Here is a 63,595-nt window from a genome sequence, read left to right as displayed (position 1 = left end):
TTTTTTTATTTGTGTGTGAGTTCTTTGTCAGTGAAGTTAATTTGCTCCGTGTCTGTTTTATGTGTAGTAAATATTTTCCCAGTTTACTCTGTCTTTTGTCTTTACGTGTGCCTGTGTTTTTCTCTATAGATATTTTGTATTTTTAATGCAATCATATTTGCTTTTCTAAAATTAAGCATTTTGCTTTGAGATCGTTGCAAATCCACATGCAGTTGTAAGAGAAGGTTTGGATGGTCCATGTACCCTCAGCCCAGTGTCCTCCAAAGCTCACGTCTCACAAAGTCTAGTCCAGAACACTGACAGCGATTCTGTCAGACACAGAGCAGTTTCATCACGTCAAGAATTCCTTGAACAACAAGGTATGCCTTATCTTTAACTGGAAGTTCTCCCCACCCCCTGACAGCCATGTGTCTGTCAAAGGTAAAATTCTTGTCGTTCCAGCCGGAAGGACTACCTGTGCTTTCCAGGGGCAGAAGGACCCAGCTGTTCGCAACGAAGAAACAGCCACCCTAGGGCTGTGCACCATCCTCCACCTGTGTGCAGCTGGACCGTGGTTATGGAAACATAAGTTTGCAAAGAATTAGAAAAGATTGTGAGAGAACATTCCGCCCAGTTTTAAGAGTAAAAAAGGTCGACTTTAGACGCAGTCTCGGTTGAAATCCAGCCCCACTTCCACAGGTGCATGGTCCTGGCACTGTCCTTCCCCTCCCTGGACCTCAACTCCCTCATCTGTAAATTGGGGGTAATCATTATAACACCTGCTTCTCGCCCTTGTTGGGAGAACTAAGTGACAGACGAGGCTCAAATGCACTGTGTCTGGGGTTAGCCATTGACATCAGGTGCCCTCGGACCCGTGGTCTTAGTTTAAACCCCCTCCTCTCTCACGCTGACTCCTCCAATTGGGTTTCAGCTTCTGCTTCGTGTTTGAGCCAGCTCCTAACTATACCGCTTACTCAGCCGAGCCCGTGAACTTTTGCTGTGCTCCTGTTCACCCTGTGGCTCCTGGGGTCTTGCTCCCACCTGTGCCTCTTGACTGCTGTTCTTGCCCCAGCCCAGACGTTGTGGCCCACCCGTGGGTGAGACCCTGCAGCTCCAAGCAGAGGTCTGCATGACCCTGAGCCCTCTATATGGGGCTGCTGTAGCATCCCACGTGGTCCAGTCACCTTTCCCTTTCCTTTGAGGACACCAAGGACACCGAGTTCTCCCCAAGGTGCTGGCAGGACCGAAGAGGATGCTGGGACTGCAAAGGACAGCTGAGTGTCAGCATTTCTGGCCTTGTGACGAGAGCACAAGCCCTCTGCGGGTTGGGCCTTCCTGGGGGCAGTTTCTGTGGAGCTGGCTTCGCCCTCAGCCTCCCACTTGTGAGAGTTATTTATGTGCCTTTGACACATCTCCCAGGTTTCTGTCAGGTTCACCTCTAATCCAATAGACAGGTGGGCCCCAGGGTGACGCAACGGCTCGTTCGCCCCCACCCACCAATTGTCTGTGGTCCTGAAACACCCAGGAAATGTTTGCTTGCTCAGATGTAGAATTCGAAAATCTAAAAAACAAATTGTTAGGGCCCGGGAACCCAGCTTGTTGATAGATGCTGAGGTTCAGGACACGACCCCGGAACTAGCTGCACAGGTGCAGACCAGGTAACCTAACCCTTCCATAAGCATGACACAGCAAAAGCCTAGGACGCATGCGCCCGCGCCGGTGCGCGAGTCTACGCGGTGAAAGCCGCAGCTGTATGGAATGAAGCTGCTGGCTTGTTGGCCCCTCCTGACAGACTCCACGAGCTTTCTTGACCCTGCGTCTCCGCCGAGACCTCCCTTGCACCCCCGTCCATGACACACATGGTAGCTGGAGTGTATTCAATGGGATTCTTTTTTTGTGTGTGTGTGCAAGAGATAGAAACTGAGTTCCAATGGGCTTAAGAAAGAAAAAACCTAAAGAACAGGGATAGTCCAATCTGGCTGCATCCGGGGGGCACAACTTAGACGTCATTAACCTCACTCCTTTTGGGCTCTGTTTGCTCTGTGACAGCTTCTCTTCGGCCTCAGCCCTCAGATGACAGCTCTGGGTCTCCAGACCCCCCCCCCCCAAGCAATAACAGAGAAAGGGTAGTTGTCGTTCCCCAAAATTTCCAGGAAATCCCCAGAATTGCCTGAGTTAATGTCAATGGCCTGAGTGGGGTCCTATGCCCATCGCTGAACTGGTCAGGATGGCCTGGGAGATGGGCTGTCGGATGGGCTGCACCCTAGGTTGATGCCCAGCCTCAGGGGGTGGAATGACCAGGGCAGGGGTGTCAGCACTGCCCAGTTGTGTGAGCCAAGACTGGCTGGCCTGTGCTTTCCCCGAGGAAACAAACTGTTTGTGATGAGGATGTTTAAGATCTACTCTCTCAGCAACGCTCAAACATGCAATACACTTTTATTAATTAACTACAGCTGCCGTGCTGTGCATTGCATCCCCCTGACTCAGTTATTTTACAACTGGAGTGTGTACCTCTCAACCCCCTTCACCCACTTTCATTGCAAATTAAAACCACACCAAGAGACCACTGTCTGCCCAGCAGAATGTCTCAGACCCGAAGCCTGGCCTCGCCCGCCGGCGGCGCGAGCCCGGCAGCTGGACCTGCAGGTGGGACAGCACGAGCAGGCGGACACAGGTTGGCGGTTTCTTCCAAGTTAAACGCACGCCTGCCATCCCACTCCCGGGTACTTCCTCCAGACAATGAGAGTACATGTCATTAGTAAGACTTGTATAGAAATATTCAGAGGTGCTGTTTCGGGAACACCCTAAAACTGGAGAAACGTGTCCCTGTGGGTGAGTGGACAAACAGGCGGGTAGTCCTGCGGAGCGCTACCCAGCAAGCAGAAGCAATGAGCCCCCACACAGCCACACGATGGATATAAAGTAAATACGCTGATTGCAAGAAGCCTAATAAAAAAGAGCACACGGTTCCACTTATATGAAGGTCCAGAAAATTCAGTCTAATCTATACAGTGGCAGAAAACAGGTTCATGTTTGCCTGAGGACAGACACAGGGGCACCAGGAACCTTTCGAAGCCGAGACATGTCACTATCTGTTGTGGTGATGGTTTTGTGGGTGTACACGTGTCAAAACTTCAGCTGCACATCCTTACATGTTAATTTATTGTCTATGAGTTATACCTCAATGAATTATTGTTTTAGAAATAATTTTTATAAAACCAAACGAGTCTGTCAGTTGTTTCTGGTTTGTCCAGGGCCAGGGCTGGCTGGCCATCACCTTTCTTGTTACTGTTAAGAGCTTCAGCGAGATGACAAGGGGCGCAGTAAGCCTGCTGGGTTTCAAGGGCGATTTCTGCATGTGCACCATTTTCTACCTTATGGGGATAATGTGTTACAGATGACAAGTTTGAGTCCGGATCTGTTCTTAGGAACCGACTCACCCACAGGTGTTCCTCTTGGTCGCAAGAGGAGATAACTTCCTAAAAACCAGTTGGTTTTATTTTTAACTTTTTACGGAAGTGTAACGCACACAGAGAGTAGACGAATTGTAACAGCGGCATGACTTTTTGCATGGTAGACCCCCTGGTGCAGACAGCCAGCACCCAGACCCAGAGCAGGGGTGGCCGCGCCCAGAAGCCTCCAGCGCCCATCCCGCTAACTACCCCCAAAGCCAAGAGTGGTCAGCCTGGCTCGTTCTTGAACTTCATGTGGCTCAGTGTGTGCTCTTGTGTGTCTGGCTTTTTCACTTTGTGAGATTGATTTATTTGCTAACCGGTCCATGCGATGCACATTTTTCTCTTTGTCTTAATCCTCACTCGAGGACATGTTTTTATTGATTTTAGAGAAAGAGGAAGGGAAAGAGAGAGAGAAAAAAACATTGATCTGTTGCCTCCCCAATGTGCCCTGACTGAGGATCTAACCCACAACCTGGGTCTGAGCCCTGACTGGGCATTGAGCCCGCAATGTTTTGGAGTACAGGGCGATGCTCCAGCCAGCCGAGCCACCTGGCCAGGGCTCTCTTACTCTCTTTAAAAACATCACATCTTAGCCCTGGCCGGTTGCTCAGTGGTTAGTGTCGGCTGGGGGACCAATGAGTCAGAGGTTGGATTCCAGGGTCATGTACCTTGGCTGCAGTTGGGCCCTGGCCCTGGTCAGGGTCATGCGGGAGGCAACCAGTTGATGTGTCCCTCTCACATCGATGTTTCTCTTTCTCCCTTTCTCTCTCTCTGTCTCTCTCTCTTTCCCTCCCAGTCTGATGATGGAAAAATATCCTCGGCTGAGGATTGAAAAACGAAACAAAACAAAGTCACATCTTAATTGAGACTTGAAGTATTTCATCAGATTTAGGGACCAGTTTGGGTAGAAAAAACAGACTGTCCAAAAGCTTGAGGGTAAGTAAAACTAAGGGATGTTTTAAATATTGAAAGTAGACATATTGCGGAGGAGATGCCCCCTACTTAGCTCAACTGCTTTCATAGTTACGGCCATTCAGACAGCTCCCAGGTTTTTCTACAACAAACGATGATATCAAAGTCCCTCTCAGACACTCTTACCCATTACGAGGTTTTTGTTTCCATAGGATCAATTTGCAACCATGAGGCTGCTGGGTCTAGGGGTGTGTTAATTTATTATTTATTTTTTATTTATCCCCACCCGAGGACATCTTTTCCATTTTTTGTTCAGGTAGAGTGGGAGGGAGAGAGAGGAACAGAGAGAGAGAGAAAGAGAAACATTGATGTGAAGGGACACATCGAGTGGCTGCCACCCACACAACCGACCAGGGCCAGGGACAAACTGCAACCGAGGTTCGCGCCCTTAGCGGGAACCGAACCGGGTCTCTCAGGACCGCAGGCCGGCGCTCTAACCGCTGAGCCAAACCGGCCAGGGCTAGGGGTGTGTTAATTTAAATATTTAATTTAAATATTTAATTTAAATATTTAAAAAGTATTGCAAGATTGTGTTATAAATATTGTAGCAAGTCACACTTCCACCAGCAATCTCCGTCTTTGTCAGTACCGAATGTTAGTCACTTAAATTTTTTTTGTTTTGTTCTGTTGCTTTAATTTTATTTTATTTTTTCTGGCTGTTAGATTGTCTTTTCATATTTGTTGACCATTTGAGTTTCCTCTTCTGTAGAATTATTTAATTATTTAGTTTTTACTAGCCAATAAAAGCAAAAGAAAAAGAGAATGACAAGGGAACACTGTGGTCATCCTGGCCTCTGCCGGCCCATGGCCTGCCGTGCACACCTGCGCGTGGCAGCCAGGTTCCGCGCGCCGGCCCCGCGGAGGATCGCGTGGGGGACACTCCGCGCCCCGCGCCCTCCGAGCCCGGCTTCGCGGTAAATCCCAAACAGCCAAGCTGTCTGATGCCTGGTTACAGGGGCCCACAAGATGTCACCCTTTGAACCTGACTGCTGGGGGCAAGTGGGCGCTGGTGGCCTCCCGGAGGGAGGAAGGTGCAAGTGCAAAGTAAACCTGTGACTTGAGCAGACAGAAGGGGAAACCTAGACTCATTTCCCACCACTCGTGCCGAGTCCCCCACGCGCACACATGGGGAAGGACCGCAGAGCCTCCGCCGTGGGAACGGCCGCACTCTGGCCGCGAGGGAGCGGCTCTGGGCGGTCTGTGGTTATCTCGGAACACACAGCTTTGGTCTGCGTCACACCCAGTGACCATGAAGCCCAGTGCCCGGACGTTGGGAGGAGGACTGTATCAGCTGGAAGTGTTCTTTGCTGCAAAGATAGAGACCTGGCTATCGCGCTCAGATGGGACGGAGGCTCCCCGCTCTCCTGTGCACGATGTTCCTGACCAAGAGGAATCCTGCTGCTTCTGTTTATTCAGAAGTTAGGGCCCAAAACCTTGGTACTTATGTCTTAACAACTTAGTAGCCATTTAAAAAAAAAACACACATATATTGAAAGAAGTAAATTTTTATTTCCTTCTTAAATAACTATAGTTAAATAACTAATTGAATTCTTAAATAACTGTTGTTCTTAAACACCAGTTACTTCCCATGGGAGGGGCGTGCCTTTGGGGCACTGCAGTTTCTCAGAGCAAACGGGGTCAGGTGCTGCCCCCCTCTCTTCCACATCCGTGTTCAAGTGCTACTTCTTTTCTGTTATGACAACTCCATAAAATCAGCTTTGCAAAGATGTGATGTTCACTGGAAGGGATGTAGGGCTATTTATTATTAAAACTGTGAACTACCTTGAGCTAGCAATTCGCATGGTGTCTGACAGATACTGAGCATCACTATATTGTCCTTGAAAATTTTAAATATCCCACAGCCCCTCTCTGAGTTCACTGTGGCTCTCTGGGGTGCCCTGATACATAATTTGGGACATGCAGGTTGATTTAATGAGAAGTTGGTCTTGGGGTTAGTCTGGTGGCTTGGAGATGTCATGAATGATTCACCTTCTGGTAAGTTGCACCTCATGGTCTCAAAATAGCTGCCATGGCACCAGCGTCCCACTCTTTTGTGACAGTGCAGCCATCAATTAGAGAAAGGAGGGAAGGGCAGCGGCCAGGATAAAATGGACCTGCTGGTGGATGGCAGGTGGGTGCCTGTAGATTCAGAGCTATCTTGAACTGTTGCCATCCAAACAGCGATACAAATTAGAGCCTTGGTCAAGTCAGCCAGACCTGGGGTAGAGACTGGAAAGTTTGCCAGTCAAACAATTTATTAGGAAGACATTATTTCTCGAGCCCACTAGTTATTCTGATGATTTTGGGCTTTGCCTATGGAGACATCAGGCCATGCAAGAATTCTTATGTTGTGGAAATATGTTGTTTTGCTTGAATGACACTCAGTTTTTCCCCTCGAGAGCTGCTGATTTCAGAGCTACTGAGTCCAACCCTGGTGTGTGGCAAGAATTTTTAAAACCTGCAACACCTGACTATTTAGTCAGGGGCACTGACCTCTTTCCCCTCAGACTGTCAAATAAAACAATGACAACAGCCAACACGACAATAACCGTCTGGTGTGAATAAATCAAAATTATACCTATTTTTTTTGTCAGATTGGCAAAAAATAGACTATATTTTTGGGTGTGCAGTTTATGTGCCATGAGATGAAAAGGAAGGACATGTCGGCTCTAGAGGGCGGACAGGAGCAGGCCCAGGAGCCGGAGGACAGGCGCCTGGTCTGAGACCGGGGCGAGGGAAGTTGGCCAAGGGGAAGAGAACTCCACGAACAGGGGACGGCGGGGCGGAGGGGGAAGGGCACACGCTCGGGTGACAGTTTGTGCAGCGTGAGGGCAGCAGACGCGTGGGGACCGGCTGGCTCGGTCGGCTTGGCCCTGACTCGGCGGGAGGCCCTGGCTGCAGGTTTCAGGCCAGGGAAGGGCACGATCAGACTGGCCATCTGGGGACGAGAACTGCCGAGGGACAGGAGCTGCTCCTGCTCACAGAACCCTCTTCCTAGGCGTAGCGCACAGCCAGACTCTGTTTCCAAGGCTTCCGTGGCCAGGCGGAGCTGCGTGGCCGAATTCTCCCGTCACTCACGGCTGAGAATGACCCCGGCCATTTCTAGGCCTGGCCCACAAAACCCTTCCGCCCAGAGCCCCACATGCTCTCCCCATGTGCTGGCTGGTGGGGCACCTCTGAGGACCTAGATGGGGGGGCTCCTCTCAGATGCAAGTGGCCTGCGTCCCTGAGTCCCCGTGAGTGAGAGCCTGCTATGGCCCATATGTGAACAATGAGTCCCTTTTTATTCTATTAAGCCATTGGAATGTCAGGGTTGTTTGTTTCACAGGCTAGCCTACTCTGACTCTTACAAACCTTGTTAATAGCTACAATTTATTGGGACCTGCTCTGATCTGGGCACTTGCTGAGCACACCATCTCATCTCACCCCACAACCACCCTGTGGAGATGGGCACCGCCGCTGGCCCATTTTTCATCCCAGAGGAGACTGAAGCAGAGAGAGCAGACAGTGGGCAAAGGTAGAGACTTCTGATCCCCCGCCGGGACCCAAGTGCCAGCCTGTGCCCTGCTCGCTCCCAGCACAGAGGAATGGGCTGAAACAGAGTGAGGCAGAGAGACCAGATGGGGATTTATTGTAATCATGCGAGTGGAAGTGCCCACCTGTGAAGTGGGGAAAATAGGTAAATAATAGGAGAATGAGATTTATTGTGAATACCAAGTGAATGCATGAGACGTGTCCAGTGCAGGGCACGGCACCTGGAGGACGTGCGCTGAGGGTTTGATTTTCTTCAAGAGCCCAAACCGACACAGGCCTGGGTGGGAACAGGAGACAAATGTTCTAGAAGCGGCACTTGGCAGGGTTTGGGCAAAGAGTGAGGGAGATGGGCAGCGGAGGGTTGGATGACTGCTTTATGTTGCCATTCGCAGGGACACGGGAGGGAGGGGAGGCACGTCTGTACATTGTGCCGTGGTGTGGAGGCGGGAGAGCAGCCCGCCAGATAAGCAGCAGGAGCGCAGACCCCGCACCTTCCTGGGGCTCTTGCCAGAGAGCCGGCAGACCCTGCGCAGCCCTGTTCGGGCTCTGCTGAAGCAGATGCTTTTATCTACACGGATTCGGGGAAGTTCCTTGTGCCCTGTTTTTATCATCTGAAGAAGGGGATAAGAAGTAATAAAGACTTACCTCATGAGGTGGCTGTGAATGCGTGTGCAGTGCTTAGCTCCGTGTTAGATATGTAGCCAATAAAGGGCAGAAACGATCAGTGAATTGCTCACATCATAGCACAGCGTGTCCATCTGTACATACAACACCGAGGTGCTTGAGTGCCGAGCAGAACGTCTGTCTGTCTGTTCACTGCTGCATCTCCACACGGCTCAGAACAGGGTCTGCTTCACAGTAGGTATTTAAATATTTGTTGAATGAATAAGGAAACCCATCCTTCCTTCCTTCCTTCTTCCATCCACCCACCCATCCATCCACCCACCCATTCACCCACCCACCCATGCACCTCCCTCCCCCCGCCCCTCCTTCCACCCATCTTAGAAAGGCAGTGGCTTAACTTAGTTTTTTCACCTGTGGTAAAATACACTAGCGTGAAACCAGCCGATCTAACCGAGTGTGCGTGGCAGTGGGCACGCACACGGTGTGCGACCGTCACCAGCATCCAGCTCCAGGTCTTCTCATCTCCCCAGACTGACACTCGGCCCCCACGAAACGCTGACCCCCATCCCCCCTCCCCAGCCCCTGACAACCGCCATCCTACGTGCTGTCTCTCTGAGCGGGACCGTTCTCGCTGCCTCACCTACGTGGGCCGTACAGTATTTGTCCTTCCTGTGACTTAGCCCAGTCGTTTTGCTGTCACAAAAGCTGTGTGATCCTGAGAACTGTAACCTTCCGGCATCTCCGCTTCCCCATCTGTAAAATGGCTGTACTCACAGTACTGTTGTTGTGGGGTTTACATGAGATGATACGCAGAGGGTATGCGGCCCAGTGCCTGGCACGTAGAAAGTGCTCGTGAACAGTAATGCACAGATATGCACGCTGCACGTTAGTAGACACTGCACTGTGCTATCACGTGTCTGGCGCGTCGTAAGCACTTTACATGTACGTGTTCACTCATTCAAACCTCACAGCAACCCTGGGTCACTCACCGCCTGTCCGAGAGGAGGAAACTAGGGTGCAGAGAGGCTAAGTCAGTGCTCTGGGTTGGGGCTGAACTCCAGGCGGCCTGTTTTAACATCCATGGCTTCTCCAGGGGCTGAACTGCCTCTGCTGCCTCTTGGTGGACGGTCACCCGTCTGCCACTGGGTCCTGGCTCAGGTGACCAGGTGAGTGAGTGGAGATGTGGGGCCTCGAGTACAAGGAGATGTCTGTGGGGATCCGTGGAAGAGCACTGAAGATGAGTTGGCCATTACCTTCCACGTGTGGTACGAACCCCGGGGGGCACTCCTCACGCCCACTGTGGGTCTGCTTTGCACCCTGATGGTGACTGCAGGGAGCTGGCCCTCCCTCTCCTTCGGGGACAGCCTGGAGGCTCCCCAGGTGATGCTAAGCCAGAGCCTTTCCCCCTGGTTGGCAGGAAGCTCAGCAATCCGTAACCACCCCCAGCCCTGCCCTGTTGAGATTAAAAAGAAAAATGTTTCCTTTTCTGGACCTCGGGGCCACCTCCCACCTGCCCTTACTGCTTTCGCAGCACCTTTTAAAGGGCAGAGCCTGGACAGGGATCAGCACCCCAGCCCCGGAGACAAGCGTGTCCAGGAGAGCAGGTGCGGGTTCCCAGCCCGTCCGTGTGGCCTCGGCCCCGATGTCTGGAGAGGTGAGCCCACTGCTGGCCGCTTCCCCCAACCTGGCCCTTCCGGGATTACTGGGAACAACGTAGGTTGGGGGTGGAGGGCTGCCCTTCCTTCCAAGTCCACGCTCCTTTCCCCTTCTGCAGGCCGCTGCATCTATGAGTGACCTTGAATTTGGCAGTGACAAGGGGAAGGAGCCAAGCATGGAAGGCAGGTGGCGTGGGTCATGGTATGAGCAGTTTGTGCAGCCCTGCCTGGTCGAGCTGCTGGGCTCTGCCCTCTTCATCTTCATCGGGTGCCTGTCGGTGATCCAGAGCGGGCCGGAAACTGGGCTGCTGCAGCCGGCCCTGGCCCACGGGCTGGCCCTGGGCCTCCTCATTGCCACGCTGGGGAACATCAGGTGAGGCTGGCCCGTGCGTTCCGTGGGTGCGACCCTGGGAGCTGGGCGGTCAGCAGGGAGCCGGGCACTCTCAGGATTCTGGGAGCACTGTGGACAGGAGTGAGGGCTGGGGACAGACTGCCTGCAGCCTATGAGCCTGTGACCTTGGGCAAGTCACTCTTCCAATTCGAACCTCTCCGCCTAGAAAACGGGAACCACAGAGCATGTTTAAAATGACTGTTTTTGCAAGCTATCATGTATACTCTAACGCTGAGTTGGTGTGTCAAGCGCTGTTCTAAGCACGACAGGTATGAACTCAGGCAACCCTCACAATGGCCTATGTGGTAGGACAGAGAACAAGATCCCATGGCTCGTAGGTGGCAGAGCCAGGAGACAAACCAAGCTACCTGCGTCCAGCGCCCACAGGCGAGAGCCTCACGGGGGAGGCAGGAGAAGGAACCATGTGAAGGGCTCAGTCACCACCTGTTCTGTTGTTATTAATATTAGAATGGGGTTGGCTCCCCCTAGAGGTTCCTCTGGGAAAGCAGGTCGTAGCTGGGTTTTCCACGTGGGCACCCATGAGCCTGAGCCGCATGGCCCATCACAGTGGTGACCAGAGAGAGGGTGGGGGAGGGCCCTCTTGCACAGCACCCATTTGGACAGGATCCCTTGGGGAGGCCCATGCCTGCCAGGGACCAGCTGTAGGGACAAATGCCTCGACAAATGCCAGGGCGCCTGGCAGGTGAGGTCAGACGTGGCTGCTTGTATTTCATCTCACTTAGGAAATGGATCAGAATAAATGAAACACTGTTTCCCAGGACAGAATGGAAAGAGAACTTTAACATTCCTTTTAAACATCCAGGGGAGGCTGCCTGGGCGTGAATAGCATATGGTCTTCTGTTCCACAGGGTCTGGGGTTGAATGCAGTCTTTGTCACATCTTTGCTGGGTGGACAGGGCAAGAAGCCAAACCTCTCTGTGCAGTGGTATAAAAGAAGATAATAATAAAATCTGGTATTTACTGAGTACTAACTACATGTGTAACACAGTATATGAACATGTATTAATTCATTGTATCTTTGCAACAGCCTATGAAGTAGGGATCATTGAGGCACAGAGATGTATGTAACTTGCCCAAAGTCACACAGCTATTCAGAGGCAGAACTGGGATTTGAATGGCCTCTGGCTGGAGAGACGATTTTTTATGCACTATATTAGACTGCCTTTCTATATTGCCAATCTTTTATTCGATCATTTACTTTTCAACAAATGTTTATTCAGCACCCACTGTGCACTGGGTAATTCCTTTGAGGTTTCTCAGTGGATCCAAGGTGAGGTAAAACACCCGGCACTGCACCTGGCACACAGTAGGTGTTCAATTAACATTTGTTGAGCAAATAACGAATGTGTAAACTTGGAGTGTCTTGACTGTTTCATTGTCCATGAGTGCAAAGTCAGTCCTGGGAACATACGTGGTGCCCGGGCCTCTCCTGCTTGAGTCCTGCTCTGAGTAAGTTTGTCTTCCGGTTTGGGCCGGGTGAGATGGTGGAGGAGAGGCCGATGGCAGAGAGAGGCTCTAACTCTGCAGCACCCCCATGGAAGGCCCTCCACCCCACTTCATCTCTATGCTCCGACAGAGCCCAGGCTGGACCTACCTCCCAGATTCCCTCTGAACCCCCCTCCCAACTCTCCCCCAATGCCCTGGCCCCCCACTCAGCACCTCGGGGAAAATGGCCTGTTTCTACTTGCACTGGGCCCCTGCCTGACTAGCAGTGCAGGGCCGGCCTGGGAGGCTGGCTGGGACACATTGCTCCGGCACGGCTCAGCTTTGGCCTCATAACGTTCTTCGCTTTTTTTGGTGACAGTGGCGCACACTTTAACCCTGCCGTGTCCCTGGCTGCCATGCTGGTCGGAGGCCTCAACCTGATGATGCTCCTTCCGTACTGGATCTCCCAGCTGTGCGGGGGGCTGATTGGGGCTGTCCTGGCCAAGGTGAGTGACCCCCAAGGGGGCTAGACTGGTGGTTTCTGCTCTGATGGGGCTGCTGGGGGCAGGGGAGCGGAGACTGTCCACCTCATCCTGTTTTCTCCAGTGGGACTGGGTGGGCCTTTCTGTTCTTGGGAGGGGGACACACAAGGGCCTTTGGTTCACTTGAAACCCTCCGCATCCTCTGCCTGGACAAACCAGCACAGCTCAGGAATTCGAATTCAGGACGTTCCAGTCTGTCTGTGGCTGTGGGGTGGGCTTGCTGGGTTTAATGTTTCCTCACATGTTCATTCATTCACTTGTTCATTATTCCACAAACATCTCACTAAGCACTGCCTGGGGCTACAAGGCGAACATGCTTTCTCTTCTTGTAAACTCCCGAACTGACCTCTCTGTGTGTTCTCCAGCTTGCCACTTAAACAGAATTTCCTGCCTTGGATGGGAGTTCATATTCAGTTTATGTTTGTAATCCTCCCATCCCAACAGGAAGTCTTCTTCCTTTCTGTTGTGGAATTTTCTTAGCTCCCTCCCTTCTGCCTTCCCTCCCTCCCTTAAGTGTCAGTCCAACCAGGGCCCTTCAAGATGTAGGCCTCGCTTGGCATATGTGGATGAGTGGGGAGGGGCCACCCCGTTGGCCTGGCTGGGGTTTGGACTAGGGCTCTGAGCTCTGGCCCAGTGTAGACTTTGGTCTCAAGTCTCATTCTGCTGTCTTCCTGCCCTGGTCTCCCCACGCCCCCGTTGAGACCCTGCTGCTGTGCCTGTGCCTTCCTGCCCTGATCCCTGGGGGAAAGCAGTGCCCAGACTCCCCCTCCAGCGGGGCCTCTTGCAAGCGTGTCAAGTACGACAGTGACTGGCGCAGGGCAGCAGTCGCCACTCACCGAGCACACCCTCTGCGCAGCACTCGACAGATCTGCTCTCATTTCACATTCCAACCACTTCAAAAGAAGCCACTGTCAGTCCTTAGAGGACGCCCACTACCTGGGCATGGAGCTGTTATCCCCATTTTACGGAAGAGAAAAGGGAGGTGCAGAGAGTTGGTAACTTGCTCGGATTTAGATGAGCTGCTGAGCAGCAGAGCCCGCAGACCTTGTGTGCGCTGCCGTCTCCCTTCTCCCGGGGCTGCGGTTACTCCGGAAGCCGAGTTCCTCTGAAACCAGTGTGTTGACCTGGTCATGTGTGTTTGCAAAGTTTATAAAAAATAAGGTATTTTTCTATTCTTTTTCTCATCTAAGTTACATAAGCTTCAGGCCCAGGGGAGCCACCACTGGGTTATCCCCGTCTTACAGGTGAGCAAAATGAGGCTCAGAGACGTCCAATAGCTCGCACTGCCGCATGGTAAGAGCAGGTGGAGCTGGGGTGTGCACCTGGATGTGCACCTCTGGGCCCCCTCGCTGGACCTTGGCCGTCTCTCCACACCCGCTGGGGTTGAGTGTGGCTTCTCTCTGCAGGCGGTGAGTCCGGAGGAGAGGTTCTGGAATGCGTCTGGGGCAGCCTTTGTGACCGTTCAGGAGCCGGAGCAGGTGGCGGGCGCAGTGGTGGCAGAGGTCGTCCTGACCACAGTGCTCACACTGGCTGTCTGCATGGGCACCATCAACCAGAAGACTCAGGGCCCGCTGGCCCCGTTCTCCATCGGCTTCTCTGTCACCGCGGGCATCCTGGCAGGGTGAGGGCCCCTTGGCTGTGCCACTGCAGTGCTGGGCCCTGGGCTAGGGCTCAGCTCTGGAGGTTGGGCCTGCAGACCTGAGGGACACAGCTCGGCGCCAGTGGGGCCAGGAAGGTAGTGCCTGTGGGGGGAGCGGCCTGGCAGTAGGCAGACAACGGGGCAGTGGAGACTGGTACCTTCGGAGGCACCACTATTAACCTCGGAGTAATTGTTGCTATGTGTGGGCCTGGAGAAGCCTTTTGCCGATTTCATTCTAAGGAAGTCAGAAAACTGGATTTATGTGAAATTATTTTTGTAGTTTCAGTAAAACAATTCTGCAGGCTGTGCTTGTCCGGCCAGTGGGCAACCAGGTTTTAGCCTGACTTACAAGGAGCTCCATACCCATTGTCTCACCTATGTTGAGCCCCTTGGCAGGCTTGGAAAGGGATTCAAGCAAAGGTTGGGTGAGGTGGTATTTCTCTCATTTTATGTAAGAGGAAACTGAGGCTTAGACAGGACACAAGTGACAAGTACTGAAGGTCACTGGGCAGCAGCAAATTAAGTGACAGATCTGGGACAAGAGCCCAAATCTCCTGCTAGAGGATGAGGGAGCCGCTCCCTAATGTCCAGCTCTTTCTTTTCTCTTGGACACAGTTTCCCAGCTCTGCCCCCCAACCTCCTGTGATCCTTGGCAGGGGGAGTTTGGGAGGGGCCTGATGAACTTGTGAGTAAAGTTGTGGCAATGCTTTGCTGCCCCCTAGTGTCTCTTGGTTCCCTTACAAGCCTATTGATCCGTGGCTACTGGACGTGGGGAAGGCGAGGGGCGAAGTCTGCAGGACCCCAGTTTGAGTGACTGAGACAAAGATTTAGACACCAGAGCTAGAGAGGTGCACCTGGGCCACAGTCCCCCTATAGGAGATGCTGGGTCAACTAGATTAAACATCTGTACGTGAATTATATGTGAGACACATATGTGTTTTCTCACTGACTCCCGACAACCCATGAGATAGGTACTTTCACCTCAACTGAAACACAGAGAGTGTAGACAAAGGTCACACAACTGGATGCAGCTGGGCTGGCTTTTGAATCTAGGCCCACTGGACTCCAAAGTTCACATGATTGACAACTGCTTGACGTGGCTTTGCCAACTCTGGGGAGAGCCTGGATCACCCTCTTTCTCTTCCTGCCATTACTGAGCATCCTTCTGGGCATTCCTCTGGAACAGGGTGTGGGGCAGGCAGACTGTGTGCCCAGGGAGGAGCCGAGACTGCAACTTCCCAGTGCTAACGCCTCTTCATTTGTGTCTTCTTTGGAACCCTCCAGAACCCCAGGACAGGGGGGCGTTTGGGGAGGTGTGTGACTGAGGCCTAGTTGGGGAAAGGAACTTGAGGTGAGTTGGGGCCTGGCTGGGATCCTGGTGACGAGTGTGGCTGGGTGTCTGCAGGGGTGCTGTGTCGGGAGCCTGCATGAACCCTGCCCGTGCCTTTGGACCTGCTGTGGTGGCCAACCGCTGGGACTTCCACTGGATCTACTGGCTGGGCCCGCTCCTGGCCAGCCTGCTTGTAGGAGCGCTCATCAGGTAGGACTGAGACACAGGGTCACAGGCCCGTCTGGTGGGCACCTGGTGATAGCTCCCACAGTGTCCAGGGCTACAGGACTAGGATCTCCCTTGAATTTGTAAAAGAGAAGAGGGAACTTTCTTCAGAGGCTAATACTATGATCTGGGACCTTTGATTGCAAGGGACAGAAATCCATCTCAACACAGCCTATGCCATAAGGGAGAACTCATCGGCTCACGTAATTGAAGAGTTCACTGGCTTCAGGTAGGTGCCCAAACAAGGCCTTAGGACCCAGACTTCTCATAGACTGTCCTCTGCGCCGGCTTCATGCTCAGATAGGCTGCCCAGTGGAGGCAGAGATGCTCAGCAGATGCAGAGGAAATACAACATCGGTAGCTGAGGTCTTGGGTTTGATGTTCACTGGTTTGGACTGGCCCAGCTCGGCTCATACCTCCTTCTGCCTCAGTCACTGTAGCCCCAAGGTCAGGCGCTCCTACTGGCTATGTTTGGAGCATGAGCCTAATCCTGAACTTGGGGTGAGGTCTGAGAGTGGGAGAGGAGTTGTTCCCTGCAGGGGGTCATCCAACTCCAGGGGGCCCTTCTCACATAGCAAACCATATAAATGGTGCCCCTATGAACATGCATGTCAGGGATGTCATTTCCATAAAATACAGTGTGGACAGTGCTCTGTGGAGTTGTGCAATGGATCCTAAGGGGGATATTATCAGAGGGGTAATAGCTCCCTTCTTGGGAGCCTCCAGGATCCATAGGGTCCTGTTCTTCCTACCCCAGGTCATGTAAGGATGAGGGTCTGGATTGGTACAAGTTGGGCCTACATCCCACTGTCTGGGAGAGGACGAGCCCTGGGCTGGGCTGACCTAGACCCTGCAGCACCACTGCTCAGCAGTCCTGGCTTAGCCCATGGCTTAGTGAAAAGCATCCCTGATTATTATTATTTTTTTCCTCACCCGAGGACATTTTTCCATTTTTTGTTCAGATAGAGTGGGAGGGAGGGAGGGGGAGAGAGAGAGAGAGAGAGAGAAACATCGATGTGAAAGGGACACATCGAGTGGCCGCCACCCGCGCGACCAACCAGGGCCGGGGAAAAACTGCAACCTTGGTACGTGCCCTTAGCGGGAACCGAATCCGGGTCTCTCTGGACTGCAGGCCGATGCTCTAACCACTGAGCCAAACTGGCCAGGGCTCCCTGATTATTTTGTCTGCTGCTTTCAGAAGGGCAGAGATGAGCGTCTTCAGGAAAAGGCCTGGAAACCAAACCGAAGCTTTCTCCCTCCCCCCAAGGGCAGCTAGCAATTAAGGCTGGAAAGGCTCAGGAAGCCATCTCTCTGGAGAACTCTGGGCCTGGAGGTGTTGGTAAGGGCTTGGTCACTCTCCTCCAGGGGCTCAGAGACCTCACTCACTGTACCATTGTTCTTGTAGGTTCTTCATTGGAGATGCAAAAACTCGCCTCGTCCTAAAGGGACGCTGAAGCCGCTATGGTGGACTTCCTGCTGCCCCTGTGCCCTCGGTGGACTCGTCCTGGACTGCGGACAGGGCCGCTGATTTCCTGCTAGTGCGCAGGCCCAGAGGAGTGATGACGTCCTCCTCTGCCTGGGGCCTGACTTCTCGATGGGACAGACTACTGCTGGGTCCTGAGGGTGCTGAGAATTCCTCTGTGCTCAGCAGAGCCTCAGCCTGGGGAACATGTGGCCAGCACTGCCCACAGGGAAAAGGAAGCAGCATGTCAACAAGGAGATGTTTTCTTTCAGAGCGATGGTCCTAGGAGTAGAAGAGCCCTTGGAAGAAGTGGCTGTCTATGTGTATCAGTTCACTTCCCCACGACCTTTCTTCCTCCCTCTCCCCTTCCCTGATGCCTCTGTTAGAGAAGGCCTTCTGAGGTCTCTTTCCTTGCTTCCTGAGCTGCCGATCTAGCTTTGCAATAAATAATCTATTTCCTTCCATGTGCCCACTGGCTTGCCTTTCATCTCAGAAATGGGCGCTGCTGGGAAGGAAGCCAAAGTCCAGCGTGGGCCTTGTCTGTCTGGAGTCTATCTAGTTAAGGCTTGAATTCAGCTTAAAATCCAGTGTTAACATAGGTACTTAGGGTGCAGGCCAACCCAGAGTCTGTCTCGCACTTAGCCAGACCCATGGAGCTCTACCTGGAGCTCAGAGTCCAATCTAGAATCCAGGTTGGATGCCAGTGAGAATCCGTCCCAGGCCACAGACCTCAGGCCCTGCTGAGAGCACCAGGCCAGTGAGAATCCGTCCCAGGCCACAGACCTCAGGCCCTGCTGAGAGTCCAGGCCAGTGAGAATCCGTCCCAGGCCACAGACCTCAGGCCCTGCTGAGAGCACGAGGCCGTCCAGGCCGGGGTTGGCCCACTCACTGCACTCCCGCTGGGAACGAGTGGGTGTGGGTGGGCCACATCCGTAAGGATTTTCTGAGCAAATAATGTGGCACAATGTAAGTCTGGGGGGACAGTGGACTTTTGATGGAAGATGTGAGTATAATGATAAAAAAGGATAAAAAGACACATTCTGAACTTCACCCCTTATAAGTAAGAAGGTGTATCTTCTCTATAAGAATCTATGGGTCATTTATGAAAGATGACCATTGTAATACCATAAAGAAAATAATCCTCAGCAACAAATGAAAAACTCACCCAGTTCTATAAGAAGATCAAATTCTTACCTGAGTAAAAATAAAATGTTCAGTGGAGTAAAATCACCAATATAATAAGAACTTCCTATTAAGAAAATGGACACTATAGCCCCAAAACATCCAGAATATTTTTGGAGAAAAAAGATAAGACAAATACAAACACCACAAACCTAAAGAAAAGAGAAAGGGAGAAAATAATATGATAAAATAAGAAACAAGCAAATTAGAACACGCATAAAAAATAAAAAATATTAAAAGTTACAAATTTTTTGGATAAAATAAATAATAAAATAAACCTTTGGAAAATCATCTGGCCAGTGTGGCTCACTGGTTGAGCATTGACCCATGTACTAAGAGGTCATCGGTTCGATTACCGGTCAGGACACATGCCCAGGTTGTGGCCCCATTCCCAGTGGGGGGCATGCAGGAGGTGGCCAATCGATGATCTCTCTCATCGATGTTTCTATCTCTCTCTCCCTTTCACTACCTCTCTATCTCAAATCAATAAAGGAAAAAAAAACAACTTAAAAAAACCCAGAAACCTTTGGTAAATCTACTAACAAAATAGTTACGTATGCATACATATACATATACATATACATATACATATACATATACATATACATATACATATACATATACATATATAAACACATATGTAAACACATGCATATGTGTACAGCTAACATTTATTGTGTTTGTGTCCAGCACCGTGGAGAATGCTTTCCATGCATTATCTCATTTACTCCCACACGGTCCTATAAGGTAAGATACTGGGTTGAATAGTGTCCCCCAAAGTTCATTTCCACTTGGAACCTAAGATTGTGAAATAAATGTAAAATAAGGTCTTTGTGGACATATTAAGGAAGGGTCAATTAAGGTGAGATCATACTGAATTAGGGTGGACCCTAAATCCAATGAGTGTCCTTATAAGAGACAGAAAAGGATACACAGACACAGAGAAGGAGGCACGTGGAAGAAGGGTGGAGGCCACATGATATGACTAGGAGTCACCAAGAGCTACAGAGGCAAGGAAGGACCCTCCCCTATAGCCTTTGGAGGGAGCGTGGCCCTGCTGACACCTTCATTTCATGCTTCTGGCCTCCAGAACTGTGACAGAATACATTTCTTTTGTTTTTCATTCAGTTTGTGGTCATTTGTTAAGGCGGCCCCAGGAAATGAATACAGGCAGGCATTTTCTCATTTTTCAGAATAGAAATGGTGGTTCCAAAGATGACATTATCCACAGTTGCACAAGTTGATGGAGCCAAAATGTAAGATCAGGTTTGTCTGACTGCAGGGTCCAGGATCTTTGCTGCTACACTAGACTGTTTCTGAATAAGGGACGATATGGCTCCTGCCTTGTCTTCTACTTGCTCTCTGTCCCCATTAAGAGAGGGACAGAAAGACAAGCATCATAACTCCTCTCACCCCTAACTTGCAACAGGATCTGAAGTCCTGGTCTTCATGTCAAGTTCTAGACCATGAGCTCTCAAGAGGAAGATCAAGGCCAGTTCATCTGTGTGACTCCATGTCTGGCTTAGTGTTTGCTGTGCAGAAGGGACTAAGTACTCACTGACCGAGAGAACCCACAGGCTGGTCCCAGTGACTCCCAAATTCATTCTGATCCTACAGAGTAAAACCCCAAACTGACCCATGTCTCCTAAGTCCACCTCCACTCCACCTCCTGTCTTTTTAAGAACAAGGCCACAGCCCTGGCCGGTTTGGCTCAGCGGTTAAAGCATTGGCCTGCAGTCCAGAGAGACCCAGGTTTGGTTCCCACTAAGGGCACATACCTCGGTTGCAGTTTGTCCCTGGCCCTGGTTGGTGGCGCGGGTCGCAGCCACTCGATGTGTCCCTTTCACATCGATGTGTCTCTCTCTCTCCCTCCCACTCTATCTGAACAAAAAATGGAAAAATGTCCTCGGGTGAGGATTAAAATAAATAAATAAATAAGAACAAGGCCACAGAATTTTACAATGTTAGAACTGGACACTCTACGGTAGCAGTAAAATGTAGTTGCTACGAGTTTGGGTTCTGAGAAAGATACAAATTTAAAGCTAAGAACATTCCATTTTTTGTGTTATGAGTTTGAAGAAGCTATTTCACTTCTCTCAGCCTCAGTTTTCTCATCTGGAAAATGGAACTTTTGCCTCCGAATGCTTGTGACCACAATGCCTAGTACATTGGGAGTGGACACCATGTCAGTTCTTATATTTGTTATCATCATCTCATTAAAGGCTTTGCAACTTGCGGATATCAGAATCAAGAGGGACTTGGTACAAATGCATTTTTTTTTCAGTCAACTCCCCTCATCAGGCTCTTTGGGCCTCTCCATGGAGAAAGGCTAAGAAACATTCATGCTGTCCAACCCTCCACTAAGACAGGCTGAATAATTTGACAGTAGCCACACAGCAATCTAGTGACAGACCTCGACAAGGCTTTTAGACAGTCTAGTGTTCTTCTTACTGCACCAGGTATGTCCTGTTGTAGACCCTTGGGGTTTAAGTACCGATTCCTTCCCTTTGGCCAGAATTGGCTTGAGCCCACACATGCCATGCTGTTGGGAAGCCTAGTATAAGACTCTTGCACCTCTCCCTCACCAGATCTTCCAAGAACTCAGAGCTTAAGCAATCCAAAAAGGGAAGTATGCCCATCTTTTCCTCTCAGGAACCTTTTTACTTTGTGCCTGGTCTGCTGCTGTTTGCCTCTGCCACCACATAGTGTCGCCATTGGGAATGGACCTCAGATGTGTGTGCTATCACTGTCACACTTGACCAGGCTAGGGCATTTCTTGAGAGAGTGATCCTTTACTGACGTTCCACAGCTCCCACACCAAGCACACCCGCGTGCTCCACAGGCTCTGTTACATCCAAGCATCAGGCCTTTCAGGCCTTGCCCCCATCCCCTCTACCCCCACTGCCACTCTCCTGGAGTCCTACCACCTCAGAGTGAGTTAGGCATTTGCCTCTCTTGGAACCCAAAGCCATGTTTTCCCTTCGAGTCCCTGGACCTGTCATGAAGTGTGAGGATTGTGACTAACCATCTTCCTTTTTTTTAAATCCTCACCAAGGACACTTTTGCATTTATCTTTAGATAGAGTGGGAGGGAGAGAGTGGGGAAGCGCGCGAGAGAAACATCGATGTGAGACACACTGACTGGTTGCCACCCGCACAACCAACCAGGGCCGGGGACAAACTGCAACCAAGGTACATGCCCTTAGTGGGAACTGAACCCGGGACTCTCTGGTCCGCGGGCCGATGCTCTGACCACTGAGCCAAACCAGCCAGGGCAACAATGTTCCTTCTGCTTGAGACACAAAACATTCACTCTCCTCCCTTCAACTCTAATTGTTTTAACTGACTTATAGGAATTGAAGATCTGTGACCCTTTGAGATTTAAAGTCATCTAATTCCCAGCCTGAGTCAGTTCACAGACCTATATCTCTGTAATGGAACGGGAGGTCAGTAACCTTATGGGAGAACTCAGACAGGACACCATACATGTTGAAGCTCTATCTTGGCTTCTTCCAAAAAGGTCGTGACTGTCAACTAAAAAAAAAAAAAATATAGGAAACTTACAAGGGCTCTTGGATACTGTCTGAGCAGCTATAATTCTTGAGGACCTAAAGCACCACTGCAGTAGGCTGCACAGAAGCTTATAAAGTCCAGGCGAAAGGCACTTTGTCTGGAGTCCAGCTCATGTTTAGGTGACCCACCCGTGGTTCTTCCTACAGTTCATGAGAATAGTAGGAAAAACATGCTCAACAAGTAGCAAAATCTCTACACTGACTCTATGACCCATGGAGTTGGAATTGTTCTGGGAAAGAAGACTGAGTGGAAGCCACTGGAACTCTCTATATCAAAACAGTAAATAAAAAGCAACAGTGTTATCTTTGGGGAAATTGTGCAGTTTTGTTCCACCATAAAAAGCTACTGTGGGTGAGTGCCTCCCCCAGACACATGCAGGGTGTGAACCCAAGGCTAATCCTACCCTAGAATTAGAGCCAACCATTATTTGGAACAATGGCAATGGCCACTAGCTATGGACTCACAAAATATCCCACTAGTTGTGGGGGAGAGCAGTGTACTGGAACAAGACTGCAACCCTCTTTAGCTACTAGGCTCAGCTTTGATCACCTCTTAGATAAGCTCTTTTCCCTTAATAGAAGGCATCTTTCAAGTTATGGCAAAAAAACCTGGAGTCATTTAGTGCAGACATTTATTTCACATACAAGTTTTCAAGAAGACATCTAAGTGAACATCGACACAAAAAGAACAGAAAGACACTTATACTTGGAATAAATTCAGACTGAGGCAAAGGCTTGTGGCTACCAGTCTCTGGCACTGCTGGCACTGTGGCTTCCCCAGCCTCCTCGCGGCTGAGTCTTGTCTGTCACTGGGCACGGCCTCGTAAGATAGGCTTTCTTCACTCAGTTACCTACCTGCAACTGGCCATCAAGGTGACTTGAGGGTGCCTGTAGAGAACAGGAGTGACCTTTCCTTCTTTACTGAGCAAGCTCCTGGACTGCACCGAGCATCCCTGTCTGAAGTGGGAAGTGGGCTCAGGGTGGCCTGGACTGCGTGCAGCGGTGAGCCAGGACAGGTAGCCTGGTCTCACAGATTCTTTCTCATCTACACGGGGTTCCACAGCCTCACCAAACATGACAGCTGGAGCAATCTTAGCGATCAAGTTCAACTTCTCTTCAGATAAGGAGCTAAGGCCCAGAGAGAAGCTGCGATGTTGATGACTCAGACTCTAAGCAGCAGCAGCAAGACTAAAACTTGTCTCTTCTGGCTTCTGGTCCAATACTCACTCCACCATGGCAGGTGGCCTGAGCTGCGTAAATATATGTGACGTTTCCCTCTTTGAAGAAGTAAGGTTTCCTTCCAGATGAATAAATTAGTTCTATGTGTAATCAAGTCAACAGTAAGAACTAGAGGTATTTGTGAGAGTAATAAAGCAAGCCTAGCCAGGGAATAGAAGCCAGTTTCCAAAGTGCCTTGGGTAAGGTGTCAGAAAATAGAACGTCTGTTTATACCACTTAAAAAACATAGGATTTGAGATAATTTTCAAAGAAATAAGACAGGATTAAATAAATACAGGTTTTAGGTAGTTGGTTTAGGTGGGTTGTAAATTTTGTTGAGCTTCCCGGCAGCCAGAACAAAACAAGAAGAGCAGTAAGTTATAAAAATCACAGTGTTTTTAAAGATAACTTTTTTTTTTTGCTTAGGATCAGAGCTGATTCCCTGGTAATGAGCTCTAAAACAAGCCTTCTCCTATGGATTGTCATAAAGGCAGTGCTATGTTACATAAAAGACATATTCACTTTGACTTTCACAGTCCAACTGAAAAAGGATGAAATGCAAGGAGTCTTGTTGAATGGTGGGCAGGACCTACTGTCTCCTCAAACAGAGACAAACTTCATTAAGTTAGTTTGATACGTCTCAGCAGCCCACTTGCAATCAGGAGTATTGGTAGGGGAACCCGAACTTCACCTGAGCTTGATCCCAGACATCTGAGGCTAAAAGAGAATCAGTTTGTCCCACAGGAGACGGGCTGGGTCTGAACCTTTCGGCAACTAGGGAAGTCTGAGAGACATGGGTAAAGAATATGATTTTAGGCAAGTTAGGAAAACTCTTTTTGAAGTGAAGGAGGTTTTCTCATGAGTCAGTCACTGACCTTTGTAACCTGCATGTAAGTGGCATTACCTTTTGCTGCAATACTTCCTCTATCACATTTCAAGTTCCTTGAGTACAGGCACCATGCCTCCTTTTTCACTTTCGTATCCTTCATTGTGCCTAGAATATGGCCTTAACACATCATGGTGCTTAATATTTATGAATAAATCACCTTTCCTGAATCATGCATTAGTCAATATAATCATCAATCCTGTGTATGTATTACTAATGGTGACTTCTATTAATGTACACCTTCTCTAGAGCTGGAATTCCAGAACATCTACACAATATAAGCACACGCTCACTGGCACTAACACATCTTACTGCGCTAGGAACACTACCAACATGAAGCTGCACTTACCATTAAAAGTCTGATTCAGACAACACATACTCCTGAAACCAATACAGTAATGCATGTCAACTGTAATTACAAAATAAAAATTAAGAAGAAAACAAAGAAAACCAGACAACACACAAAAAATTAATCTATTCAGATATGAACAAGCATAGCATTTCCAAGTGTAAATCAGAACATCTATCAACATTTACCTGAGTCACCTGCCTTCCAGCAGGCCATACCCTATGCTGGCACCGTAACTGCCTACCCTTCTTGGTACTCTGTTGAGCAAGTTTCAACAGTCAATCGTCAAAGGAAAAATATTAGCTCCAGATGTGTTTAAATAAGAGAGCATATGACAAAGGAAAGGAGAGATAAGATCAAAAGAAGAGTCTACCCCCAGCCCTGACTCTGGTTATCTTTCCACCAAACCATGACTTTTCCCTCCCAAAGCAACCAAGCAACCAGCCTTGGATGACCACATTCCTGGTTTTCATCTGACTTCCAGAAATGAACTGTCTCCATCTATCTGAACCCTTCCTTCACTGTGGGGCTAGTGTTAGGGGTTATCAAGAATTTTCAGGAACACAGGTAAATGAAGAGAACACTAACATGTTCTGGATTGGAAGTTTCTGCAAATACTCTGCTCTCACTCACTGAGCTAAGAATTGTACAAATTACTCAGGGCTCTACAGTGAGGGTCGTGATCCTATAGAGTCTAGAAGCCTCGGAAAGAGAATATCCGACAAACAGCCCTGGAGGGCTGGTCTGGATGGAGGTGGCAATCTGATCTAAAGCAGGCCTAAGGAGTTCGACTGGTCTTAGAAATAATGTTTCAGGACTCTACTTCTTTTTACCCCCTTAAAGTTTTAGAGAACTATGATTATATAATATTATACTAAAGTGTGGGGTTGGGAGGCATAAATACGCCAATACACGTCATGTTCTAGATAAGATCTGGAGAAGTTACAGGGGAGAACTAGAATGTGTCTGAAATCCTACTTTATTTTAATGACACACCATGATCATGCAGCCTAGTCAATCTGAGGGGGGTGTGATAGCTCAGAAGAGCCAGACAAGAGCACCCAGCACATGAAGAGGTAAGTGTAGGATGTATGGATTCTTATATGCTAGAAGCAGCAACCCAGGGGATTCAGTGTTCAGGGACAGAAAAGGCTGGGACATAGAGGATTTGGATGATCAGCTGCTTCTGGTCTCTATGGAGGGCAAGGCATTGCTAATGTGACTTCAGGGACACAACAGGAATTCTACCCTAGCTATTTGGATCAACTTCTTGACACAAAAAAGTACACTGCAACAGACTTCTGATGGAAGTTATAAAACCTTCAGTCTCCTTTATGTCTGTCTTCAAAACCAAAATGGACTTGATGTAGGACTCCTGCAAGTTCTACCCAAACACGAAACTCTGTGTTCAAGCTGCATCCAGGATCTCACGTGGTAGATAACAAAACACACCTTTCAGCATTTTTCATCTCCTTGAAAACAACTCTCACCTACACGGAAGGATCTTGAATGTTGCTGGACGTAGCAATCCTATAGTAGTAGCCTTGACATATTGAAGAGAACTCCATTCTGAACTCAATTTATGTTCTCCCCTTTATTAAAGGAGAAGCTGAGACACATAGAAGGAGAGGGATGGACTGGTCAAGTTAGAGGCAGAGGTGAGAACAAGATCCAAGTCTTTAGTTTATTTATATTCTTAAGCTTATCTTGGGAATTACACTTTATAGCTAAAAAAAGATACCAAGAGTGAGATGAGGGTAGGATGGCTAAAGGGACACAGAAAGAGAAGAAATCGTCATCAAAAAGTCTTCCTGAAGTCGTCAGTTCTTCCCTTATGTAGGTTCTCTGGGGAATACATAGATGGAGAATGTGGCAGGAGCTTTTCTCTCACATGGACCTCCCGATGTTTGGTCAGAACAGAACTCTTACTGAAATGTTTGCCACAGTGGGCACACCCATAGGGCTTCTCTCCAGTGTGCATTCTCCGATGTTCTCGAAATCGTGTACAATTACTGAAACTCTTTTCACAATCCATGCATTTGTAGGGATTCTCACCAGTGTGAACCCTGCGGTGGGCACTGAAATGAGAACTGTTGGTGAAGCTTTTCCCACACTCTCCACACTGATAGGGTTTCTCACCTGTGTGGGTTCTCTGATGTATGATGAGACTTGAGCTCTGACTAAAGCACTTCCCACATTCTCCACAGCTGTAGGGCTTCTCCCCTGTATGGATTCTCTGGTGGGCACCAAAGTTTGAGGAGTCATTAAAGCTTTTCCCACAGTCAAGACATTTAAAGGGTTTTTCTCCTGTGTGGATTCTTTGGTGTCTGATGAGGCTCCTGCTTCTACCAAAGCACTTCCCACAGATACTACACTTATAAGAATTTTCCTTCTGGTGAATCATCCGGCACAGAAGACGGGTATTCCTTCCAAAACTTTCTCCGTACTTGAGAAGTCTGTAGGGTCTCTTTGCCACAAAAGACCTCTGATGCACTACAGCTTTCCCTAAATCTCTAGGCTGAGACATCAGCTTTCCCTGTCTGATTCCTTGATGGTTTTCCCACTGTCTTCCTGAGATGTATTCCTTTTTATGATAGTTAACTAGATCAGTATTCTGGGAAACAACTCTTTTAGATTTTTCTATTAACGCCCTGTGCTGTTCCATGTCCTTATATATTATCTGCATTGCATCCTCCTTGATACTACCTCCAATTTCAAAATCTGAAAAAAAGACAATAAGAAATTCAGAGCAGTCCTGTATTAACATACACATGGCTTTCAAGGCTTCATTTGTTAGGATCCCTGTACACTTCACTGGCCTCAGGTTCTGTTACTCTTCCTTGATTCATTATGCCTTATGTTCATTCAATTCCAAGACCAACCAATAACACCTAGTTCAAGGTAGGCCTTTGGAAATGTCTTCTGAATTGAACTGTTCCTCATCCATATCCTGATTAACATAGGAGCAAATCGGCTTATCTTCCTAAAGTTCCCCTCTAATTCATACTGCTTTCAAAATTTCACTTTTATCCTAAAATACACTACATTAGACTAGTATCTAGAGTAGATTCTAGTGATCAAGTTCAAATTCTTCAATGGACTTTTAAGTTCATCAATATCTAATCATGTCCTATTCAAGAGTACTTCTTTCTTCTCCTCGAATGTTCCCGTTACTGTTTTTCTGGCTGTCTCTCACACAGACCACACTATTTCAAACTTAGTTCTCACTGTTCCCCAAACTAGAACAATCTTCTCCTCATTCATCTATAGCGCATGTTAACTACAAGGTACACCTTGGATTCCAGCTTTTACAAGAAGTTCTCTGAACAGAGAGCATAAAATGGTTAAGAAACAAAGGCTTTGGAATCAGACAGCTCTGGTTCTGACTCTGTCTTGGTTACTTAATTATGTGGTTTTGTATTAAGTTTTTACTATGAAAAATTCAAACATACAGGAAGGTAGAGAATTGTATGGACAATGAACTTCCATGATCTCTCATTGCCAATCTTGTTTCATCTCTATTCCTACATACCCCCTGTTCCCTCTACCCAGATTATTTTAAAGAAAATTCTAAACATTGTATTATTTTATCCACAAATGATTTCATAAGCTGTGTAACTTAGGCCCAATCCAGGCTTGGTTAATTATTAAACCCTTGTTCATAAGCATTTTGCTATACTACCTCGTTTCTACTTGCCAGTTTTAACATTACTTTCTTTCCACACACCGAGTTGAAACTGCTGATATCCTTCCGTCCCAAGCGGGACAGCTGTGACATGGGCTGTGGGGAGGAGCAGCTATCAACCATTCCATTAACTTAAGTAAAAAGCCCCGACAATGCCACTGTTCATTTAGCAGTTCTTTTGAAGCATTCTGATTGGGTCTAACATTGCTTTGGGATCTGGTGGAAGTCACAGCCTAGTAGTTGGTTCACACAAAGCCTGATAATTTGATGATAGATCTGGAGTTCAACTTAAAAGACAAGATTCACAAGAGATGGAACCATTGGACTTTGTTTCCAGGGTTATCAAAACCAGGGTTATGTAGGGCTTAATGATTTCAGCCTTCATATCACAATTTCCAATATAAAAATACCAGAGAGCATGTATATGAATTTCCTTCTTCTCTAATGTTTGTTTTGAATGAGATTAGTTTTGAAAGGAAAATATGAACAGGTAAGGACATAAAGATAAGAGCTCAGGTTAAGTAAGGATGGCTGTGGAATGTTAATATAAGGCTGATACAGTAAACTGGTTTGGAGACTTTTACAACAGTCTAGGTAACAGACACAAAGATTGAACTAGGGTATGGGCTACGGGAACTAAAGAGGGGACAGATAAAAGTTCTACAACAGTTGAAAACAAAAAGTGTTACTGACTGGTTATAAACAATGGGAGAGAAGGCATCAAAAATATCTCTAAAGTTTTAAGTCTGGATGACCTGTAGGAGGACATAGGGACGAGCCATGGTGTGGGAAGGAAGATGGTGATTTTAGTTTTGAAAAATTTAAGTCGATGAGATGCCCACAAGGGTTCCCAGCAGTCAATGGGAAATATGCAGGTGGAGCTGAGAACCAGGATAAAGCCCCCGTCTCTCATTTGGTCTTTGCCTATCCTTTTTCTCATACACACCACACATCACGGAGACATTTCTGTTTTGGGCTTACTGACACACCTCTTCGTCTGAGTTTTTTCTCATGTATAATTCCAAATTTTCTCCCTCAGGAGATATAAAATATTGCTTGACCCATCCAGAAAAAACTAGGCTGAGATCCCAAAGACCAAACCACTAGAATGCAAACTCCTTCCTTGAATAGAAGCATCACAAGCACACAGACTTTGTTTCATTCATTGTTATATCCCCTGTCCCTCAAACAGCACAGGACCCTCAAATATTTGTTTAATGAATAAATACTCCTGAATAACATGCCAAATCTACTAATTTTTCAGTAAGTTACACTTATTCTCTTTTAGGCCACAGCCCCTTAATGATCCTTACCACTTGGGCTTTGTAGTAGACTTGGAGGTCTCTGGAATTCTGACTCTTGTACAATTTCCTCCTCACTCATTCTCTCGCTGCCAGAATCTTCTACTATAGCCTCTTGTGAGGTCTCCTCAGGTTCCCAGCCTGTAGGTTCCTGGGGTTCAATCTCAATATCCTCTCTTTCTTGCCTTGAGTGTGGTGGGACTTCTGAGGTGTTGGTGGAGGGGACAGATACTCGAGAATTTATCAGGGCATCCATTTCCTTGTAGAAAGCACAGGACTCTAGCACGTGACCATTTTTCACTTTGCGGTAGCTCTTCTGAAGGCTTTTGAACTTGGTCCTGCACTGTTCTGGTGTCCGTAGGAACCCACACTCTCGCAGTTGTTCAGCCACAGCCCCATACAATTTGCTTTTCCTATGGCAGGACTGAAGTGCTTCATAAAACCGAGTCTCACGGAGGATATCAAGAAAAGTCCTGGTCTCCTCGTAGCCCCAGTGTACACCTGCCATTCAAAGACAAAGTTCAAAGATATAAGAAAAGGAGTCTGTAGCCTCTATACAACATTACAAAATTTAAAAAGTAAAAGAAAACAAATCCCATTCACAGTAGCCACAGGAACTATGATATGCCTGCTATAAGCTTTATCAAAACGCGGTCTATATAAAAAAATCTGGCCCTGGCTGGTTTGGCTCAGCGGTTAGAGCATTAGTCTCTGGACCAGAGAGTCCCGGGTTTGGTTACCGCTAATGGCACGTACCTCGGTTGCAGTTTGTCCCCAGACCTGGTTGGGGTTGTGTGGGTGGCAACCAGTCAATGTGTCTCTCTCACATCGATGTTTCTCTCTTCCTCCCTCTTTCCCTCTTCTCTATCTGAAGATAAATACAAAAATGTCCTCAGGTGAGGATAAAAAAAAATCTGTAATATTTTAAGACATAAAAGAACTAGGAAAAAATGAAAAGATATTATGTTTCTGTTTAGGAAGACTCAAGTTGTACAGATATTGATTCTCAGATGAATCTATAAAGTAAAAATTCCAATAGGATTTTTTAAAAACAGAAATTGATAAACTAATCTCAGTTTATTTGGTAGAGTTAAAATACAGTCTCCCAGTCTGATGCTGCTCTGGTGATTAAGAATTTAGCTGTCCTTTCAAGTTAAGAATGGACAGGGACACCCAGCAGAAACTTTCCCCAAAGTTCCTATCACTTTTTAAAACAGTCTTCCTTGAAGAGTTTTGTTCAGTAATTAAAAAAAATTTTTTTTTCTTTATTGATTTTAGAGAGAGGAAGGGAGAGGGACAGGGCAATAGAAACATCGATGAGAGAGAAGACTGACTGGCCGCCTCCTGCATGCTCCCCACTGGGGATAGGGCCCACAACCTGAACATGTCCTGCCTGGGAATCAAACCAGCGACCTCTTGGCGCCTGGGTCAACACTCAACCACTGAGCTACATCATCTGGACTCAGTAATTTTTGATGTCACTGAGTCCATTACTTTGAGAGATGAAATGTTCAGTAACACAAGCAGATATCCTGCTTTTATAGCAGAATAAAATTTCTATGACATGTCACAATATAGGTTGTTACACTATGCTTTTTGGGCCCTGTAAGTAGGAAAAAGTCATTCCTATCCTCATCTTACTGGGTAGTCTCTTCTAGTACCTCACTGGATTCCCATACTTGAGACCATTCTAAGAACCCCACCCTCATGTCTATGGATTTCCAGATTGGTGAATACCTGTGCATGCATAACTCATCTTTCCATCTTTTTCTTGAGAGCTATTTCTTTTTAACAGATGCAGTCTCCTGCCTAATTTATTTTTCTGTTCTAAGAACTTATCTTTTTATAAGGTGGAGCAGAGAAACATTAGTAGTAACAGTGATACTAGGCAATGTTTTATTGTGTGTTAACATCTGCAGAATGCCTTCATGTATGTCATGTCATGTAACAAACAACAACCCTGGCATACTTTACCGATAAGAAAACTGAAGTTCACAGAACTTACACAATGTGTCTACTGTCACATAGTTATTAACTGGCAGTTTAGTCCTGTATGTCCCAGCCCCCAAATTTAAAGCATGTCCCAGCTTTCTTTTGTATGGTATATGATATATCTTCTTCTGCCCTTTTAATTTCAATGTCTCTGTTATTATATATAAGATGTATCTCTTGTAAGCAACATACAGTTGCTTTTAAATGTATGATAGTCTCTAAGTTTGTAATTAAAAATATATTTCTCTCTCCTTTCTTATCTTCTTTTAGAATTTCATTTTTTTTTTTTTACTAATGTTTTAGTTACACACTCTTTCGCTGGTTATTCTAGATGCTGTAATAATGTATCTTTGCCTGACTACAATCTAACACACTTGACTACTTTATACCAATTCTCGGATAATGTTAGATCCTTACAACACTCTGGCCCCACATACTCAAAATCTATGCTGTGCTCTAACCTCAAAAGGAACCCTCTGTGGTTACTCAGTGCTGTACTCAGACTGTGCTGGGAGCAGCAACAGATGCCTGAGAAAACTATTAGTTATGCGGCCAGTCAGTGATTGGAGGCAAGGTTTGCATGACAGCACTCCCCAGGACTAGTCACTTGTGGACGACTCCTTTTTCCACAAGACCACATCATCCATTTTCAAACCAAATAAAAAACACAATTCTTACCGCTCAGGTTCTGAAATAAGACAGGGGTACTACAAATCTCAGACTTGCGGATAAATTCGATGCCTGCGTCCTCACCATCAGATTCTTCTGCAGCTTCCTCTTCCTCCATTAAACTGATCTGTTCTTTAGTACTGATACCAATTCTCTTCAGCGTAGGGAGAGATACAATCTCCTTTGGCTTGTCAGTGGGTGATACGTGAGCTGCAGGGTTCAACAACGCATCCATGTCCTCAAAGAAGGCACAGGGCTCGAGCACGTGGCCATTTCTCACTTTCCGGTAGCTCTTCTGGAGACTTTTGAATTTGGTCCGACACTGTTCCGGGGTTCGGAGAAAGCCACACTCTCGCAGCCATTCAGCTACAGCACCATACACTTGGCTATTTCGGGGACAAGCCTGAAGTGTCTCGTAAAAGCGGGACTCTTTGAGAATTGCAAGAAAAGTCTTCGTTTCCTCATAGCTCCAATGCACGCCTGCTATTTTTTCATCTTCTAAGCCCCACTGCTGCTGCTCTCTCCGCATCTTTCCTGCATTCCTTGCAGGAACCTGAACAGCATGAACGGACTTTTCCTTGATGTAGTTGCTTTGTAGAATATTCCTTTTACTAGAGGAATGTAGACCTATGGTCCATGGCTCCTTTCTTTGCTCCACCTGGGCTATCTTGTTAGTAGATACTGCTTTTCCTATAGTAAGAGAAACATATTTCATACTAGACATAGTGGTCATTCATTACTGCATTCCCAACCTTCTGCTGGAGCATGCTCTCCTGGACCACTGTTCATGCCTGTCCTTCAAAGGTCTTGTCCAGTCACCTCTCTTCTAGGGTCCTCCTCAACCATGACAGTGCACACTATAGTTATTGTTACACAAGTTCTCTGGCACAATCATCTACTAACTTACACTATCACTTTACTTCCCATGTACATACCACTTATTTCCCTGCTGGTTCTAAAGGAAAAACTTTAAGAGTAAAAAACGTATTTTATTATCTTTGATTCCCTCATAGTATCTAACCCTGCACTAGGTTCACAGTATGCTCCTGACCAGTATTTGTTACTTATAAAATAAAATGTGCTTATATCTGCTCCCCACATCTCCCCACCCCACCCCAACCACACACACACATACACACTGGGCTATGAGAGATGAGAAGTCAAGAATTTCTGGACACATCTGGCAAGATAAATAGGAAAGTGATGTAAGAATAGGGAAGCAGACTGAGAGTATGTCACCTTACAACACTTTAGAGAGCCACCTGTCTTAAATGTGCATCCTAGCTCCACCACTTACTTTACTTTCTGACCAGGGAAGCTTCTTAATCTGAGCCTCAGTTTCTCAGGGAATAATATCATATATTCAAAGAGGTCCTGGGAATATTAAATAAATGATCATATGTGAAGTGTCCAATGCCCAGTAAGTTTGTAATACAATTTAGTTTTCTTTTCTAGGTAACACACAAAGAGGCTTCACAGAATTCTCTTAGAGAAAAAACATTAAATCAAACCCCTTCTGAAAAAACCCTGGGGATGGAGGTTTGCTCTTTATTTTTACATGAGATAAGTAAGCATAGGTACAACGAAAACTCAGTATCTATAAGGACTAAGTTGGCAACGTAACCACATGAAGTGGCAGGAGTGAGAACAGTGGTAGTTCAGCATGAGCACCCTTATTCTGTGGGCCCATGGGGCACATGTGCCTTGCAATTGATTTTTCAAGAGATACTGGGAATCTAGATTTATAAACTAAGTTTAAATGGAAACTTTATGCAAGGCCAAAATACCCATACAGGCTAGATAATAAGCCATTAGTTTACAATCTATGATATAAAAATTGGGGTGGGGTCTCTGGGCCTAGGTCTTCATACTCTATAATTATATGTGGAGGCATGGGCTAAATCTGTATTAAAGGATGGTCCCTATACCACTTACCACTTAGAATTTACAAAGGTCTCAATTCAGCACTTACTAGTCTGGATGCTGTGTGATCTAAGACAACACTAGGAAACATCCATTGTGTACACAAGCTGGCAGATGGCTGGGATGCCTGCTTCTTTGGGAAGAGTGCTTTGTTATGGTGTATTGTCAGTTGGTCTGAAGTTGGTCATTTCTTAAAAACTGCTTTCTATATAAACGACTGTTGGTTTATCTTATTCATTGTTTGACATGCTCCATTTTATAATCTCTCTACTTAAGTGTCTATTTGTAACACTGTCCAATAGAACTTTCTGTGATGATGGAAATGTTCTATAACTGTGCTGTCAAATACAGCTACTGAATTCCTTAAATGTGGCCACTGCTACTGAGGAACTGAATTTTTAATTTTATCTAATTTTATACATTTAAATAGCTGCATGTGGCTAATAGACAGCAAAAAATATCTATAGTGTATATTAGTGCATGTTTTAGGCCTACAATTTTATTTATAAGTAGTCTTTGACTTGTAGCTTGCATATAAATGAATCATATTTAGCCCTACTGCTAATGTAGGTTTTGCTTATAAAGTGATGCTTCAGTGGTGATGTGTGCCTGAAATTGTGCTATATAAATAATTCACAACACGCTATTGAGGTTATTGTATTAAAATTATTATTTTTTCTATTTATAAGTTTCCATCCACCCAACAAATTATATGTTGGGCACCTACCAATGTGTCAGGCCCTGAGAAACAAAGCTGAGTTTACTAGAGTTAAACAAAAACAAATCCCAAAGAGATCTTGTGACTTTATGGAGTTTTTAGTTTAGTGGATATAAGTTTACATTTAAATAATATAAAGACATATAACACTTCTCCAGCCTGGCCAGTGTGGCTCAGTGGTTGAGCATCAACCCATGCACCAAGAGGTCGCCGGTTCAATTCCCGGTCAGGGCACATGCCCTCATTGTGGGACCGATCCCCAGTGTGGGGCATGCAGGAGGCAGCTAATAAATGTTCTTTCTCATTGATTTTTCTATCTCTCTCTCTCCCTTCCTCTCTCTCTAGAATCAATAAAAAAAAAAAATTAAAAAAAACAACTTCTCTAGTGTTTTAATCATTAAATTATAAGAATAAAGATATGTAAATTTTAGAATGGAACAAAGGGATGAGGGATGAGTAAGGCAAGAGAACATGGGTAAGTGATTACAGGTCTGGTAAGCTAGCTGCAAAAATGATTAGACAACCCATGGAAGTCCTTTAAGTGTTAACATTTATAATTATTTTATCATCAGTAGAATGAATATGTTAGAAATCCCCAAATCTTTTATCTGAAAAGGGAAAGAATCCTTACCCAGGGAAACCATGTTCCCAGCTCTCTCTTCCTTAACACCTCGGTAGAGGTCTCTGTGAGCAGGAATCTGTTGCACACTCTTTTTGTAGGAAAATCCTCTTGCCATATGGACATCTTTCACTGGTCCCTGTAACAACACTAACAGCAGTGACTACCAAGATAACCACATGGGTCTCTGAAGGATGAATACTGAATAAAGCACAGAAGGGCCTTAAAGAAGAATTAAAATCAAGGAACCAAGGGTATATTATGTGCCAAATGAAGCAAAAGACACTATAAAGAATCATAAGGCAGATGATCTTTCAAGGTGCCCCATCTCTCAGAAAAAGGTCGAATGTTTTCTGAAAAAGGAATAAGAGGGAATAGGTCTCTTGGTGGGAGTATAAAAATTTGAGGACAGTGAAGGCCCAGTAAATCATTACGACTGAATACCCTAGAAAGGAAGGCCAGAGAGAACAATACAATTTACCTGAGACTCAACAGGAAGTTTTATGGTTGTTACTTCCTTATTTATGGTGTTCCATTCTTCAGCAGGGATGGGAACCCAGGGAGAAGGCCGAGCTGTAAAAGAAAGAAACAATTAGTGTCCTAGGATCTGGTCCTTTAATTCATACTGCTTCTCCTCTTAAGAAATGGGCATGGCCCTGGACAGTTTGGCTCAGCGGTTAGAGTGTCTGCCTGCAGTCCACAGAGACCCAGGTTCGGTTCCTGCTAAGGGCATGTACCTCGGTTGCAGTTTGTCCCCGGCCCTGGTTGGGTGGTGTGGGTGGCAACCACTCGATGTGTCCCTTTCACACTGATGGTTCTCTCTCTCTCTCCCCCTCCCACTCTACCTGAACAAAAAATGGAAAAATGTCTTTGGGTGAGGATTAAAAACAAACAAAAGAAAGAAATGGGCACGTGCCCTGGCTGGTTTGCTCAGCGGTTAGAGCATTGGTCTGCAGACCAATCAGCCATAGGTTCGATTCTGGTCAAGGGCACATCTGGTTGCGGTTCATCCCTGGCCCTGGTCTGGGTTGTGCAGGAGGCAACCAGACAATGTGTCTCTTTCACATGAATTTTTTTCTCTCTCTCTTTTTCTCTCCCTCCTACTCTATCTGAAGATAAATGAAAAAAATATCCTCGGATGAGGATTAAAAAAAATAAAAGAAGAAATGGGCATGTAATAAACAGCAGCAAATACAAACTGATCATTTTTTCCAGGAGTTCAGAACTATGCCTGAAACCATGGTAACCTAAAGCAGGACTCACAAATGCCAATACTTTAGGGAGTAAGCAGATAGAGTACATCATGAAACGGGCCAGGTAAGGCATGTGGGAAGGAGAGAGCACATGTCCCATTGAAAAGTACAGCAATGCTTAGCGCCAGTTGATGCTTCTTTGTGAGACTATGGACCTGGGATAGCCAACCTTTTAATTTTTTTCAAGAGAAGCCAGAAATCTGGATTTTTGTATAAAATATCAAAAGTCTTAAACCTTGAAAACTAAAAACAAACAAACAAAACCTCCAAACCAAAAATCCTTTGTAGGTAAAACAAAATAAATCTGACTTGGCGCATGATTGACCAGTTTGCATCCCCTAGTGTAAGTTAATACCCTTCAGTATGCTAAAGAAATTACATGGTCCTGTACACTACAGGCAGTGTACCCCTCGAAAGATGGAGCTAATAAAGTCTTTCTCCCCAATATTCAACTTATTCTCAAATATGTATTGAGTGGTTACTATTCTGAGCAAGTCATAGTGTTAGGGCTACAAAATAAATCTGCCATGGTCTGCACTGGGCATCTTCTGAGTTCTTACCATTCTTGGGTAAGTGCCGATGTTCTCTCTTTGGGTTCAGCTGCTCCTGGTGTCCTGAGTGCAGGCTTCCAGCTTCTTCCCGAGACACCACTCTGGGATGGGTCTCTGGTGGAAAGTTTGCCACATCCCACACTGCTCCAAGTGGGGCTTGTTTCTCTGAGTGCCCAGGATTGCAAACCTGGGAAATAAAGCCATAATGAAAAAAAAAGGGAGAAAAAGATAGCAAATAAGGATAGATGATCTGAGAAGGAATGAATGAAATTGCAGTCCATTCCCAAGAATGGAGTCTCTAAGGGTATTGGTTTAATAGTACTGTCCATAAGTCTGGACTAAGGGAATGAAGAGTGCTCTTTTTTAATATACAAAGGGGCAAATCTGTCAGGCATGAAGTACAGAGCCTTCTTGTTATTAGAACAGAGATCATCTGAGTCCTCACATCTACTAGGCTCACAGAGAAGTGAGTTATCAGAACACAAATTCACTAGTGAAATGAAAACATAAGTTTAATCTCCACATTGAGTGTCTATCCTTGACCAACAAAGAACCATGACGGTAATCGGATCTTTACGCAAGTGCAAATCCTGAGCAAGGCGAAACTGCACATCTTGCAAATCGTGCAGGATTCCATGAGGTTAATGGAACGGCTGCTGCAAAACAACCAAATGACCATGCAAAGCCACTGACAAATCAAGACCTGGTAGTTAAACCGAAAAGAGTAATGGGATGATGGCGTTGAGGCCACTTCAGAAATCACGGATTGGGACAGTGAAGGATTAGAGAGGGCCCTGGGATAACTGCTGAAGTCTGTTATCCCCCCAACCCTCTTCAGGACCAAGCTGCAAACGTCAAACCCTGTGAAGCATAAATTCTCGCATATCGTTTTTTGGAAAACATTATGCCAAAGACTTGAAACAAATATTTAGATGAATACTGTTTAGTTTCATTTGGAAGATCTTACTTCAACCAAAGCGTATTGTCCTACTTGATCTTCAAGGGAATTCACTGTGAAGGTCTTTCTTTAGTACCACTATCCTTTCATAATGAGCACTTCCTGCAACGCATGTCTGGCGTACCCACCCCCTTCTTTCTACACACAAAAATCTGGAACATGCTCTCTCACGGGCTGTCTCGGTCTTCCGGCCTCTTTCTCCAAGTGTATCACCAGGGCCACCGCTTCCTCTCCACTCTCCGGACACTGCTTCTGCGCCCACGCCTGCATCTTCTCCGGTAGAATGGCGAGAAACTGCTCAATGACCAGCAGCTCGAGAATCTGCTCCTTGGAGCGCATTTCCGGCTTCAGCCACCGGCAGCAAAGCTCCCAGAGTTTACTGAACGCTTCGTGGGGTCCGCTCACGTCCTTATAACAGAACTGCCGGAAGCATCTGCGAAAGGTCTCGGACTCGCAGCTCGCGGGTCCTTCAGGGACAGGCTCCGATGCCCAGCCGGGGTCCTGCTCCACCTTCATTACCAGGCAGCCCCCCACGTCCGGCGGAGGGTCCATGCTCCAACCCGGCGGCCAGCCTCTCGTCCACCTCGAAGCAGGCTCACACACCCCAGCCCTCGGAGGGCCAGCTGCTTCACCGACACGCAGGCGGAGAGGGAAAACGGGGTGTCAGCAGGGCCGGCTACGGCCGCTGATGAATCAAATGCACCCCGGCCCTCGAAACGGTCACTGTGCCGAGCGCCGGAACTGGGCCTCCGGTGGGGACGGCGTGCTGCCGCGATGCGGGCACCAGGAGCACTTCTTCCAGGGCCAGCAGGCGGCGAGGCCGGGGGAAAGCCGGGGCTCCGCGCAGGGGGCGGGGGCGCACGGCCAGGCCCCAGGGGTGTGCCGGCTGTCCAGGGTCCGGCTCCCGGGAGGCGCGGCCCGGTGGGAGGGCCGGACGTGCAGACCCCGTCCGGCCCAGGGTTCGAGGCTCGGGCAGGGCGGCGCGCCCGGGCCGCTGCGGGGCCGGTGCGGGCCGGCGGCGCCCGGGACCAACGCCGGGTCTTCCGGGCCGAGGCGGCCCGGCCGTCCTCACGCGTCCGCACGCCGAGCAAAGGCCGCGCCGCAGTCCCGCCGCTGAAGGGAGAGCAGCCGCGGGATCACGCCAGGCCCCTCACGGGTGGGCGGCCGGCTCCCCGCGCGGCCGCGCCCGCTCCGCCCGTGGACTGCGCGGGGTGCTCTGGGAGCCGCGGCCACGCATGCGCCGCCCGCGACCTCGCGCCGCGGGGCCGGGGTACGCTTTCTCGCCGCGGGGGCTGAGGTGGGAGCGGGCCGCATGGTGGTCTCGCGAGAGCGCGCAGCGCAGGCTACGGCTGCTGAGGGCGTTCGGGGTGCGGGGCGTGCGGGGGCTCTTCTCGCGAGTGCGGGGACGCCGCGGGACCTAGTGGGCAGCAGCAGAAAGGGCCGTGGGGTCCTCCCTCACCCCGGGAATCGGGGAGCCCGGGGCGTCTCCGAGATGGAGGCGCGCCAGTGGGGAGGCGCTGCTTCGTCCTTCCTGCGGCAGAAGCAGCGCCGGCGTGGGGACCAGCGCGGCTTCTGCTCCTCGTCCGGCAGGTGCTGGCGGGCCTCCTGCAGGCGGCTACCCTGGGGGTTCCGGGGGCCCCGCTTTCCTCCCGGACACGGCCCTTGTCCGGTCCACCTGTGAGTGGCTCCGTACGTTCTCGAGGAGCAGCGTGAGGGCGCCCCTTGGCTCTGGGGGTTCTGGCCACCCGGCTCGAGGATGTGTAGTTTGACGTGACAGGAGGAGGATTCTGTCCGGAGCCCCGAGCAGGCCCCACGACCCCTCCCGGCGGCGCGGCGGCGGCGCCAGGACGGGCTGCCCGCGTCTCCCGGCTTCCGTGGGGCCCCGCACCTTACTGTCACCCATCCCTCCCTCTCTTATTGATCACATGCCAGGCCTAGATCAATGGGCAAAGCAAAAACCCCTGTTCTAAAAGGTGGAAAGCCCGTTGAAGAGTGTAGCGACTTATAAATATTTTCAACTTTTTGATTGGGGTTGACATTCAGTATTGTATTAGTTCAGGTGCGTAAGTCAGAGTACAAAGACTTACTTTAAACTGGAGGTGCACCTCTGGTGCCTCTAGCGGAACAGGCGTTCTGTGAGGGAGGGTCAGAGAGAAGCTAGGGTCACCTCCTGTAGGCCAGGGGTGGTCTTACCCAGTTTTCTGTTTCATGTCTTCTTTTCCTTTAAAATAGTGTGCATCGAGTACCTGTCTTATGCCAGGCATGGTGAGAGGTTGTGAGTACAAACAGGATCCCTGCCACTGCTGAGCTTTCAGTCTGGTTGGACAGGCAGGCGTTAATCAAATGGTCAACAAACTAACACAGCGATGCCGAGAACCCTGTGTTATAAAGGGAGTTGGACCTAGTCAGGAGATCTGGAAAGCTTCCTTTGAATGAGTAATGCTAGGAATGAGATCCAAAGTAGGAGTAAGAGCTGATTACCCCCAGTTTAGTCTCACTGAAATCCAATAAAGCACATGGGATTACCTTCACTTTAGAGTTGAGGACATTGAGATTTCAGCGAGGTGATATATAATTGCCCAAAGTTACATCCGATTAAGTGGCAACCCAGAATTCAGATTCAGCTAAGAATAGGATCTTTTATATAGTCCTTGGGCCATTTGGTGGCTTTAAGAGAGGCAAATGTCACAAGCAGTCCAGGGACATTGGAGACCAGGTGTCACAAACTGAAAAGCCTGCAGGGCTCAGTCAGACAACAAATTGAGTGAAGTAGGTAGAGTTTAAGACAATAGGGAATGGTGGGGACTGTGGCAAACTGGAGGCCACACTTTCTGTGTAAACAGCCAGGTGAGATGATTACACTTTTATTTTTATTAAATATTTTTTCTCTTTATTGATATATTAGAGAGACAGAGGAAGGGAGAAGGAGAGATGGAAACATTGATGAGAGAGAATATTGATTGGCCGCCTCCTGCATGCCCCACACTGGGGATCAGGCCCACAACCTGGGCATGTGCCCTGACTGGGAATCGAACCGGCGACCTCTTAGTGCATGGGTCAACGCTCAATCACTGAGCCACACCAGCCAGGCTATACTTTTAAATAATTGGCAAATACATTTATCTCCTCCATTAGAATGTTAGCTCAATGTTGAGGATCTTAAAATTTTACCATGTATGCCAGGTGCTCAAAGCAGTTTCTTACACGTAGTTGGCACTCACCCTCATTTACTGCCCATAGCCTCTGAACAGTTCTCCCTGTGTGTGCAGTTTCACAGGTTTTGAAGCACTTTTACTTTCATGTTATAATTTTATCCACCAGCCTCTGTCATCTTATTGGCTTCTGACATGCCTGCGGAATGTAAAACACTTAACAGTACCCCCATCCCAAAATATTTGTGTGTCTTCCTTTTGTACTTTTCCACCCTCTTTGTATTTTAGCTCTTCATCCTGATGTGCTTGGCATCACATCTAGGTTTTATTTAGCCCATTTTATATTTGAAAATGTTTTCTGTTTTGTTTTGTTTTGGTTCTTACCTAGAACTTTAGGTATTGACCTTGGATCCATCATCACAAACCAGGCACCTGCTACTTACACTCATCCTCAGTCCCTGAAACTCCAGGCTGCCCTCAGCTTCTTTTTGTCAGGGAGGTACATGAAAGATTTCATTTTATGGAGCTTTCTGTCCTAAGACATCTTGCTCTAGAGAAAGTGATCAGGCCTGGACATCGGAACTTTCTGTTCATCACATGGACTTGAGCAAGACAAACTCAGATTTTCATAGGACAGTTATAACCTACCCTCCTTTAGGCTGCTCTTGGAGCCGAGGTAATTGTTCTTCATTATCCCTTAGGTGCAGGGTCATAAGATCTGCAGGAATCGTTGTCTGGGTTATTTTGTGTCCACTTACTAGTGCATGTGTACACACACACATATATGTATATTTTAATGGAAATTTTCAAACGTAAAAAAGTAGAATTAATTTTTATGTTCTCACCCTCCAGCTTTAACAATTAGCAACCCATGGCCAGTCTTGTCTTCCCTATATGTCTACCTACTCCCCTGATCCTGGATTATTTTGAAGCAAGTTCCAGACATCGTATTACTTTATTTGTAACTGTCAGAATCAGCTGCTAAAACACAGGGACTCTCATTTTAAAAATATAACTTCAATATAATTATAAACCCGCTCTAAAAGCATAAGCAATTCCTTAGTATCTTTTCTAAACAGCTTATTTATTTGAAGGGTAGTTTGCAAAGGCAAAAAGGATCATGGATGCTAGATAGGTAAAAAGAACAAATTTCCTCCACATTTCCTAGGTAGCTGTTCACAGTTACTTTAGCATGAAAATGCTGGCCTCTTGGGAAGAGAAAAGCAGATTGTTGAAAAAAGTGAATCAGTATAGGTCAATAAATGAAGATCATACCACTCGAGACCTCTTGGAGGAGTGATTATTTTCTTTCTTTTAAAAAAAGTTTTTTTTTGGTCTTTTATTGATTTTTAGAGAGAGAGGAAGGGAGCGGGAGAGAGAGATAGAAACATCAATGACAGAGAACATCGACTGGCTACCTCCTGCATGCTCCCCACTGGGAATTGGGCCTACAACCTGGGCATGTGCCCTGACTGGGAATCGAACAGGCGACCTCTTGGTGCATGGGTCGATGCTCAACCACTGGACCACACCAGCTGGCCAGGAGTGGTTATTTTCATAAGACCCCATCCTCTGATTTGACCCAAACCCAGAGGCATTCTCTTCTTGATCCTCAAAGGAACATTTAAACCAGTCTTTCCTTGGTAATACATCTGATATCATAGCTATCATTTATAAGCAGCCTTAAAAGTGATCTTTTGATTCCACATATAAGTGAAATCATATGGTATTTCTCTGTCTGACTTATTTCATTTAGCATATGTAAAACACTAGGTGCCAGGTGGGTACTTGAAATATTGGGGTGATCATTTTGTAATGTATATGATTGTCTACACATTAAATTAATACAAAATAATATTGAATGTAAACTACAATGGAAAAATAAACATTCCTACCATACAAATGACATTTACATGTGTTTATTAGAAAAGTCTAGCAAAAAAAAGTGATCTTTTGCATAATATTTCTCTGTCCATGGTGCTGATCTACCAGCCCTTTGGTGTGCAACCAGAAGAGCTATAACTTGCTTTGGCCAATGGCATTGAATGTAGGGTTACCATAAAAGTGAACATTAAATATACATCAAATAGTTTTAAGAAGTGCTGTCTGTACCTATGCTAAGTTAAAAAAGTCCACGCTGGAGAATTTCCTAGTGATGCCAGTTACCTCATTTCTTTTATATCCTGAAAATCCAATCCATATTTTTAAAAATTGAAAATTGGAAATGAAAACATTAGGCATGTGTGTATTGGTGTGTATATTTTGGATACAACATAAATATTTTTAAATGTGATAACTAACTGAAATACATTTCCATTTCACAAATTAAAAGTTGCCTCTCCCACTGGCTCACTAATGGTGATCAGAGAGCTGACAGAATAAAAACTGTTAAAATGTTCCAGTTCCTGTCACTCCATTGAGCAATATGAAATATTCTCAACTGTTTCTTGATATGCATATAGCTAGTGGTCAACAATTTTTTTCTCCATATTCCCCTGAGGCACCATGCTAGGCACTAGTGGATAGACACATAAAACCATTTTTATGCAAAGTATTAACAATAAAATGGGGGAAGTTACTAATGTAGTTGTCATATGTTAGAACAAATGTGGTAGAGCTATGCATGGAGGCCTGGGGCGGTGCAGAGTAATAGCAGTGGCTACCAGGAAAAGCTCCATAGAGGGAATCTTGAAGGATGTTTAGCAGGAGCGGGGAAAAAGGCATTCCAAAGGGAGGTAACATCGTGAACATGAGTGGTATTTATGAACTTAGTATGGGAGGAGGAAGTGGTGGAAGGTGAAATTGTGCACACAAGTTGGAGGGACTTTGGGCTTTTTGATGAAGCAATGGGAAGTGTGCCCATTGCTGTAGGAAGGTGAGGGCATCTCTCTCTGGGAGAAAGTTCTCTTGCATGTAAACTCCTGGGCTAGAGCCACTAAGTACATACTCAGCATACAGGGATTTGAATAAGATGATTTCTAGGGTCTAAAAATTTTTCTATTCACCTACCTATCCATTAAACACACAGAAGTTATGTTTCAGGTAAAATAATGAGTACTGAAGACAGTGGTGAAAAATAGACTTTGTTCCTGGCCTTGGGGAGCTTACATTCTAGTCGAGATTGGAGAAGACAAATAATATACAAGTAAACATAAACAAGATAATTCCAGATTGTAGTAAGTACTAAGAGGAAATAAAATAGAGTGATGGGACACACAGCAACTGGAGTAATTTATAATGTTGATCAGGGAAGAGTTTCTCAAAGGCTTGCTGTTTGAGCTGGAGGCTGAAGGATGAGAAGGAACCATGCGTGGGCAGAGTTCATGGAAGAGCATTTCCAGAAGGGGAAATAGCAGCTGTATGTAGAGACCTTGAGGTGGGAAACAGTGTGCAGTGTTCTATAAACTGAGAGAGCAGTGTGGCTGAGGCATCATGAGCAAGTGGAGGAGTGAATCCAGAGTTTCACAGACCTTGTTGAAAGAGCTGTGCAGACTGTGGTAAGGAGCATGTAGTTGATTCTAAAAAATGGCATTTTAGCCCTGGCCAGTGGCTCAGGTTGGAGCATCGTCCCTCACACCCAAGGGTTGTGGGTTTGATTCCCAGTAAGGGCACATACCTAGGTTGTGAGTTGGATTCCCTGGTTGGGGAACCTATGGGAGGCAACCGATCAATGTTTCTCACATCGCTGTTTCTCTCTCTCTAAAAGTCAATAAAAACATATTATCAGGCGAGATAACAAAACAACATTTTAAAATTTAAACTACTAAGTGACATGATCTGATGCATACTCTAACACGCTAACCCTGGATGATGTTGAGAGTGGATTGAAAGGGGGGCAAGAGGAACCAGATGTGGGCCTTTGGATTTAGTTCTGGCAAAGGTGATAATAACTTAGACTTGGTGTGACAGTAAGAGGTGGAGAGAAATGGGTGTGTTCTGTATATTTTGAGTGAAGAACAGTCAGGGCATATAATGGACCATAAGAGAAAGGCACGGATTGAGGATGACCCCTAAGTTTTACATTTGAGCAACTGGTTGGAGACTCTACAGTTTTTGATATGGGGAGAACTGGTTTGTTGGAGTGGAGTTGTGGTTGGGAAAATCTTTAATTCTGTTTGGGTGCAATAATTTTGAGATCCCTATTGGATATGTAAGTGTCAAGTAGACAGTTGGCTATACCTCCAGGGAGAGGTCAGTAGTGGAGATAAAATCAGGGTCCTCGGCATATATTTAAAGCCATCTGACTTGATAAAAATATAGAGAAAGAGTAAAGATACAGAAGGGAAAGTAGGTAGACCCATGCCATAGAGCACCCTATCATTTAGCAGATAGTTGAGGAAGAGAATTGTTACAGTTGAATTGTGTCTCCCTTAAATTCATATGTTGAAGTCCTAACCCCCACTACCTCAGAATGTGTCCTGATTTGGAAATAAGGTTGTTGTAGCTGTAATTAGTTAAGATGAGGTCATATTGCCACTGGCTGGTTTGGCCCAGTGATTAGAGTGTTGGCATGAGGACCAGGGAGTCCCGGGTTCGACTCTGACCAAGGGCATGTACGTCGGTTGCGGTTCATCCCTGGCCCCGGTTGGGGTCGTGCAGGTGGCAACCAGTCAATGTGTCTCTCTCACATCCATGTTTCTCTCTCTCTCTCCCTCCCACTCTGTCTGAAGATAAATGTAAAAATATCCTCGGGTGAGAATTAAAAAAAAAATGAGGTCATATTGGAGAAGGGTGAGCCCTTAATTCATTATAAGTGATGTATTTATAAAAGGGGAAATTAGGAATAGACGCACACACAAAGGGTAAACTCCATGTGAAGCTTGGAGTTAAGCTACCACAAACGGAAGAACTACCAGAAGCCAGAGGAGGCTGGGAACCGCTTCCCTAGAGCCTTGAGAAGGAGCATGGACCCTGCTGACAGCTGATTTCAGACTCTGGCCTCCAGAAGTGTGAAATGATACATTTCTGTTAAGCCACTCAGCTTGTGGTATTTTGTTATGGCAGCCCTAGCAAACTAATAGAAGAATGGAGCATAGAGGAGTAAACAGAAGTCCTCAGGGAAGTAAAAGGAACAGCACTAGAGTGTGGTGTCATGGCAGCCATGGAAAACAAGTGTTGCAAGAAGGAGGGAGTGGCTACTTGTATTAAAGGCTGTTGAGAAATTAAATAGGAGGAAGATAGAGAAAGGACAATTAACTTAAATTCTTGTCCCTCCTACCTCTCATATTTGAGATTAACATTCAATATTTACCTATTGGTGATAATTTTTATTTTATCAGCTTATCTTTTGCTGTTAGAAGAGACTTTGTGTTGCCAGGTAGAGTGAGCTAGTAGCTTTTCTTCTGGTTTGACTGTTTCCTGTCTCTCCTGGGAGTTGCAAGATACTTTTAGCAGCGTTCTGTCTTCCTCTTCTGTGTCTATAAGAGGACACTGCTCCTCCTGTAGGAAAACACAGTTGCTGTCTATTCCCCAGTGACATAGTCCCAGTGACTGAATGGACCACTCAACTCTGCTGAACTCAGTTCTCCAAATCCCTCATTTGCCAGTCACTATCCATGCTTCCTCTTCTGAGTTTGGACTACCCCCAGAACCACTCTCATCCTCACAGCTACTTACCTCCTGCCCGTATTTTTAGCTTTTCCCCTCATGTTCAGAATTTATGATCCATTGCTGTACCTTTTCTTGATTTCCATCAATATTGTATGTATTACTTAACTGTGTTTTCTTAGGTCAGTTCTAGAAATATGAACTGGGAGCAGAGGTAGGCACATGCATTTGTTCTGACATCTTACTCAATCCTCTTATTGTGGATTAGTATTGATTCCATCATCATGCAATGTTTGTGTTCTGATCAGAATTCACTGGGAAATCTTTGACATTTCTTCTGAATGATGCTATTTGAATCAACACCACCAATGGTAATTCCCAATAAATATAGCCTTTATTTATTGACTTAACAAATAATTTAATTATTTAATATATACATATCCCAGCTGGTGATGCAGAAAAATGCAGTATGGGGGTCATTGTTCTTTTTAAAGATTTTGTCTTTATTGTTGACAGTATTGCAGATGTTCTCCATTGCCCCCCTTCAACTGGTTCCCACCCCACCCCAGGTCTTCACCAATCCATATTTTTAAAAATTGTCAGTGTCAATGGTTTAATTTCTTTGGTTAATCTCTGCCCCCCCCCGCCCCCCCCCACCCCTTTCTCTCTGAGAACATCAGTCTGTTCCATGCTTCCATGTCTCTGAATCTATTTTGTTCGTCAGTTTATTTTGTTCATTAGATTCCACATGTAAGTGAGATTATGTGATATTTGTTGTTCTCTGACTGGCTCATTTCACTTAGTATAATACTCTCCACCTCCCTCTATGCTGTCTCAAAGGGTAAGAAATCCTTCCTTTTTACAGCTGCATACTGTTCCATTGTGTAAATGTACCACAGAATTTTTACCAACTTATCTACTGATGGGTACTTGGGCTGTTTCCAGATCTTAGCTATTATAAATAGCACTACTATTAACATAGGGGTGCATATATTCATTCTGATTGGTGTTTTGGGATTCTTAGGATATATTCCTAGAAGTGGGATCACTAAGTCAAATAACAATTTGATTTCTAATTTTTTGAGGAGGTTCCATGCTGTTTTCCACAGTGGCTGCACCAGTCTGAATTCCCACCAACAGTGCACTAGGGTTCCCTTTTCTCCACATTCTCACCAGCACTTGTTGTTTGTTGATTTATTGATAGTAACCAATCTGGCAGGTGTGAGGTGATACTTCATTGTCATTTTAATTTGCATCTCTCTGATGATTAGTGACTTTGGACATTTTTTCATAATACTCTTGACTGTCTGATTGTTCTCTTTGGAGAAGTGTCTCTTTAGGTCCTTTGCCCAAAAGGACAAAAAATTGGATTGTTTGTCCTCTTTTTGTGGAGTTGTATGAGTTCTTTATATATTTTGGAAATTAATCCCTTATCTGATGTATCATTGGCAAATGTGTTCTCCCATACAGTGGGTTTCCTTTTCATTTTGATGATGGTTCTTTTGCTGTGCAGAAGCTTTTTTGTTCTTTAATGTAATGTTTATTTATTTTTGTTACAGATGTTTCTCCTTTTCCCCCCATTGACACCCTCTTCCCAATCCTCCCCCCCCCCAGCATTATTGTCTATGTCCTTGTTTATGCATACATGATTATAAGTTCTGAGGTTTATCTCTTCCCTCCCTCCACGTCCACCTCTTCTGAGGTTTGTCAGTCTGTAACCCACTTCCATGTCTCTGGATCTATTTTGTTCCTAAGCTTGTTTTGTTCATTATATTCCACAGATAAGTGAGATCATATGATATTTGTCTTTCTCTGATTGGCTTGTTTCACTTAGGATAATACTCTCCAGGTCCCTCCATGTCATCTCAAAGGATAAGTGATTTTTCTTCCTTATAGCTGCATAGTATTCCATTGTGTATATGTATAACAGCTTTTTAATCTACTCATCTATTGATGGACACTTGGGCTGTTTCCAAATCTTAGTGATTGTAAATAGTGCTGCTATCAACATAGGGGTACATTTATTCGTTCTGATTGGTGTTTCAGGCTTCCTAAGATATATTCCTAGACGTGGGATCAGTTTTTTTAAGGAAACACCATATTGTTTTCTTTTCTTTTTTTTTTTTTTATCCTCACCCGAGGATATTTTTCCATTTTTTGTACAGATAGAGTGGGAGGGAGAGAGAGGAAGAAAGAGAGAGAGAGGGAAACATCGATTTGAAAGGGACACACCGAGTGGCTGCCACCCACACGACCAACCAGGGCCGGGGACAAACTGCAACCGAGGTACATTGCCCTTAGCGGGAACCGAATCCGGGTCTCTCCGGACCGCAGGCCGATGCTCTAACCACCGAGCCAAACTGGCCAGGGCAATAATATTTCTTTTTTCTTTTTTTTTTATCCTCACCCGAGGACATTTTTCTATTTTTTGTTCAGATAGAGTGGGAGGGAGAGAAAGGAAGAGAGGGAGAGAGGGAAACATCGATGTGAAAGGGACACATCGAGTGGCTGCCACCCACACGACCAACCAGGGCTGGGGACAAACTGCAACCGAGGTACGTGCCCTTAGCGGGAACCGAACCCAGGTCTCTCTGGACCGCAGGCCGATGCTCTAACTGCTGAGCCAAACCAGCCAGGGAAACACCATATTGTTTTCCATAGCGGCTGCACCAGTCTACATTCCCACCAGCAGTATGCAAGAGTCCCCTTTTCTCCACACCCTCGCCAGTACTTGTTGTTTGATGATTTGTTGGTGGCGGCCATTCTGACAGGTGTGAGGTGATACCTCATAGTTGTTTTAATTTGCATCTCTCTGATGATTAGTGACATTGAGCATTTTTTCAAATGTCTGTCTCTTGGCCATTTGTATGTCCTTTTTGAAGAGGTGTCTCTTTAGGTCCTCTGCCCAATTTTTAATTGGGTTCTTTGTCTTCCTTTTGTTGAGTTGTATGAGTACTGTATATATTTTGGAAATTATCCCCGTATCTGATGTATCATTGGTAGTTGTGCTCTCCCAAATAGTGGGTTCCCTTTCCATTTTGATGGTAGTTTCTTTTGCTGTGCAGAAGCTTTTTGGTTTGATGTAGTCACACGTATTTATTTTTTCTTTTGTTTCTGTTGCCTTAGGTGATGTATCTGTAAAAATTCTGCTGCATATGATGTCTGAAATTTTGTTGCCTACATTTTCTTCTAGGAGTTTTATGGATCCACGAGTCACATTTAAGTCTTTTATTCATTTTGAGTTTATTCTTGTGTATGGTGTAAGTTGATGGTCTAGTTTCATTTCTTTGCATGTAGCTGTCCAATTTTCCCAACACCATTTATTGAAGAGGCTGTCTTTACTCCACTGTATGCTCTTGCCACCTTTGTCAAATATTAATTGAGCATATTTGCCTTGGGTCCATTTCTGGGTTTTCTGTTCTGTTCCACTGGTCTATATGCCTGTTCTTGTACCAGTACCAGGCTGTTTTGATTACTATGGCTTTGTAGTATATATGACCTGATATCCGGTATTGTGATCCCTCCTACTTACATTGTTCTTCCTTTTCAAGATTTCTGTAGCTATTCAGGGTCTTTTTTTTTGGTTCCATATAAACTTTTGAAGTATTTGTTCTAGTTCTGTGAAATACGTTAGTATTTTTATGGGGGTTGCATTGAATCTATAGATTGCTTTGGGTAGTATGGACATTTTAATGATGTTAATTCTTCCAATCCATGAACAAGGTATGTGCTTCCACTTTTTCATATCTTCCTCTATTTTTTCCTCCCCAGTGACCTGTAGTTTTCTGCAAATAGGTCCTTTATTTCTTTGGTTAAGTTTATTCCTAGGTATCTTAATTTTTTTTTTTTTTTTGCCTCAATGGTAAATGGGATTGCTTTTTTAGTTTCTCTTAAATTGGGTTCATCGCTGGGGTACAAGAATGTCGTTGATTCCTTGATGTTAATTTTGTATCCTGCTACTTTGCCAAACTCATCTATTAAATCTAGTAGATTTTTGATGGACTCTTTAGGGTTTTCTATGTACAGTATCATGTCATCTGCAAATAATGACAGTTTCACTTCCTTCTTTCCAATTCAAATACTTTTCATGTTCTCTTCATGTCTAATATCTGTGGCTAAGATTTCCAGTACTGTGTTAAATAAGAGTGGTGAAAGTGGGCAGCCCTGTCTGGTTCTTGTTCTTAAGGGAAATGCTTTCAGTTTTTTTTCCCATCGAGTATGATGTTGGCTGTAGGTTTTTCATATGTGGCCTTTATTATGTCAAGATATGATCCCTCTATTCCCACATTGCTGAGCGTTTTTATCAGAAATGGGTGCTGGATTTTGTCAAATGCTTTTCCAGCATCTATTAATATGATCATATGGTTTTTATCTTTCATTTTGCTTATGTAGTGTATCACATTGATTGATTTGCAGATATTGTACCATCCTTGCATCCCTAGGATGAATCCCACTTGGTCATGATGAATAATTTTTTTGATGTATTGCTGGATTTGATTTGCTAATATTTTGTTAAGGATTTTGGCATCTGTGTTCATCAGGGATATTGGCCTGTAGTTTTCTTTCTTTGTAATGTCTTTATCTGGTTTTGGAATTGGAATTATCTTGGCCTCATAAAATGAGTTTGGAAGTCTTCCATCTTCTTGGATTTTTTGGAACAGTTTGAGGAGAATGTGTGTTAGATCTTCTTTGAATGTTTGGTAAACTCACCTGTGAAGCCATCCAGGCCTGGGCTTTTGTTTGCTCAGAGTTTCTTGATTACATCTTCAATTTCCTTAGTTGTTATTGGTCTGTTCAAGTTTTCTATCTCTTGCTGGTTCAGTTTTGGGAGGCTGTGTGTTTCTAGAAATTTGTCCATTTTGCCTAGATTGTCCAATTTGTTGGCATATAATTGTTCATAGTATGTTTTTTGCAGAAGCTTTTTTGTTTGATTGAGTCTCATTTGTTTATTTTTTTCCTTGTTTCTTTTGCCTAGGAGATGTATCTGTGAAAATTCTGCTACGTGAGGTGTCTAAGATTGTGCTGCCTATGTTTTCGTCTAAGATTTTTATGGTTTCATGACTTATGATTAAGTCTTTTATCCATTTTGAGTTTATTCTTGTGTGTGGCATAGGTTCATGGTCTAGTTTCACTTTTTTGCATGTACCTGTTCGATTTTCCCAACACCATTTATTGAAGAGATTGTCTTTACTACATTGTATGCTCCTGCCTCCTTTTCAAATATTAATTGAGCAAAATGGCTTGGGTTGATTTCTGGTGTCTCTGTTCTGTTCAGTTAATTTATATGCCTGTTTTTGGGCTAGTACCAGTCTGTTTTGATTACAGTGGCTTTGCAGTATAAGTTGATATTGGGCATTGTGATTCCTCCAACTTTGTTCTTTTTTTCTCAAGATTGCTGTGAGTGTTCAGGGTCTCTTTTGGTTCTATATACATTTTTTGGATTATTTATTGTAGGTCTGTGAAATATGTCACTCGTATTTTAGTAGGAATTGTGTTGAATCTACAGATTGCTTTGGGTACTATGGACATTTTAACGATGTTAATTCTTGCAGTCCATGAACATGGAATATGCTTCCAGTTGTTTGCATTTTCCTCTCTTTTTTTTTCATGTCCTCTAGTTTCCTGAGTACAGGTCTTTTACCTCCTTGGTTAAGTTTATTCCTAGGTATCTTAATTTTTTTGTTGCAATGGTAAAAAGGATTGTTTTTATAGTTTCTCTTTCCAAGAGATCATTATTGATGTAAAAATGCCATCGATTTATGGATGTTAATTTTGTACCCTGCTTCTTTGCTGAATTCGTTTATCAACTCTAGTAGTTTTTTTTTTTTTGGTGGGTTCTGTAGAGTTTTCTATGTACAATTTATGATATCTGTGAATAATTATAGTTTTACTTTCTCCTTTCCAATTTTGATACTTTTTGTTTTTATTTTTTAAATTTTTATGTTTTCTATTGATATTTTTAGAGAGAGAGGGAGAGATACAAACATCAATGGGCTGCCTCCTGCATGCCCCCTATTGGGGATCGAGCCCACAACCTGGGCATGTGCTCTGATCGAACCAGACCTCTCAGTCCATGGGATTAAGCTCAATCCACTGAGCCACACGGGCCAGGCTCCATTGTTTTTTAGACAGAGTGGAAGTGAGGGAGTGGGAGGAGGGAGAGAGAGAAATGTATGTGAGAGAGACACAGCAATTGGTTGCCTCTCCCAATGCACGACCCCAACCAGGGCCAGGGATTGAACCTACAATTCAGGTATGTGCCCTTGACTGGGAATTGACTCTTTGGTCCATAGGCCAACGCTCTAACCACTGAGCAAAACTGGCCAGAGCTGATGCTTTTAATTTTTTCTTCTTGTATGACTGCTGTGGCTAGGACTTCCAGAGTATGTTGAATAATAGTGGTGAAAGCAGATATCCCTGTCTTGATCCTGTACTTAAGGGAACTGCTTAATTTTTGTCCATTGAGTATGATGTTGGCTTTAGGTTTTTCATATATGGCCTTTATTATGTTGAGGTATGATCCCTTTATTCCCACTTTGCTGAGTTTTTAAAATTATTTTTTATCATAAACGGGTGCTGGATTTTGTCAAATGCTTTTTTTTTTTTTTTTGCATCTATTGATATGATCATTTTTTATCCTTCGTTTTGTTAATGTGCTGTATCACATTTATTGATTTGCGAACATTGTACCAGCCTTGCACCCTCAGAATAAATCCCACTTGGTCATGGTATATGATCTTTCTAATGTATTGCTGGATCCTATTTGCTAATATTTTCTTGAGGATTTTATCATCTATGTTTATCAGGGACATTGGCCTATAATTTTCTTTCTTTATAGTGTCTTTATCTGGTTTTGGAATTAGGATGTTGCTGGCCTTGTAAAAAGAGCTTGGAAGTCTTCCTTCTTCTTGAACTTTTTGGAATAGTTTGAGGAGGATAGGTGTTAGTTCTTTGAATGTTTGGTAAAAGTCCCCTGTGAAGCCAACTAGATCAGGGCTTTTGTTTACTGGGAATTTTTATTATTGCTTCAATTTCGTTAGTTGTTATTGGTCTATTCAGGTTTTCTGATTCTTCCTGATTGAATTTTGGAAGGTTGCATGTTTCTAGGAATTTGTCCATTTTTCCCAGGTTGTCCAATTTGTTAGCATATAGTTGTTCATAGTATTTTCTTACCATCCTTTGTAGTTCTGTGGTGTCAGCAGTTACCTTGCCTCTTTTATTTCTGATTTTATTTATTGGGTCCTCTCTCTTTGTTTCTTGACAAGTCTGGCTAAAGTTTCACCAGTCTTTTCTATCTTTTCAAAGAACCAGCTCTTGGTTTCATTGATATTTTGTTTTAGTCTCTGTGCTATTTATTTCCAGTCTGATCTTAATTAATTTCTTCCTTCTACTTACTTTGGGCATTTCTTGTTGTTCTCTTTCTAATTATTTTAGTTATAGAGTTGGATTGTTTATATTTTGCTTGTTTCTTGAGGTAGGCCTGGAATGCTATGAACTTCCCTCTCAGGACTACTTTTACTGTGTTCCATAGATTGTAGGTTGTTGTGTGTTTATTTTCATTTGTTTCCAGGAAGTTTTTTATTTCTTCCTTGATCTCATTGGTAATCCATTCATTGTTTAATAACATGCTATTTAGCCTCCATGTGTTTGAATGTTTTTGGGTGTTTTTATTGTAATTGATTTCTACTTTCATGGCATTGTGATCTGAGAATATGCTTGATATGAGTTCAATCTTCTTGAACTTGTAGGAACTTATTTTGTGTTCTAATATGTGATCTATCTTTGGGAATGTGTTGTGTGTACTTAAGAATAATGCCTATTCTGCAACTTTGGGGTGAATTGTTCTGTAAATGTCTGTTAAAACCATATGATCTAGTATGTTGTTTAAGGTTGCTGTTTCCTTGTTGATTTTTGGTTTGGAAGATCTATCCAGTGATGTCAGTGGGGTGTTTAATTCCCCTGCTATGACTGTATTGCTGTCAATCTCTCTCTTAAAGTTCTCCATGAGCTTTTTAAAAAAATTTTATTTTATATTTAGGTTCTCCTGTATTAGGTGTATATATGTTTACTAGGGTTATATTCTCTTGTTGTATCTATTCCTCTAGTATTATGTAGTGGCTTCTTTGTCTCTTGTTATGGCCTTTGCTTTAAGTCTGTTTTGTCAGATGTAAGTATTGCTACTCATGCTTTTTTTTTTTTTTTTTTTTCATTTCCACTTGCATGGCAGATTTTTTTTTCCATCCCTTCTCTTTCATCTTGTGTGAGTCTTTTGTTCTGAGGTGGGTCTCTTGTAGACAGCATATATATGGGTTATCTTCTTCATTCAGCTATCCTATGACTTTTGATTAGAGCACTTAATTCATTTAAATTTAAAGTGATTATCGATAGGTACTTATTTATTGCCATTTTAATTCTTTTTTTTTTTTTATCCTCACCCAAGGACATTTTTCCATTTTTTGTTCAGGTAGAGTGGGAGGGAGAGAGAGGAACAGAGAGAGAGAGAGAAACATCGATGTGAAAGGGACACATCGAGTGGCTGCCACCCGCACGACCGACCAGGGCCGGGGACAAACTGCAACCGAGGTACGTGCCCTTAGCGGGAACCGAACCCGGGTCTCTCTGGACCACAGGCCGTTGCTCTAACCGCTGAGCCAAACCGGCCAGGGAGCCATTTTAATTCTTTATGTCTATGTTCTTCTCTCTCTATTTCTTCTTCTTACAGCAATCCCTTCAACATTTCTTGCATTGCAGATTTGGTGGCGATAAACTCCGTTAGCCTTTTTATTGTCTGGGAAACTATTTTACCTTAAATTTTGAATGATAGCCTTTCTGGATAGAGTAATCTTGGTTTTAGATCCTTGCTTTTCATTTCTTTGAATAATTCATGCCATTCCCTTCTGGCCTTAATGTTTCTGTTGGGAAATCACCTGACATGGGGACTCTCTTGTAGGACACCAAGTGTCACTCTCTTGCTGCCCTTCAGATTCTCTCTTTGTCTTTAACGTTTGCCATTTTAATTATGATGTGTCTTGGAGTGGGTTCATCTTGATTGGTACCCTCTGTGCTTCCTAAACTTGTGTGACTTTTTTCTTCATAAGCTTTCTGTCATAATTTCTTCAAACAGTTTTTTTTATACCTTATTCACTTTCTTCTCCCTTTGGTACCTCTAAGATGTGGATGTTATTTTGTTTCCTGTTATCCCAAAATTCCCTTAAACTGTCCTCATGCTTTTTAAGTATCTTTTCTTTTTGTGCTTTGATTGTTTTTTTTTTTTTCTACCTTGTCTTCTAAATCACTTATTCAATCCTCTGCTTCATTGAGCTTGCTTTTAATTCCTTCCAGTGCATTTTGATGACAGACATAGTATTCTTCATTTCTGCTTAGTTCCAATTGAGTTCCTTGTAGTTCTCACTAAGTTCCTCGAGCACCTTTATAACCATTACTCTGAACTCTGTGGTTGATAACTTGCTTACTTTCATCTTGTTTAGGTCTTTTTCTGGTGATTCCTTCTTTTTTTTTTTTTTTTTAACTTGAGGGTTGTTTCTTTATCTCCCCATTTAACTTGTCTCTTTGTGTTTGTATTTATGTATTAGATATACCTGCTATGACTCCCAGTCTTTGTGAGGTGTGCTTTTGTAGTAAATGTCCTGTGGGACGCAGTGGTGTGGTTTCCTTGTACTATTGAGCTGTATGCTGTAGGTGTGACCCTTTTGTGGGTTATTAGGGTTCTCCTGTTGTCATTGGGTCTTGATTGTTGTCACATTTATGGGTGGGCCCTCCTCTCTGTTTGGCTGACTGTCAGGCTCAGCCACTACCCCAGTGTGGGAGCTGTTGTACAGGTGCTGACAGGACAAACCAAACACACAGGAAACAAACAAAAGATTCTGATAACAACAGTGAAAACAATCACAAGAGAAAAGAGAATTAGGAAAGAGAAAATAGAACACAAATAATAAACAAAAAAGCAAGAGAGAAAAGGATGATATTGCTAATAGTAAAATAAAAAAATTAAGAGGACACTGGGTGAGCAAAGGGGCAGAATAAAGGTTCTGAAAGGAAAGAAGGGAAAGCAGAAAAATAAGAGTAGGAAAAGGAAAATGGTAAAAAAGACAAGAAGACAGAAAGAGAAGTCATGCAAAAGTAAAAAGAAGAGAGAGAAAGGTAAAGCAAAAGAAACAATTAAAAACAAAAAGGGGAAGAAAGAAAAAAAAGGATAGAGTAAGAAATGAGAGAGGCCAATAAAAGATATGAAAAAAGCAAGGGAGGAAAGAGCAAAAATCTTAACATTGAGATTCCAAAATGGTGGCAGAATGAATGGAAGCTACACAGACCATCTCCCAGGAACAAACTGGAATTACAGCTAAAATAAAGACATTGTCAGGGAAAACCAACAGAAAAGCAGCTGGAGAGGACCCATATAACCATGGTCAAAAAGAGGACAGGAAATTGAGCCTGGAAGGAACTGTGAACACACAAGAGGGTGGGCTGGGAGCCCATGGACAGCAGCTGTTTTAGCTGTGAGCAGCTCCCTTGGGGTTAAAATCCCAAGCCAGCTCCACAGAACAGATGGCCGGGACAGAACACTAAATTAGCTACAGCTAGTCGCCTTGGGCTCTGGAAGAGGGAGGGAAGACTGGACAGGAACTGTGTGGAGAGACTCAGGAGCTTGGAGAGCTGGGACAGCAATGGGAGCTTTTTTGCTGAATCACTCCCTCACAGGACAGTAACCATATTACTCAAAGAGCCCCTTCTCAGAGCCCCAGGAAGAAGAAACAGCTCCTCCCTCAGGAATTCAATACCACTGGCCAGGCCAGAGAAATGCAAATTGAGGCTCATTAACAGCCAGCAAGTATCTGCCCCATCCACTGGAAATCCTCTTACCCTGAACACCTGAGGGATTTTTTCATCCAGTTGAGGGCTACAACCCTGGCCCATCAAGTTGCTGAGACTAATGAACTAGACTAATTAATTTAAGTAACTCCATTCTGACCAGCAATTGATACACGTACACACCTTGACTCATCTAAACACCATAGCCTTAGGGAACTGGAACCATAAGGATAAAGGGATTAGTAATAGCCTTGGGAAACCCAGAAAAACTATAAAAATACTATGATTAATGATTGCCCTGACTTTTGAAACAACTCATGTCCCCTATCTGTATCAGTTTCCCCCTTAATGACGCCAAGGCAGCATCAAGAGGATGTGGTTTTGGTCTTTATAAGCGGGCTGCAAGAATGTTCAGGGCTGTCAATTTGGGAAACTATGCCCCCATAGCCTGCCGGTGATTAAGGCATTTCTTTCATTTAAAATTTGGCTGTGTGTCTCTGGTTGTCTCATTGACACATTATAACATTTGGAGGCTCTAGTGAGATCCCTGGTGCTTTGTGACACCATGGGCTAGACACCTAGGATGGGTGGCCTCTCCCGGTCCAGCTGCTGGACACCAAGAGATCTTTAGGGGAGGTGCCACCAGAGATGTTCCAGGGTCCCACAGATCCTAAGGTTTCTGACGAGTGACCGGGAGATGCCAAGATATCCCCCCAAAATTTTAGGAGCCCTGGTAAGAAAGCCTCTGGAGGTAAGTTCTGTTTGGGTGACTGGTCTATCTGGATGAGAGTGAGAGGGCCAGACATGGCACAATCTCTCCTCTTTGAGGAATCCCCCAAGACATTAGGAGGGGTTCAAATCTGGCAAATTATTTTTCCTCAGGCCCACCTCTAGGGCAGAAGATGAGTCTGATCACCTCCCAAGTGGCATAGACACCAGTCAGGATAGGGAATTTCTAGATGGAAGTTTGAATGTGTGATTATGTATGTGAATAACTGTACACCACAATGCCTGTTATGGAACGTGTGTGAATCCCAACCTGTGCTCTGCAAGGCGGAAAAAGCGAAAGTTTCTGTCTTGTGTGTCTTCCCTTGTTTTGTCCTTGTTTGCCTCCTACTGTGTTTCCCTCAATTTTGTTATGGTTAGTCTAATACTGGTAGTGGGCCCCGAACTAGGCCCCAAGAGAAACCTGAGGATGGGTCCCCCCATCTTTCTGCCCCCCTCAGAGGAGTTGAATCTCTCCCAGTGTACAAGTGGCAGTGGCAGCTGCACCAAGCAGGGGGAGAAGCTCCATCGAGGCCGCCACAGGATCTCCAGCCTCCCCACTCACCCTGGGAAGGCAGTGAAGGGTGCCCTGTGACCAGGCGTGCTGTGGGGGTGATGGGAGGTGGGCGGGAGCATGGGCACTCACCCAGAGGCCACAGGTGCCTCAGGGTCCCCCAGGGTAGGCGGTCTGGCTGCAGAAGGGGTGTGTTCCTTTAGTACTAGCCCAGTGGCTTGTCTGCCACTGCTTATTTGGTGGCAGCAAGTGCAGCAATGCAAGTTTCCTGCAGGTCACTTAATTTGGGGAGTTGAAGGTAGTGATCCCAGGCATGGGCATGAAATGCTCTTAGAGAGAGTTGAAAAACACTCTGCCCCACATAAACATTTGCTCTAAGATGTCGCTTTCCTTTCCTGTGTCCTTTTGGAAACCTAGGGTCAGAGGAAATTTCCCCATTCCTCCGCCTGTTGTAGGATCCAAATACTGCCGAGGGGGAGGGCTTCTTTGGACACTTTTCACTGTGTTCTCCTGTTAGACATAAAGGCCCAATTGGTTGAAATAGCTCAAAAGGTATATAATAATAAGGATACCCCTGGGGCAAAACAAGATCAAAGAAGGTCAGAGTAAGTGAAAGAAAGGTGAGGTGTAGCTAGATAAAAGGGTTAAGAGAGAACATTAGTAGAAGTGGATAAAGGAACAAAATAAAAAAGCTGTCCTTGACTTAGAAGAATAATGGGGCCAAGGCTCCTTCCAACTGAGCCCCTGGGAGTCCAGGGTAACAATACAAGTAGTTTTCTAGTAGATACTGGTGCAGCCTACTCAGTCTTGACAGAGCCAATAGGGCCCCTAACCTCCAAAGAACGTTTCTGCAAGGGGCCACTGGACAGTCAGCCCTCTTTTTTCTTTTATTTTCTTTTTAAAATATATTTTTATTAATTTTTTGTTGTTGTTGTTCAGATAGGGGGGGAGGGAAGGAGAGAGAGAGAGAGAGAGAGAGAGAGAGAGAGAGAGAGAGAGAAACATCGACCTGAAAGGGACACATTGAGTGGTTTTCACCCGCACGACCCAACCAGGGCTGGGGACAATTTGCAACCGAGGTACATGCCCTTAGTGGGAACCGAACCCAGGTCTCTCTGGACCACAGGCCGACACTCTAACCACTGAGCCAAACCTTCCAGGGCTATGCATCCACTTTTTTTTTTTTTTTTAAATCTTTATTGTTGAATGTAAAATGTATTACAGATGTTTCACATTTCCCCCCATTGACCCCCTCCTCCCCACTCCCACCCCCCCTCCCGCCTTTTCCCACACTATTGTCTGTGTCCATTGGTTATGCATAGAAGTTCTTTGGTTTATTTCTTCCCACCCCCCCAACCCCTTTCCCTTTGAGGTTTGTCAGTCTAGCAATGAATTTGTACTTCTTAATTTCTTCACCTTTTTCACCCATTCCCCCCATCCCCCTCCCATCTGGCAACCAACAAAATGTTCTCTGTATCTATGAGAATGTTTCTGTTCTACCTGTTCATTTTGTTTGTAGATTCCATTGTTGATAGATATGTATTCATTGCTATTTTGTTTGTTTACATATTTTATCTTTTTCTTCAAAAAGACCCTTCATCATTTCATATAATAACGGTTCGGTGGTGATGAACTCCTTTAACTTTTTCTTGTCTGGGAAACTCTATATGGCCATCGATTCTAAATGACAGCTTTGCAGGATAGAGTAATCTTGGTTGTAGGTTCTTGTTTTTCATCACTCTGAATATTTCTTGCCACTCCCTTCTGGCCTGCAAAGTTTCTTTTGAGAAATGGGGGACTCCCTTGTAGGTAACTAACTGCCTTTCTCTTCCTGCTTTTAAGATTCTCTCTATGTCTTGAACCTTTTGCATTTTGATGATGATGTGTCTTGGTGTGGGCCTCTTGGGGTTCATCTTGTTTGGGACTCTCTGTGCTTCCTGGACTTGTATGTCTGTTTCCTTCACCAGGTTAGGAAAGTTTTCTGCCATTATTGTTTCAAACAGGTTTTCGATTTCTTGTTCTCACTCTTCTCCTTCTGGCACACCCACGATGCGAATGTTGGCACGCTTGAAGTTGTCCCAGAGGCTCCTTACACTATCCTCATTTTTTTGGATTCTTTTTTCTTTTTGCTGTTCTGATTGGGCGTTTTTGCTTCCTTATATTCCAAATCGATGGTTTGCTTCTTGGCTTTACCTACTCTACTATTGAATCTGTGTAAATTATTCTTTATTTCAGTTAATGCCTCCTTCAATTCTGAATGTGCATCCATAATTTCTGACTCGTCCTTTTTTATGCTCTTGAGGCCCTCACTGAGTTCATTGAGCATCCTTATAAGCAGTATTTTGACTCAGCATCTGTTAGGTTGCTTATCTCCATTTCGCTTAGTTCTTTTCTTGGGGTTTTCTTCTGTTCTTTTATTTGGGACCTGTTTCTTTGTCTCCTTATTTTGGCTGCCTCCCTGTGTTTGTTTCTGTGTATTACTTAATGAGCGGTATGGGGCTAGCTGAGACCAGATGCTGCTCGTTTGAAAGAATTTAGGAAAAACCTGAAGCAGTATCCAAGACAGGCCAATCCTATGGTTAAGCAACTGGCAACAGCTTGGGTGGGCCTGAAAGTTGGGTGGGGCGGGGTGGGGCCTCAGGGAGTTACCAGGGCGGGGCTACCCATGTGAGCCAGGTTGCTGGAGTCCCAGATATGGCTTCTGTCTGCCACCCCAGGGAAGGTCTCACCAAAGGAACAAAGGCCTCTGACAGCATGTTTGTCCCAGAGAAAGTCCCCTCTCCAGCCCTTGTTCCAGTGCCAAACAGCTCAGTTCTTCCCTGTATGTCTCTGGCGCCCCTCGAGCTGCCTCCCCTTCAAGCTTAGAGGGAGAGAGTCCGATAAGTCATGCATGGGCCCTTTAAGGAGCTGCCTGGGCTCCAGCCCCTTCAGCTTCCCTGAGCCTGGTTTTTCCAGCCAGAAGTTATGGGGATTCTCTTCCTGGCACTGGAACCCTGAGTGGGCACCTGGTGTGGGACAGGGATCCCTCAGTCCTCAGGAAGGAACTCCCCAGCTGAGTTGTCCTTCTGATTTTTATCTGCCACATGTGGGTGTGGGACCAGCCCGTCTCACCACTGGCCCTCACACCTTCGCCCTTCTGCCCCTCATACCAGTCTGGATGTGGCTGCTGCTTTAATTCCATAGTTGTAGGACTTCCATTCAGCTTGATTTCAGGTGGTTTTGAATGATGGTTGTTCTGTAGTTTAGTTGTAACTTTGATGTGGTTGTGGGAGGATGTGATACCATGTTTACCTATGCCGCCATCCTGACCGGAAGTCTCCAGTCAGCTCTTTTATCCCCGGACTTCAGAGAGGACTGTAGACCTTGAGGAAAATACTGTGACTCATTTGTTTCTGGTCATGCCAGAATTCTCTTACCTCCTACTCAGATGTAATCTCCTCCAGTGATGGTTCAATTGCTGGCCACTGCCACTCCAGCGCAGCCCCACATCAAGTTCCACAAGACGTTGGCCATCAATTCTGCTAGCCTGCCTCCAGACAATAACCCGGAGGAACCTCCACAGGACTGCCTGGAGATAATTGACAGTGCAGACAGCCTGCCCAGACCTCAAGGATGTCCCACTGTCATCATCAGATGAGGTATTATTCACAGATGGGAGCAGCTATGTCCAGGAAGATATCAGGTATGCCAGGGCAGTGGTAGTAACTCTGGATCATGTCATCTGGTCACAGCCCTTGAATAGGGGAACTTCTTCCCAAAGAGCAGAACTAGTCACCCTAATCTAGGCTCTCCAATGGGGCAAGGGACAGTTGGTAACCATCTACACTGACAGCAGATATGCATTTGCTACAGTGCACATGCATAACATCATCTTCCAAGAACGGGGGTTATTAACTTCAGCTGGGAAGGACGTCAAAAATAAGGAAGAAATTCTTGCCTTATTAGATGTAATTTGGTTACCAAAGGCAGTGGCTATTGTACATTGTAAAGGACATCAAAAAGGGAACTCCATAGAGGCACAGGGAAATCATGCTGCAGATCAGGAATCTTGAGAGGCAGCCCTAAAACCAGTGGGGACCTCTCCAGATATTAGTCACCATGCCAAACCCAAGTTTGCCTTTGACTCCTACTTATACTAGGTCAGAAAATGACTTAGCCAAGCAGAAACAAGCCACAAAAGATATAAATAAATGGTGGACACTGCCTGATGGGAGGTTGTTAGTCTCAGAGGCTCTAGGTCAGACTTTAGTCAACCAGCTACACCAGGCTACCCACTTAGGTTACATTAAGCTTACTGAACTCCTGAGAGGTAGATACTACATATGCAATTTATACAATATAGTGGATAGCACTATATTCAGGTGCACGACCTGTGCCCAGGTTAATGCTAAGCAGGATATAAAAGCTCCCCTGGGAATCCAGGCTCAGGGAGCCTCCCCAAGGGAACATTGGGAAATAGATTTTACAGAAGTTAAGCCCCCAGGGTCAGGATATAAATACCTCCTGGTTTACTCCAGCAGGTCTCAACCTGTGGGTCATGACCCCTTTGAGGGTTGAATGACCCTAAGACATAACAGTAGCAAAATTACAGTTAGGAAGTATCAACGAAAATAATGTTATGGTTGGGGGTCACCACAACATGAGGAACTGTATTAAAG

General features: G+C 45.4%; 2 protein-coding genes across 2 annotated transcripts; one reads left to right on the top strand and one right to left on the bottom strand.

Moving 5' to 3' along the window:
* Window positions 1-10,206: 10,206 nt before the first annotated feature.
* On the top strand, window positions 10,207-17,246 carry AQP8 (aquaporin 8). Its single transcript, XM_036279769.1, has 6 exons — window positions 10,207-10,218; window positions 10,339-10,592; window positions 12,436-12,562; window positions 14,005-14,219; window positions 15,643-15,777; window positions 17,198-17,246. The coding sequence occupies exons 1-6, from the start codon at window positions 10,207-10,209 to the stop codon at window positions 17,244-17,246; spliced, it is 792 nt and encodes a 263-aa protein (XP_036135662.1).
* An 8,976-nt stretch (window positions 17,247-26,222) lies between these two features.
* On the bottom strand, window positions 26,223-38,738 carry ZKSCAN2 (zinc finger with KRAB and SCAN domains 2). Its single transcript, XM_036280202.1, has 7 exons — window positions 38,301-38,738; window positions 37,181-37,358; window positions 35,849-35,940; window positions 35,380-35,506; window positions 32,117-32,797; window positions 29,459-29,947; window positions 26,223-27,181 (listed from the first exon to the last, which is right to left on the bottom strand). Exons 1-7 carry the CDS (start codon window positions 38,679-38,681, stop codon window positions 26,259-26,261), a joined length of 2,871 nt encoding a protein of 956 aa, XP_036136095.1. The 5' UTR covers window positions 38,682-38,738; the 3' UTR covers window positions 26,223-26,258.
* Window positions 38,739-63,595: the final 24,857 nt, after the last annotated feature.

Source organism: Molossus molossus, unplaced genomic scaffold (assembly GCF_014108415.1).
Source record: "Molossus molossus isolate mMolMol1 unplaced genomic scaffold, mMolMol1.p scaffold_m16_p_3, whole genome shotgun sequence".
Taxonomy (NCBI): domain Eukaryota; kingdom Metazoa; phylum Chordata; class Mammalia; order Chiroptera; family Molossidae; genus Molossus; species Molossus molossus.
The sequence above is the reverse complement of the archived record's forward strand: the minus strand, read 5'-3'. Positions and strand labels throughout refer to the sequence as shown.

Coding starts and splice junctions, on each gene's coding strand:
- ZKSCAN2 (XM_036280202.1), bottom strand. CDS start 38,681: ATGGACCCTCCGCCGGACGTGGGGGGCTGCCTGGTAATGAAGGTGGAG. Junction 35,507..35,848: donor AACTTCCTGTTGAGTCTCAG/GTAAATTGTATT, acceptor GTGTTGTTACAG/GGACCAGTGAAAGATGTCCA. Junction 32,798..35,379: donor TGGGAACATGGTTTCCCTGG/GTAAGGATTCTT, acceptor CTCTTACTATAG/GAAAAGCAGTATCTACTAAC.
- AQP8 (XM_036279769.1), top strand. Junction 10,593..12,435: donor GCCACGCTGGGGAACATCAG/GTGAGGCTGGCC, acceptor TTTTGGTGACAG/TGGCGCACACTTTAACCCTG. Junction 14,220..15,642: donor ACCGCGGGCATCCTGGCAGG/GTGAGGGCCCCT, acceptor GGGTGTCTGCAG/GGGTGCTGTGTCGGGAGCCT.